Source organism: Lathamus discolor, chromosome 3, assembly GCF_037157495.1.
Source record: "Lathamus discolor isolate bLatDis1 chromosome 3, bLatDis1.hap1, whole genome shotgun sequence".
Taxonomy (NCBI): Eukaryota; Metazoa; Chordata; class Aves; order Psittaciformes; family Psittacidae; genus Lathamus; species Lathamus discolor.
The window spans coordinates 142,937,888-143,009,068 of record NC_088886.1 but is presented as its reverse complement, the minus strand read 5'-3'; the positions used below and the strand labels follow the sequence as shown (position 1 = coordinate 143,009,068).

General features: G+C 41.7%; 2 protein-coding genes across 7 annotated transcripts in view; one reads left to right on the top strand and one right to left on the bottom strand.

Annotated features, from left to right (window-relative positions):
• The window catches only part of TDRD1 (tudor domain containing 1), a 28,045-nt gene extending 5,910 nt beyond the window's left edge, over positions 1 to 22,135 (bottom strand). Inside the window, exons 1-19 of one of the 6 annotated variants that reach the window (XM_065672310.1) lie at positions 22,024 to 22,135; positions 19,515 to 19,576; positions 19,162 to 19,309; positions 18,642 to 18,747; positions 17,443 to 17,503; positions 15,355 to 15,459; positions 14,811 to 14,993; positions 14,027 to 14,173; positions 12,405 to 12,576; positions 11,447 to 11,530; positions 10,510 to 10,686; positions 9,265 to 9,372; positions 7,105 to 7,275; positions 5,399 to 5,647; positions 4,499 to 4,624; positions 3,260 to 3,370; positions 2,607 to 2,777; positions 1,303 to 1,548; positions 679 to 795 (exon numbers count right to left, since the gene is read on the bottom strand). In XM_065672310.1, coding sequence (XP_065528382.1) covers positions 679 to 795; positions 1,303 to 1,548; positions 2,607 to 2,777; positions 3,260 to 3,370; positions 4,499 to 4,624; positions 5,399 to 5,647; positions 7,105 to 7,275; positions 9,265 to 9,372; positions 10,510 to 10,686; positions 11,447 to 11,530; positions 12,405 to 12,576; positions 14,027 to 14,173; positions 14,811 to 14,993; positions 15,355 to 15,459; positions 17,443 to 17,503; positions 18,642 to 18,747; positions 19,162 to 19,309; positions 19,515 to 19,568 — 2,536 coding nt within the window. In that variant the 5' untranslated portion in view covers positions 19,569 to 19,576; positions 22,024 to 22,135. Of the gene's footprint in view, positions 1 to 678; positions 796 to 1,302; positions 1,549 to 2,606; positions 2,778 to 3,259; positions 3,371 to 4,498; positions 4,625 to 5,398; positions 5,648 to 7,104; positions 7,276 to 9,264; positions 9,373 to 10,509; positions 10,687 to 11,446; positions 11,531 to 12,404; positions 12,577 to 14,026; positions 14,174 to 14,810; positions 14,994 to 15,354; positions 15,460 to 17,442; positions 17,504 to 18,641; positions 18,748 to 19,161; positions 19,310 to 19,514; positions 19,577 to 20,757; positions 20,960 to 22,023 lie in introns of those variants that run through there. The other 5 variants (XM_065672309.1, XM_065672306.1, XM_065672308.1 and 2 more) reach the window with 5 other exon arrangements.
• A 5,555-nt stretch (positions 22,136 to 27,690) lies between these two features.
• On the top strand, positions 27,691 to 61,397 carry CCDC186 (coiled-coil domain containing 186). Its single transcript, XM_065672305.1, has 16 exons — positions 27,691 to 27,778; positions 41,939 to 42,632; positions 45,152 to 45,278; positions 47,669 to 47,797; positions 49,025 to 49,237; positions 50,786 to 50,905; positions 51,474 to 51,578; positions 51,889 to 51,987; positions 52,718 to 52,804; positions 53,581 to 53,723; positions 55,272 to 55,527; positions 56,207 to 56,396; positions 57,480 to 57,560; positions 58,785 to 58,995; positions 60,018 to 60,237; positions 60,921 to 61,397. Exons 2-16 carry the CDS (start codon positions 41,956 to 41,958, stop codon positions 61,002 to 61,004), a joined length of 2,742 nt encoding a protein of 913 aa, XP_065528377.1. The 5' UTR covers positions 27,691 to 27,778; positions 41,939 to 41,955; the 3' UTR covers positions 61,005 to 61,397.
• The last annotated feature ends 9,784 nt before the right edge of the window (positions 61,398 to 71,181 follow it).

The window sequence follows — 71,181 nt, the reverse complement described above, 5'->3', positions numbered from 1 at the left end:
CTGTGTTTTGACTTCCAGCCTGGGCAGAGAGCTGATAATACCGATTGTTTTTAGTTGTTGTTAAGTAATGTTTATTCTGGCCAAGGACTTTGTGAGTCTCATGCTCTGCCGGACGAGGGGAGGCCGGGAGGAAGCAGAGACAGGACACCTGACCCAAACTAGCCAAAGAGGTATTCCATACCACAGCACGTCATGCCCGGAGAGGTAACTGGGAGTTACCCGGAAGGGCACGGTCTCTCTTCGGGGGGATCGAACTCGTTCAGCGGTGGTATCGTATTCTCTTGTTATTTTCTCTTATCAATATTATCATTGGCGGTAGCAGTAGTGATTTGTGTTATACCTTAGTTACTGGGCTGTTCTTATCTCAACCCGTGGGAGTTACATTCTCTTGATTCTCCTCCCCATCCCTCTGGGAGCGGGGAGGGTCGGGGCGGGGGGGGCGGTGTGAGTGGACGAGCTGTGTGGATCAGTTTAAGCCACGACACTAACCACATTTGAGTATAATGAAAAGAATACTTACTTTCAAGCTCCTCTGCTTCCATCTTTGGTATTTTCTTTATGTTTCTACTGTCCAAGCTACACTTCCACAAGGTTCAGTTCACTGCAGGCATTCATTTTATGAACTAGCTTGCAACAGGGACTTCTTACTGCTATTAGGAACACTGAACACTTTCTTACCTTTAGTTTTAACTGGTACAGCATAGAACAAGTCTGGGCTTACAACTTCTGTTACACAGACAGACATGGTTTCATCTATAGCCAATTTGATTGACTTCCAGTGCCCAAGCGATGTTTCTAACAGAAACAGTAAGAAAAGGCAGTGTATCACTTCCCTCCAAGCACAGCCATATCATAAGTAACTGTTACACAGTATCTTTTTGAATTTTAGAGACAACTGCATGTCTTCACTTCGAGAAATCTAAACCAGGATAACTCTTGCTTCATTTGCTGTTTGTAAACTAATAATATACAAAAGTAGCTGAAGTAAAAAAACAAACCACCAGAAAAAGAAGATATTGGAAAGTAAACATGGCAAAAGTTTTTCATAGCAGACCTGCACATCTCTACTATTAAATATTCAAATAGCACTCACTTAGGACAAACCCAGTCATTTTTTCCTCGTTCTCTGTCTATAATGCCACCTGCAGGGCAGCTTCTGTTTAACTGTAAAAACTGATAATATAATCAAAACTATGCATGGCTATTATTGATATTAACTACAGCTGAATGGCAAGATCGTGGTTAAAGACCGGAATGCTGAAGTTTCTTGTGCAATCTAAAAGTTAACATTCGTTTTGTTACCTTTCTTGTCAACAGGCTTGTTTGGAAGCTTATTTTTTTCTTGTAGAACTTCCTTTACAGCCAGTTTTTCAGAAGTTAGTAACTCATTGATCACTTTAGGAAAACCTGTGGAATTATCAATAAGCTCTACACCCGCCCCATCCCTGGAAAGGCAAGTTACTCTGGCTTGAAGCTTCATCCCCACAGCGTACGTATGAAATCTTGCTGTAGCTTCTGGAATCCATTTGCTGCTACCAGGCTTTATACCTAGGAAATAGAGGAACTTTTCAAAATGCCTTTAAGTGATTTTCTTGAACATTTTACTTTCTTTTATCCTCCCCCCCACCTTTATTTTTACAGATAATTCAAAATTCCAAGGCTACTTTTACTACACTAGGGATACATATTGTACTTCATCCTGTTAACTGGTCTCTCTCTTCCTCCTTTCTTCTAAAAGGAGCCATTTCCTCAAGACTCTCAAGCTTTGTCTCCTACATTTTATGGTATTTTACCAAGTAAATCCTTATGCCTTAGCACAAGCAACAACTGTTAAGACTCTTTATGAATCATTTTAATATAACCACTTTGTCAAAACAGCAGAAAAAACAAGTGGTTTAAGAGACAACACCCCCCCCGCCCCAAACCAGCAAAACCCACTTTGACAAAGTGTGGTCTTGAGCTTTTTCCTGTTTCCACATTATTTTTTTTTTTTTTAAGTCAAATAGACTACATTAGGAAAACAGAATAACTCTAGAATACTGAGTGATTTGGAACAGAAGAGGCAGAGCACTGGTAAAAGACTGAGAAACAGCAGCATGGCGCTAAACTCCGCAAGAATCAAATAAAACATCTGTGAGAACTGAAAAGCCAATTTGCTTCACAAAAAAAGATGAGCTCCTTTGCCTGCAAGAGTTTTGAGAAATAATTAAGTTCTGTACACAAAAGCACATTTATTCCTAGCAAGGCAACAACCAAAAGTTGGTAAGCATTACAGATGAAGCAGAACCAAATGACAAGTTCCCTTTGACTGGTGAATCAGTAAGTAACCTCCATGCAAATTGCTTCACAGCACTGTCAGGAGCTCAGGGAAGAACCACCATCTTTCTGTTAAATGCCAGTCTGCTGTGATGTAAGGCTAAAACAACCGTTCCCACAATTTCCAGAGGCTGGAAGCAACAGACACACATTAAAAACCAAACAAATAAAACCCACACTCCCCAAAAAAACAGTATTGTGAAGTACAGACAATGTCACCACCTCCTCCCTACAGAGCAGCAAGTCTCTAAATGCAATAGCTCTTAGAAAGAATCCATATGAAAATCCACCTGAGAGCCAACATTTAATTCCTTGAAATGGAAGTTTTAGGTAGGAGGATGAGATCTGCCTTATTTTATCCAGTGGTACTTCCTCCACGTTTCCATAGTCCACAAAGCACACTTTAACAGTCCCACCTGAACAAACGTTTTGCACCAACGCGCGGTACCAGTAACCATCATCTAATTAAGAGAAAAAGTAAATTACTTAGTACATTTAGCAGGTTTACCAGCATTTAGCTTCTAATAAATAAATCCAATTCTTTGCTATACTCTGCCAATTCATAGAATCATTGAATGGCTTAGGTTGGAAAGGACCTTAAGATCATCCAGTTCCAACCCCCCTTCCATGGGCAAGGATGCCTCCCTCTACACCATGTCACCCATGCTCTGTCCAACCTGGCCTTGAACACTGACAGCGATGTAGCATTCACCACTACTTCGGGCAACCCATTCCAGTGCCTCACCACCCTCACAGTAAAGAACTTCCTTATATCTAACCCAAACTTTCCCTGTGTCAGTTTGAACCCATTGCCCCTTGTCCTATCACTACAGCCCCTGATGAAGAGTTCCTCTCCAGCATCCTTGTAAGAAATTAAAACTACATTTTTTTTTTGCTTTATGTTCACCCTGTAAAAAAAAAGATATTTTAGTCTATTACTTACCAGAGAAGAAGGCACAGCAAGGTTCCCCATTCTCAGGCTTAAAAATATTCGGTGGTGTTTTCTGACAGTATTCAGACAGTGATTTGTTAAGTAAGTTTAGAGCATGTAGCTCTGAAAGAAAGAAAATCAAAGATGAGATCAACAAAATGACTTGAACTTGATCAATGGTGTTTGCTGGGCAGCTTTCTTAAAGGACTGATGGGAGATTTCAGTGAACTTTAGAACTTCATGAAGAAAGACCTGTTGACACTGAGTCATTTCACTTACCAGACAGACTTAGTAGCAGGAAGAGGTGAGACAGCCGATTTTTCTCTGACAAGTTACTTCAGTATAATAATTAAATGATCAGCAATTCCCTCTGCTAATCCAGCAATCACCCTCCACTCCAAAATCTAAAGTATATTTTAGAACGACTGGAATTATCTAGTTCAGCCAATGCATATGACAGGTTATACGATCTCATCCTACTTGCTTCTATATTTTTTAGAACAAGTTCTTTAGCCTGCTCTATAGCATCACTTCTAGAGAGGAACTCGGTCGTGTTTGAAAGGTGAGAAGCCATGAATCTGTACTATCCCTAGAGACAGTCAAAGAACAAACCTTCCCCCAACCCCCGCCACCCAAGATCTGCCTTATTTTTGGTTTGAATGCATTTATCTACCACTTCCAGCCACTGAATTTCATCATGCAGGTCTTTTAGTAGGTTAAAATGCCAGTGGCTATTACAAGTCTCTATGCAGGATAGCACAACAAGATTATTTGGGGTTTTTTTAGCTTATCCAAGGGGAAGTCAAGTCTCAAAAGCTGCATTCTCATTTTCATGTTATTTCTTTTGAATCTTTGTAGGTTTTTTTAACTTAGAATACAACAGAGTACTAGAGGAGAGCACTAGTAAAATTGTATGGGCACAGGAAACCTCTTATTTGCCATCTTCTGTTTATCTCTCCGTTGCCTTGGTTATAGAATCATAGAATCATATAGTAGCTCTTCCCGCTTTTCTCTACATTCTTTAAGTTTCATTTAACTGCTTATCTTCAACATCTTCAGATTTCAGTCTCAGAGTCACTAAATACCAACGCCCAACTTCTCCAATATTCCACTTGTATTCTTAGACCAACACTTCAGAGATAAGTTTTCGTGCAACAAGCTCACTTGAAACCAAAATGCATTAGAAATATAAATAAATTACAATCAGGAAGCAAATAAACCAGAAGAAAGAAAAAAGCTGAATACACTTACCACTGTTATTTGAAATATGACAGTAAAATTCTCCAGGACTGTACAGTGTGCACACTATGACATCGACTGTTTGTTTCAGAGTTAATTTATTCCACTTGCAAATGCTTTTGTTTGCTGTGTCCTCTACTGAGGACAGAGATGAAAAGAAAGGAAGAGAAAATAATTTTTACAGGAAAAAATGATACATCCTGAATGCTCATTCATGTCCTTGGATTTCTTGTTATAAATAAATAATCCAACAGATTCATTACCAGGGAGACCCTCTTTGTAGAATAAAGTAAAGTAAGAGAAATGTGCTAGTTGCTCAATGTACTTGATCAACAGCAAGTCATATCTGAGCAAGGAAGAGTCATCACATAAAGAAGTACAGGCTAATGGTAATAACTTGAGCAAGAGGGACTCTGGGAAACAGGGGAGGGGACATAAAAGAGGAGAAAAGCTGTCAGTGAGTACTGGAAATAATCTAAGGACAAGAAGAACAAAATATTACAAAGAACAACAAAAAGAACTAAGACAGGAAGACTGGTTGCAGAAACTTACACTGTATATTATACTTCAGTACCTGAAAAAAGCTTATTTAACACAAGTTGTAGAACAGATCACATGAAAACTAAATGATGGCACATAGGAAAAGCCATAATTTCCTCCATTAAGCATATTATTAAATCTTGTATTTTTCACAGCTGCCAAGTTTGTGACAGTTTGGGGCAAGCCAGCAGCATGCAGAAATAACTGACAGGCTTTTTAAGACTTAAGCCTAGAGTAGCTGGCATCCACTGGAAAGCCAGACTTCATGAGCTAGGCTGAAAAGTTCTTACCAGTTAAGAACTTGCATTCTTTGTACCCACTGTAGCAGGGATGTTAAATAATGCCAGTTCAGCAGGACATGCCTGTACTCACCATTTATTTGCTTAACATCATTCATTCCAGTTGCTGGCAAGGCCATTCTCAGTTCTTCAGCTCTACAGCCTCTCTCTATGAGATGGCTTGATACATTTATTGCTGGAGTAACTGATGCATCTACAAGCTCCACCACAGATCTGTAGCTGTATTTACCCACTATTTTTACTGTAAACACTTTGTCTTTCACCAGTTGTTTCATAAAACAAGTATCTTCTGAGGTCCACCCTCCTAATGGCTGCTTTACACCTAAAAAGTGACATATGGTCTGAGGACAGTCCAAGTCTCAACATGTCAACAACATTTTACAGAATTATTCTCAAGAGCATATTTTACAGAATTATTAAACACTGTTTAAAACAAAAGATTAAGCAGCTGATGTATCAAGTGACTCATCCTCACTCCTCATGTTTGTAAGATTCCAAACCTAGTTATTTAGATTCTGAACTTTAGAGTACTTGGATTTAATAAAAAGACGAAGATCATGTACAACTAGCCTACTACTCAAATAAAAGCATAAATTCAGGTTTAATACTTCCTTAGGATGAGCATTTAAGAAATGTAGTCATGAGACTCAAAGACTTGCGACATACAGTTTTGAAGAACCTTAACCATCTCTCAGCCAATGTATCTGCTCCTCTAAGCTTCTTCCTCCTTAAACGTTTACTCTCCATGCTACTAAATTTACGGCTAAAACGCAAGTTATAACCAGAACTTTACAGTAACAGATTGGCAGAAGTTGCCTTCCATAGTTTATGCAGAAGTAAAATTTGAGTCTTATCAGAAAACATCTTGTCTGATCAGTTGTGTCCATGTTGTGTTTAGGACCTTTTTTCATCTTAGAACACTCATTCTATATAGGCATCATGGTTTGCCCCAGAAAAAAGATTTGTTTAAGTCACATTCCATATGCACTGGTTATATCTCTACATACAAGGAAACCATTGTTTCATGTTTACCTTCTGAAGTCTGAGGAGCATACTCTAGCTTCCTGACTTTATAAAATGAATGAAAAGCAGATTAAATGTCAAGTATCGTAAAGAAAGGATAAGACATTGAGGATTCTAAAGGAAGGGCATAGAAGCAAAGGGGAGGATTATTTTGCAGAGTGATGGGAACAAACAGAAAATAAATAATTTCCAACAGCAGGTTAAATGAGTATGTCAAAAAGAAATTATGATCCCGGCTTAAGACAGAAGGATGAACTAGAAAGTGTTAACATCCTTTCTATAATTTGACATATTTTACAAGCCTACAGAGAGGAATCTGCTGGTAGTTTCACTCGATTTGCCCTAGAACCAGAGGAGGATGGGACAGACAACACACAACAGAGATACAGTTCAAACTGCAAGATAAAAAAATGGAATTGTAGCTTCCCCTGCAGCATCAGAAGCACAAGGATTAAAGAATTCCACAATCCAGTAGGTGACCGAATTTTGCTTAGAACAAAAGCACATGCAAAAGCTAACAGTAATGTTAATATAACACAGTTTTCCAGCCATACAACTGCAGATCATCAGGTACCTTAGGAAAGACTTATCCCATTTTGTAGATATGCCACAATTAAGAATTCAGGAAGTAACACCTTCTGTTATCTCTATCCTTCCCCATATTTCAACAGAAGATACTACAGATGTGATCATTATGAAACCCCACCCCACTTATGTTGCCTTTATCCAGTTTGAAACTGCTAATTTATTTCATACCTGCCAAGGTACACCTTATGGCTTGAGCTGGCAGGTCCATTAATCTTGGAATCACAGGACGAAGTCTAGTTAGTGGAAGAACTTCAGAATTACCATAATCTATGTACTCTGCCACAACAGCCTCTTCAGAGACATACGTTACAACAGCAGCACGATACCAACAATTGTCTTCTGAAAGAAAGATACAAATGTTGATTGTAGTTTAACTTCTGAGCACAGAATGATCTTTTGGGTAGACCAATCTAAAAATACACCATCAATCGCTACATAAACCAACAGCATTACAGTTCATACAGACCTTTGCAAAAGGTGAATGGATGATGCAACATCCACCACCATTACCCCTTGCACAACTTCACTGTTGCAAACTTACCTTTCCATAAAGATATCTCCCCCTTCACAAATACATATTGCAACAAAGAACTGGTTACATTATGTGGATGTAGTGCTGAAGTTAAATACATTTAAAAAGAGCAGTCTCTCAGATGATCACAATGACATGCAATTCAAAAGCAAAACCACAGATTAATAATTTCAGTATTTGAATTCAATTGGAAGATGTGAGGAACAGAAACACAAGCTTAGTCAAGTTTATCATTATATCTGAGGTACTGATCTCATAGCTCTTCCTAGCTAGGCATCTGAAACCCATACCCATTCAAATGCCAAGACAGCTTATTGTTTATCAGCACATAAAAAAAACCAAACACATTTATTTCAGTTTTTCTGTTCAGTTCCACAACTAATTTGTTCAAAGCAGCAAAGCTACAGGAAATAGGAAGAAATAAATGACCAGGAATGTCTATCAATGTCGTGGTTTAAACCCAGCTGCGCAGCTAGTTCTCTCACTCCCCTCCCCCCCTTCTCTTCCTCCCTCTATTCCCAGAGGGACAGAGAGGATAATCGAAAAGAATGCAACTCCCACAGGTTGAGGTAAGAACAGTTTAGTAACTAAGGTATAACACAAATCACCACTGCTACCACCAATAATAATAATGATAAAGGAAATAACAAGAGGAAAGAATACAACACCTCAACACCAGCCGACCAATAACTCGCCCCACTCCCCCCAGCCAAGCACCGACCGATACCTCGTCCAACCCTGCAGTGTCCCAGCCCTTCCGGGTAACTCTCCGTTACATCCTGGGCATGACGTGCTATGGTATGGAATATCTCTTTGGCTAGCTTGGGTCAGGCGTCCTGTCTCTGCTTCCTCCCGGCCTCCCCACCTCCCTGGCAGAGCATGAGGCTCAGAAAGTCCTTGGCCAGACTAAACATTTGAGCAGCAACTGAAAACATCGGCGTTATCAGCACTGTTCCCAGGCCAAAAATCAAAAGCACAGCATTGCACCAGCCACCAAGGAGGGAAAAAAATGACTGCTACTGCTGAACCCAGGACAATCAATGACAAAGTAACAGCAGCAACATTTCTGAGCAACAAAAAAGGCTTAAGAGCAGCTTTTTTTCGTGTTAAAAGCTGATGAACAGGACAATGATCTGTGAGGAAGAGAGATTCATCTTCATTCTACTGCCTTCAGGCAAACAGGACTTCAGACTCCAATCAATAAAAGGTATGTCTTTCATACAGACTTACCAGTTCCTAGCACAAAACACTGCTTTATGCAGAGGATTTGCCTATGTTTAGGCAAGGCTCAATTTTATCATGAGACTTGTAAAAGCTTGACATCAGTGATCACTGTCAGACAGAACCTAATTTATCAACATACAACTCAGGACTATCAGGTCTTCACTACATAACATTGAGAAGTCATCTATCAGAGAACCATCATTAGATATAATGAGCCCATTTCTTCTGTCTCTCCTTTGGGGGCCTGTTTATTTCCAGCCACAGGAAATGGTGCTCACCAACACAGAAACCCCAAAATTTCTTTCATGGTCTCTTAAAAAGCTCCTATATACAAAAATTAATCCAGTGTAAAGAGTTTGCACAATGAAGGCACCACTTTATGGTCTAAAATTTTTAAACTAGTATTTTCTAGATGTCACCACTTGCTATTAATGATTTCTTTACATTATTACTAAACGCTATCCACAGCTAAAACCAAATAAAATAAACTCCATTAAATATTTCTAAACATAATTATAACAATATTTTTCACATAAAGTGAAATGAAAGCCATATTTTCACTCCATTTTTACCTGTGAACTGGGCACAGCACACATTCCCAACAGGAGGACGGAAAGCTGGACTACTGGGTAGTTTGTCACAGTGCTCATTAAGAGATACTTGAAGCTCAGCAAGTTGACCTAATGTTAAAATATAGAGAGGTCTGGAACATACGCTATGTTGTAATTATTATAGAAGTATACAAATCTTAAGATCAAAGAAGATCTTGCAGTATAATGGAGATATTTTCACATAATGTCTAATGTAATACCAAAATAGTGATGAGACCAGGACTCTTCAAATCAGGAAAAAACAGTCAGCCCTCATGTGAGCCTGGGGAATCACAGTGTTAAAGAGAATGAAGAGGGAAAAACAGTCAATACAGGAAAAAGAGTGAAGCCAGTAGGAATTGAAAATGGGAACTGTAAGTATACTAGAAAGAAACCAAAGAGACAGCTCTTCAGACAACACACAGATGATAAGGTCACTTCTTGCCAAAGGACATGCTATGCATTGAATCTACCCAGAATTCAAAGGCTGCACAAGTACACAGAAGAGAAATCCAGTGTAGGAGACACACCAGATCACATCCAGCTGCAGAAGCCCTTTTAGCTGAAAACACACAAACACTGGCTTGGACAGCACTAGGAGGTCACATCCCACAAACTTATTCTGCTCTTATTCTCCCCCAGATATCTGTTTATGGGCACTGTGGGGCATCAGCAGTCCCTGCAGCCTAGCACTCTGGCCCACTATTGTGTTACTCACAGTCTTATGTCTTTCTATATCAGATGACACCAAAGTGGCTTTGGGCACTCTAATCAAACTTTCTCATACTCAGATATTCTCCCCCCACTACCTAACAAAGTTCAGGCCACGCAGCCAGCCTATAAGGAAACATTTCCCTCCAGTGATAAAGCAATAAGGTATTATAGGAATAAACAAAGTAATCAGAAACATATTTCTGACACATGTGAGACAATATATTTAACATTAAGTATTCGTGATACAAATTGACTTTGGATTGCTGAAATCCACATCACACTATCTCTTTATTTTGCACTACTCAGACTGCCCATATATTACCACCTCACAGGCTAAGGCTGCCCAAATCTATCCTACACAACACCATGGCTGTTAACTGACTGAGGCATGGCCTAAAGCTACAGGGAATCATCATCTCAGGTCAAACCACAAGAGCAACACCTCCCCCTTCAGCCACTCTACTGAGAAACCAGAATACCACAGTAGGCATCTTGAATCCCACTGGCACTTACGGTAGTTGCGCACTGGCTGACAGAAAAAGTCTTCTGGACTTTGCATGCCAGAAACAATAGCAGAAAACACATCTCCGACACATACAGAGACATCCTCTGGAGCTGAATGAGCACAGTGAAGATATTCTTCATCTTGAGGCACTTTTGCTTTACTTTTCTTAGAATGGTTTTCTGACACTGTACAGAAAAACCCAAACAAAAAAAGGAAGCTGCTGATCAAAAGCTGGTGACTGAAAATTTAAATATGCTGAAGCAGGTTATTCTTTTTCCTGACTCTTTGGACTTTGAAGGCTCTTGTCATATTAGCCATGAAACTGAATTAGCCATTCAAATGTGAGCAAATAATGCTCACATGTTCAGCCTGAAGTAGAGAAGGCTGTGTAGAAACTTCAGAGCATTCGTCCAATATCTGAAGGAGACCTACAAGGATGATGGAGAGGGACTCTTCATTAGGGACTACAGCGATAGGACAAGGGGTGATGGGTTTAAACTGGAACAGGGGGAGTTCAGTTAGATAAGAAGTTCTTTATTGTGAGGGTGGTGAGGCACTGGAACAGGTTGACCCCAAAGAAGTGGTAAATGCCCCATCCCTGGCAGTGTTCAAAAGCCAGGTTGGACAGAGCCTTGGGCAACATGGTTTAGTGTAAGGCATCCCTGCCCATTGCAAGGATGTTGGAATTAGATGATCTTAAGGTCCTTTCCAACCCAAACCATTCTATGATCATCACTAAACAAGCACTTTATACTATTAAAAAGCATATGTGCTACTGTCACTAGCGAACTGGAGGAAGCTTCGCTAGCCAGTGCTTTTAAGTAAGACATTGGTGAACAGCTAGAATATTCGCTACTTTCAGAGTATCATGCGACATGGAAGGACCTAAAATTCCCCAATTTTTTTGTTCCTTCTCTTACTAAGAAGTTTGATTTGCTTGCTTACCTCTTGGAGAGTCTCCTCCTCCAGCATCAGTTCCTGTAGTTATATCGGACTTTGTTTCTAAAGGTAATTTAGCTAGGTAGTCTCCTAAAATACAGATGTAGGAAACAAAAGTTATTTACCATGCAAGATAGGCATGGCTTAGTTTCATTTCAGAATCATCTTCTGAGCCTGACCTATATGCCTATCACAAAGTGAGCATGCTCTAGTTATTTGTTGAACATTTAATATGCTTAGGATGCAAAATAAAAGTAATTTCAGAGTAACCCAACTACTTGAGTTTTCTGAAGACATTCACAGCTCCAAAACTGACTGCATTAAATGAGCTAGGCAGTAACAATGAGTATGTACTCAAAGTCATGGCAGACTGATACAGCTTTTCAGACACAAGGATTCATAACTTACCTCCATATTTACAACACTCAGCATGCAACAAGTTAACCAAGGTTTACAAAGAAATCCCGAGTTTCTTAGCTATTCCATATTCCATTTCTGATGCATGAAATCGTATTCCAAGCTTTCTATATGGTCATTTCCAACTAAAAAGCCTGCACACAGGTGTTTAAGTTGCTTGTAAAGTCATGGAATAGGCACATGCAACATTGCATGGAAAACCGCATTCATGAATGCAGTGGTGTTTTTTGTGGTCTTCTCTCCAAGAGGTTGAGAGGTTACATTGCTTTGTCATTAGTAAGCGTGTACAAAATAGAACAAAAGCTGGTGAAATCCTTAGTGGAACTCGAAACCGCCACTGTAATTTTTAAAGAGTTAAAAATGCATGTGATAAAAGGAACAACATGGTCCCAATTTCGCATCTATTAAAGCAAAGCAAAATAATAAAGGAGGAAAACAAGAAAAATTCCTCTTTTGAAGGTACTGGGCAGGTGGAAGGAAAGTGAACACAGAATACTATTTGTATTTAGGCTTTCCCCCCCGCCCCACTATACTACTAAGTACTCACCAGAATCCGGAATAACAACTTCTACAGCAAAACTCAACATCATTTCCTCCTGTAATACGTCAACAACAGTTACTGAACAGTGTTTTCCTATGAGCTGAGAAGAAAATCTGGCAGCGCCTTCATTCCACCTTTTTTCTTTTCGATTGTAATTAGCAAAGGAACACCTAATGGCCTGCAAAGAATTGCAATTAGAACAGGAGGGGATGGGGGCTGTTTGCCCTTTAGAAAAAGCAAGTGAATACTTAAGGCTCTTAGAAATACCACCTTGCACATAAAAGTTAAAGCTGCTGTTCGAATCTGAAGCACTACCAATTCAGCTAAGTTCTTTACAGAAGAGTTAAGAATGAGGAAGGTACGTTCAAACTGTAAGCTACATTTCCTCCTATTCTCCCACTATTTATGATGTCTTATGTAAGGCATTTTTATATCACACATCACATATGACCACAAGTGCATGTCCTAACTTGACCTCAACAGACACTGAAGGCTGTAAGCAAAGATTTAAACAGCTCTCAAAATCTTTTATGGACCCAGCAGAAAGTCATCTGAACAAGTTGTTAACAACTACTTCCAGTAGCAGATAGTCACAGTTGTCACTGACTGGAAGAACGCTTCTCTATCCTTCTTTGTGCATAGCTAAACATACCAGTTTAACTCACAAATTAAAGCTAGAACATCTATGTTATAATGGAAGACATTGACATAGTATGGCAATGAACTCAGACCAACAGCTGTCCTTACTCCAAATTAAGTCTTCCCAAGCTAGAAACCATTTTTCCTACTGTACAAGCCCAGATTAAAACATGCAAGCAGAATGTTTCCTCTGCCTTCCTCTAGTACAGAATCATAGAATAGGGTTGGAAAGGACCTTAAGATCTTCTAGTTCCAACACCCCTGCCATGGGCAGGGACGCCTCACTCTAGACCATGTCACCCAAGGCTCTGTCCAAGCTGGCCTTGAACACTGCCAGGGATGGAGCACTCACAACTTCCCTGGGCAACCCATTCCAGGGCCTCACCACCATCACAGTAAAGAGCTTCCTCCTTATATCCAATCTAAACTTCCCCTGTTTAAGTTTAAACCCATTACCCCTTGCCCTATCGCTACAGCCCCTAATGAAAGAGTCCATCCCCAGCATCCTTACAGGCCCCCTCCAGACACTGGAAGGTTGCTATGATGTCTCCATGCAGCCTTCTCTTCTCTAGGCTGAACAGCCCCAACTTTCTCAGCCTATCTTCCTATGGGAGGTGCTCCAGTCACCAAGCACCTTGTTGTTTTTCATGTGCCTTAGCATGCCTTCCAGGAGAATGTGCTCCAAGATGACTGGTCTAAAGCATACAAGGGACAAGTGGACCTAAGTGCCCTGGAGGGTTCTTCTTATCAGCTCAGAACCCAAGAATTCTGTGACTAGTAAGGAAAAACGCTAAACAGCCTTCCTCACCCCTATGGAGTAGACAGGAAACATTTCAGAGGGTGACCTTCATGTAGCATAGCAGTTCTCATGTATCACTTTCGCCATACACAAAATATTACAGTGACAGTTACACTGAGACACGAGTTACACTCACTTTAGAGCTATTCATTTAAAATACCTCAGCCAGCATCAGGTAAAGAGAACTTACACATGGAGGAACCAACAGTTCAATGTCTTTGTCCAAAGCTTTAATCCAGGTGAGTGGAATATCTTCTTCATTTCCATAATCTATATAGAATACTTGTGATTTCTTTTGAAATATATCCACATCCTTTACCAGTGCTCTATTCCAGGTCTGTGTAGGAATAATCCATAATCTTCATAACGACACCACATAGTTTGCTTTACTTCATCAGGTTTGTTTATTAACAAAGACACTGACAAATTCTGAAGTGACTTAAATGAACACAACCCACTGTAGTGTTCACTGCAGCGAAGGTGAAATTCTGCTCCTACAGACATTGGATACTGAATAACAAGTCAAGAATCCGCCAGCAATGGAGAAAAAGGGGCAGAAATACAAAAAAGGGGTAGGAAGGGAAACAGCAACTATATGTGGCTATGGAAATGCAACCAGAAAATCAACATGAGAAATGAAGAATAACTTCATTAATTAAGCAGAGTCGTATTCCAAACTGTTCTAACTACAGTAATCTAGATGTGTTAAAAACACACACATCCTTCAAGCAACAGTAGGACAAATAGCACTTACAGGGTTCAAGTACATAAACACACGAAAGTAAACCTTTTTGCATTAAGTCAATACCCTAAATATGAGTTCCAGATGACAGGAAACTAGTTACTACCACAGTCCAACCACAATAAACTAATTTCTAATTAGCAGCCTTCACTGGTAGAGATATAAAAGCCAAACATGCAAAACATGATGAGCTTACACAGGAATGCTTATTTTACGGACAATCAGATGTTACCTGATCCAAAGAACACTTTGCAACGCAGACTTCCCCTCTGGCAGCAATATACTGGTCATGAATAACTGTGCTAGCATAACAGTCCTGCAATTTCAGAGAAAGTTTACTGATCTGATCTACGAAGTCTGGAGAACTCAACTGTATATAAAATTCGCTTGGGCTCTTGAACTCTGTTACTATACCCTAAAACAGAAAAGCCATAATAGATTATAATCATGCAAGAACAACCTTCAGTATATAATTCAGGACCAGTGTTCATTTCGATCAATGCATTTCAACCTAAACCTGGTTTCATTCTTTTGTTTTGAATCCAGCAGTAATTAATTGCAGGGACAAACCCCGTGATGTTCACCTTCACAGAAACAGTCTTCCTCACTCCCCCCACAGCCCTGCTTGCATTTACTCATCTTCATACAAATAAAGGTATTTTACATGTGAGCAAAACGATACAAAATTGCTGAGGTGACATGCAGCTATATATGATTAACAAAGCTTCCAATGCAACCTAATAAAGCATCGGGAGATTCTTCAGAAACAAGAGTACCTGTACTTCCATAGCTTTTTTGATCTGTAGAGCCTGAAGATCGAAAAGTGTTACTTTCTTAATGTGCTCTTCTGTCTTAAGAGAATCCACAGAAGCTGAGCCACCCTATTTAAAACAGCTACAAGTTATGCTTAAACTGGAATTGTTTACCTTTAGCACCTTGTAGTAACAAAACAGAACTTCTGATAACTTCAAGAAACATGAGAAAGTGCTTCTGTTGACTTTCAATAAGGAATCTTACAGACTTGGTACTCTTGAAAATAACAAACATTATCACAGAGATAAACTGAAAAGACAATGAAAAACAAGTGCTGAAGTCTCACACATTCACCTCTTCCTCTAACACCCGTTTTACAGGACAGCTCAGCTACATTTCCTGCTTATGATGCTCTCACAAGTAAGACAAATCAAATTCCACCTGCTTCCTTGTAGCCTTAACACTACAGAGTAGATTATAGCTACTGCTTTAACTGCTGGCATTTATGTTATAAGAAACAACAAAGAAAATCTAAACAACCTCCTGTGGTGGGTTCATCACACATTGTCTCTGCTGCTCTTTCCTCCTTCAGGGGAGGACTCCTCATACTCTTCCCTTGCTCTCCCATGAGACAGTCCTCCACAAACCTCCCTAACCCAATTCCCACAGGCTGCAGTTTTTCATGGGTCCCTTCCATGGGGTGCAGTCCTCAGGAACTGGCTGCTCCACCGTGGGCCCCCTGTAGAGTTGCAAGTCCTGCAGCAAGTCTGCTCCAGTGTGGACTCCCTCCCTCCATGGAGCCACAAGTCCTACCAGGAACATGCCCCAGTGCAGGCTTCTCATGGGGTCACAGCCTCCTTCAGGCACTCCCCTGCTGAGCGTGGGGCCCTCCATGGGCTGCACATGAGTATCTGTTCCACCATGGACCTCCATAGGCTGCAGGGGCACAGCCTGCTTCACCATGGTCTGCATCACAGGCTGCAGGGGAACCACTGCTCCAGCACCTGGATCACCTCCTCCCCTCCTGCACTGACCTTGGGGTCTGCAGAGCTGTTTCTCTCACACATTCTCACTCCTCTCTTTGGCTGCAATTGCTCCTGTGCAGTAATTTTTCCCCTTCTCAAACATGTCATCCCAGAGGCGCTGCCATCATCACTGATGGGCTCAGCCTTGGACAGTGGCAGGTCCATCTCGAAGCCCACTGGCATTGGCTCCATTGGATATAGGGGAAGATTCCAGTACCTCCTCACAGAAGCCACCCTTGTAGCCCCTCCGCTAACAAAACCTTGCCACACAAACCCAATACACCTAATGCGTCTGTGTCTGTGATACCCTAAAAACATCAGAAAAGTAACTTTATACACATCCTTATGAAAAGCCTTATATTTGGACCAACATACTGCAGACAATGCATGACAACTGAGATTACTGTTGCAGCTGCCAAATTGTCTACTTGCAACAAAGATCCTTCTAGATTTTCCATTAAAACACATCTCGCAGTACAATACCAAAACCACATTAAGTATTGTTCAATATGCAATATAAGCTCTCCTACTTCCACAGAACTTCCTTGAGTTTCAGAAGATGAATGAGGGATAAATAACACCTTCTGTTATTTATGCATATTGTATACCCTCTTGAACATAAAGGTCCTGCACGATCACTGATCAATTTTATCAGAACACAGTCACAAATACACACACACCAGACATTTATCAGGAAATTAAAACAGATGAATGAGCTACTTCGAAGAACCACATGGAGTTTTCTTGTACAGTGCAAACATAAGGCTCATTGCAGGTATGCACATTTACTGACTTTCAGAAATATCAGCCCAAGAAACCAGGAAGACAACAAAATGATTTCCTGCAGAAGAGTTCATAGGAAGACTACAGGAAATGTCTGGTTGAAACTAAGATCAAAAGGCTTCAAAACATAACATGGTTTTGAATGCTTCTCCCAGTCACTTTTTATTTGAAGCACTGATCTTTCTAAAAGGAGTAGATTATAACCTTTGGAACGTGTTCCTTTGCTGTACAGTTTAAGCTAAGCATATTGCAACTACCTCACAGCAGACGCATTCAAGACACAGTAAAAAGCATGTTCTGTACCTTAGGATAAACTCCCTTCTTGCTTTTGCCAGGTGACTTGCCTCCATTTTTATTCCTTACACTATAACCAAAGAAAAAAGGATGTTAACTTTGAAGAACCAAAGACAGACAAATAGCATTTGTAACAACTACTTGCAAATACAAAAAGCTGTGTTTATAGTATGTGCTTATCAATCCTTATTCCTCCTCCAGAAAACTGCAGAATGGCAAATTTGTTAGTTCCCTGTTACCCAACATCTGGTGTGTTTTTTCCCCACTGCCATCAACAGCAACAAAACAAAGTTCTTCCGATTAAAATGGAGAAGAAATTTTACACTACTGTGGAGTTTTGTTACACTGCTGTCCTAGGTTCCCTGTAATCCCAAACCAACCTTAAGAACTGTAAAACTGAAATAAAAAAAGTTGGTATCTCAGCTGCACACATAAGTAAGATCCAGGTAACACACAGGCCAGATTGTCCCCATTTCTCCCCATTCAGTCACTGTACAAAACTTGGGGGGGGGGGAGGGGGCAGGGGGGAGAATAAATCTCTGGTAAACTTTGATTACAGACTTCTGGATGCAGATCTACTGAACTGCAATCACCACTCTGCTAGAGAGTGTCAGCCTGAATAGCCATATCACGCTCCTACACTGCTCTAGAGCCATCCAGTCAATTTGTACTTGTCATAACCTAATGATGCTTATTTTAATTGAATCAGATTAGGAAGTGATCTCTTGAGCATCTAAACTGGCATGTCAACAAGCAATAATGATCAGCTAGAGAATGGCCTGGCTGAGACAATTTCTAATGGCAGCTGTGCTTACCAAAGAATAAAATATCCATGAAATTAAGTGAGGTAACAGTGAGCTTCAAAGTGTGCCTCTTTGGAGTCTGTTAAATGCAATCCATTAAACATGCCACTGCTGAAAAGCAGTCTCATTTCTCCTCCTTTCCCTACATCATCAACACTAAAGACATGTGATAAGCAAGTAAAAACAATGCTTTTGCTTTAAGCAACTCTACAGAACACCTTAAGAACTTCAATGTCTTCCAAATTACATTTCTAAAGCAACAGATTTTTCTAACAAATATGAGATAATGCAGCACTAGCAATGCATTTCACTGTAACAGCGCCTTTAAATGGTCACTTAGGTTGTAATGGGATGGATACTGTCTTTACGTAAAGATTATCTGGCAGAACTTTTTAACAAACTTACTTTGGTTTAACTGGCGCACACACAACACGATGTGCTGGCCAATCTTCTTTCTGGCAATCTGCAGAGCAATAGTATATTTGCTTGCATTGTGAGCATCTACGGGATCCTTAAAAAGAGAAAGAAGAGTCCAAGAGAAACAGCTATATCATAAGAGACAATAGCTGCTAAGATACAGACTCAATGTATTTTTAAATAACTGCTTTACAAGACAGTTCCAAAATAGAAACAGGTGTTTGTATTTACATACAGCTAAGATTACTAATCCAGATGCCCCAAATTCCTTCTATAATTAAGGAAAAGAAAAACCCAACAACAAAAAAATCCCCAAAAGAAAACCAAAGCTTTTTTAATGAGATGCTCACTTCCGTTAATCAGGTCTGTAACTCAAAACACGTTCTGAACAGTCTCTATACTTGCATCTGAGATATAAAAATATCTCTCAATTTTAACACATTTCTGAGCAAACCTTCTGATGGGGTTTCACTGAAATACACCAGACTACAGGAAAAAAGGCACTTACCAAACAGACCACAGTGATGACAAGTCTTTCTTTGAGGGGGTGATACTAATGAACTGAAGAGACTCTCATCACAGCTAATAGAGAAACCATTCTCAAGGGAATATTGAGATTTCTTTGGCTTCTCATGAATCAAATCAGAATATGATACCTGTGGAAGAAAAACATCTTAATTGATTCTTACTAGAGAAAAAAAAACCCAAACCTGCCCATTAGGGTAGAAATAGTCTAACACACCAAAATGTGACCAGAGAGTCAAAATTTCAGTGTTCTAGAAATAGCAATATATGTTGATCACTTCTGCTATCTAGAAATGCTCAGAATATTTGGGGCAATGATGAAGTGCAGTAACTCACATTATCAGATGCAGCTGTCAACAGCAAGTCCCCTCCTTCAGTTGTGCCTTCCATGGATCTTCCTAGAAGCAGAAGTATTTGCAAAAGGATCTGATTGATTACACTAATGCATGCCTGTGTTATGGAGTATGTGCAGGAAGATACAAGGCTCTTATCTACTCCTCCTGTTCTGCTAGCACATTTGAGTAAATGGAGATGCTATGACCATGACACACTCTGGAAGTCACTTATTATAACATTTATCCAAACCTATCAGTTTCACTGCTCTGTGCCTATCACTTGACCTAAGACTTAATGTCCTCCATTCATAAATTTGTTTTCAATTAAAGTTGTTCAGCAGGAATAAAAAAAAAAAAAACAAAACAACAAAACAAAGCCAACAGGTAATCCCCAAAATCCATAAAGCAAAAACCTAGACTAGGCAACGATACAGTAGCTGAAACAGTACAAATCTCTTCCAATACTGGCCCACATTAAGCTTATACTTACAAACAGTTGATCACTTAAGCAAGTATTCAGAAAAAAATGCTTCAAAAGAGATTTTGACTTTCCAGTGAATACCTTATGAGCCTTCAGGTCTTTGTAAGCAAGTTTGTTCTCTATCAAGCGACTACTACAAGACAAATATTCAGCTAATCCTGCATACCAATATACTATGTTTTTATAAGCATCCTAAGTTTTCACAAGTGGGCAACTCATTTACCTACAAAATATTCATTTCAGCTGTAGACTACACATGCTATTAGGAGTTTGTTCCAGTCTGACAGGCTTATTAACTCGTGTTCTCAACTGAGACAACACAAAGCTTGTATGACCTTTTTTTTCCCCACCTGGAAGCAAGTTAATCTTGTAAACTTTGCCTAAACTAAAACTCTTGCCTAACACGCAATCAGATCTCCATGAACTACTCCAAACCCAAGAAGGCTGCATACAAAGCTGTCTCACACCTCTCAGAATTAATTCACCTTCCCTCCATTTGGAGTAAAAGAGAACATGGATCATACAGTACTGAAGCACTCCTGAAGGCAAGAAACACTACGGAAGGAACTCCCAAATCCCACTGCACATATCTGTGCCAAATTCCCTAGTACTCCAATTTCCCAGGGTTTTTTTCACTTATCTAAGACATTGCAGCCCACAGAAGTTTAGATAATTATAAGTTAATTCTAATTATAAGCCATACTGATGATGCTTATCAATAATCAAGCGCATATACAATTAGGGAAGAACAAAGCCAAGATACCTTCGTCAAGCTTTGGACAAAGTCCCTCTTTTATTGCACTTGTGCTGCAGCTAAAACTTCCTGTACTGTTTCTACACTTGGCAGAAAAGCATACCCTGTGCTTTTTGTTTGCAGAATACTGGTTTTTGTTAGGTATTTCAGAAACTCAGCCTTGAACTTGAGAGCTTTTCAAGCGGAAGTTGGCCCCTGCGATTCTGCCACTTTAACTTTCACCTACAACTTTATCTTGTTTGTTCTTCACGTGAAGAGGTTCTGCCATCATGTAAACGTCTGCACCAGTGTACGATGAAAGGCAGCTGTAGGCAAGTTAACTACAAAAGCATGGATTTAAGGATTAAGTCAGGCAGGCACACAAATTAAATATAAAAGCATTTTTAAGTCATGGTCTGAATTTACGGTTAAACATCCATTTTTGAAGGTTAATTCTCTACTTCCCATTCGTTTAACCTGCACAGCAAAAAGCAAAGTACTTTCTAAATTAAAGACCAAAACAAGGGACACTCTAGACTAACATGACAAAGTCCTCTAGAGGAACACCCTAAAAACAGGAGTGGGTGTCACTACCTGCACACCAAGCTTGTTGGATTCACAAGAGACATCTCTCTCGGTAAGAGACCCTGCTCTAGATAACCCACCCCTCCACCGAAGCATGAATTGCACCCATGGCTTTGTTGTGACTGGGAGCACAGCCATAGTGAAGGGCTGAAGCCTTTGACCACCAGCAGGAAGAGGACGAAGAGCCCATCCCTGCGGGAACTACTGCAGCGGGCTCTCCCAAAACGAACGTTTGGCACCTTCTATCTGAATGTTAACACACAATAAAGTTACTTTAAATATAAAAATACCCTCTTGCCACACTACTGGAGAGAAAACAAGTTCAACCGAACACACTTCAACTCACGCTGCAATCAGCCACAACCGCGCAGCGCCAGCACACGCCATTTTAATCAGCTCCCAACAGAAGCACGCACCCCACACCACAGCCGCCGGCCCAGGCCCGCCCCGAGCTCCTTTTCCCGCTCAGCGCAGGGGCCGCTCCCGAACCGCGTTCCCCGGGCTGCGCCACACGCGAGGCAGGCCCGGGCCCTCACTCGAGGCCCGCCGGCGGCTGCAGAGGAGCCACCCCCGCTCCGAGGGCAAAACCCGGCTGCTCAACGGCTCCCCCCGGCCGGGCTCCGCCGTCGCGCTGCTCCCGCCCCGCGGGCGGCTCGTAGCCAGGCGGGTCTCAACCTGCCCAGCCCGCGGGAGCCGGGGCTGCCATCTTACCGGGGCAAGGGCGGCAAGGGCGGCGGCGCCGGCTCTCGCAGAGGACGGGAAACTGCTGCTGGCGTTAAAGGACTCGTGGGGGCGATGAGGCCCCGGCGCCGGCCTGGCCCCCTCATGAGATGGGCGGGCACCGGCCATCAGCGCACGGGGTCGGGTCACCTGAGGGAGGGTGGTGGCGTGCAGGGTGCCCAGAGAAGCTGTGGCTGCCCCGTCCATGGCGGTGCTCAAGGCCAGGTTGGACACAGGGGCTTGGAGCAACCTGCTCCAGTGGAAGGTGTCCCTGCCCGGGGCAGGGGTTTGGAACTGGGTGAGCTTTAAGGACCATTCCAACCCAAACCATTTTGCGATTCCCTGATGATTTTTGTCTTGCAGCCTAAAAAACACATAACTTCATCTCCCATTTCCAATATATTCTCTGCTTTCATTTGTTCTTTCTCTTCCTTTTCTATGAAAGGTGTTTTCCTCTTTTCTTCTTCTAACTTTTGTTTCCCATCCTCATGTCTCTATCTTCACTGGAAAACATACCTTGTCCTCAATGCTGATGCAGTTACACTTGTACTTAGACATGCCCTCAGGTTTTTCCAGTGCTGTGCAATTAAATTTCCACCAAAACTAAATTAATCTATTCTATTTTAGATCTATTCTACGCTGTTGCACTTATTATTAAAGTGCATAAAGTCAGTGATGGATTTTATTCTTACAGGGTTCTGTGGGGCAGGGAATTAATATCTCTGTTCACAGAAAAGAAACCGAAGCACAGCTATACTGTCTTAAAGTCATTCAGAGTCTGGCTGTGATGGCATTTCAGTCCAAATCTCCTGTGTTTTAAGACTAGGATCCTGTCTGCCAAACTATTGTTCCCTGCTAATCATTCTTAAGAGAAAAAGGAACAACACATCAAAGGTTTGCTGAGATTTTTGTAGCTGGTTCAGATACTACCTACCAAAGTCAGAGGAAAGACCCTCCCTGGCTCCAATAAATCTGCGGCCCTCAGCTGCAATCTGAGTAGAAGCTGACTGTGCTGGAGGCTGCCCTGAAAGAAGGAGGGGAAATTAGGTAGGATTAGGTGGGATTTCAGGAAATCCATCTGCCAAATTGCCCAGCTTTGCATGTCAGAGTAGGCAGAGTTGTATATGGGAGGTTGTGGGAAGATGGAGCAGTTATGATCCATTACCTCCCTGCACCTCGTGCCTAGGTCTGTAAGACTAGCCCAAAAATCCTTGTGCCTGAGAAGCAATAATACCACTCAGGCATTACAAAATACTTCTCTGTCATTCAAACTTCTCTCTGGGGAAAAGAAATAGACTTTGTGACTTACAATATTCAAGTACATTTAGCTAGCTACACATTTCCATTCCCCAAGGCCTGCTGAACCAAAACAATGCTGCCAGTCTGAACAGTCTATTGAAATGACACTAATTAGCACTATAGATTGTGCTGGAATTATATTGACAGGATGCAATGAAAAGGAAAACCACGTATCCCACTGGAGACAGAACTTTATCAGCATGTGAATTGGCACAAAGTTTTATTGCAGTTAAAAGTGCCAAAGGATGATTGAGCCAGGGCAAATGTTATTTTCACTGGTTTTGTTCTTAAATGTCAGTCATTGAGGCCTTTCCATGCCTCAGGGTACTGCAACAAGAAAGGGCAGGAAATGACCCCAGGAAAATGAATGCTGAAATTAAAAAAATAGCAGGTCTGGCTGCAGCAGTGGAAAAAGATAAATGTGAAGGAGTGTGAGAGGTAACTGGGGAGAGTGCTGTTAGCGTGGAGGCTGATGAGGAGCAGCATCACAGGAGCTGCAGGAGGTTGATGTGGCTTGCCTGCAATTTTTAGCAAGAGCTTTGGGCTTGCCTATGTGCAAGTTCTGTAATAACTGTACCAGTGTGTCATTAGCTCTAATAATGTAGAGTCTAAGTGCTGGGACACCACTAAGTGCCTAGACTAGCTGGCACACCACTGAGCTACAAGCTGAACAAAGGACAAGTCCAAGCAACATATAATGAAAGTAGGTTTTTCCAGGTATAACTTACTCAGAGCACTTGTATGATGACAATCACAATTAGGATTTACTGTGCACAGATCGGTGACAGTGTGGCAGGGCCTTAGCTAGCGGGACTGCAGCTGCAGCAGAGATTCTGTCCCTACCGAACATTTGGGGGGAAGATGGGGCTCCTGTGTTTTTGTGAATGGTGCTCCCTGAAGACCCATGGTAAATCATGCTTGCTTAGAATAAATAAACAACGAAACCAATTCCTAATGAAGAAAATAGTATCTTTCTATGTAATCTTGCCATGATGTGAAATGCAGGAATCAGATCAGCCCGTGGTGATCGCATTATAGCAGACCTGCCTTGTGACAAACACAGAGCATGGGAGTCAGACAACCTGGACTCTGCTGCCAGCTCCTTGGCAATGCCAGCTATAGCCTTGCAGTGCCAGTAGTCCCAGAGGAGTGTGGGGTGTTCAGCACATCTGCTATTTCAACCCACCTCATTGTTCTCTCTTGAAGCAGCATTGCTAACACTTTAGTTGAAGGAGAAAGCATAGGAACAGTAATAAAACCCAGGAAAGTAAGGCCCTTCAGTGGGCAAAGCTGTAGAAATGCTCTGTATAATTAATAAAAGTCACCTGGAAATTGAGCAATTACATGAACACTTTTCTTCTAGATAACACAGCACGAGCCAAAACCTAGAACTACAACGTTTGGAAAATATGGTCTAAATTCTGCTTCTGCCTCTGCAATGCAGAGCTGCTGTCTGCAGCAGAAGTCTGTTGTGTGTGACTGAGTGTATTTCAGATGGTAAGTTCTCTTACTCAGAAATTGTCTTCCTCAGTACATGCCAAATTACAGTAATTCGGTCATTCTTATTTAATATGAATGCAGGCAGTTTGGGGAAGGGGCTCTCCCTACGTCCTGTCATTATCATGCCCTAAGTATCTGTGGATGCCTCCTGGGGGTAAGATACTCTTTAAATGAAAATCTGGCCTAAGCACGGATATTGTAAGTCAGAACTGTCTGAGCATCAGTGAGCATCACTAGAGCCACAGGGAGTCCAGCCGAGTGCTAGAAAAACACCTTTTCGCTTGCCTTTAAGGGAGAATTTCAATAACCAGGTTCAGTTTTCTGAACCTGATTTCAGTCCTGCTGAAAAAGATGTCCAGAATAAAAGGTGAAAATCAGCTGAAATTCTGCCAAGTCTGATGGGACACAATAAGCCATGTACGATTAACGCCAGTGGGGCTGCAGACAAACTGTACAGCAAAGAAGAAGCATAAATCTTAGAAGGCCAGAGTACACTGGTGTCTCTAGTTGCCTGTAAATAAGTAGAAGACCAAATAAGAAACATTTGGGCACTGAAGTGACTGTGTTACAGAGCATCAGAACTGTGTGAACTTTGCCACTCAGCTGCAGAACAGGCGCAGGAGTGGCAAAGAAGCATTTCTGAAAGCAAAGCTTAGACTTGGGCTGCATGGTAATTAGCAAGTGTGTGTTGCATGGCACTGCTTTCTGAATACGGACAATTTTTTCTTGTCTCTATTCCATACCTGATTTTTATGTTATTTTTAGCAATACTGAATGCACAGCATATTATGAGCAAAGCAAAATATATTTTGCCTCCAAAATATTATTTGGAGGTTAAAGCTGAGGCTATGTGTTTTCTCTACAACCTACTCTTGTTTATGCTTTTACCTAAATAATGTTTTAAAGACATTCATCTGACTCCACTGCTTTAAAGGTGGTGGTTAAGATATCGTTTAATTATCTGAAGCAGTATTAACTTTCCCAAAATAATGAACATGCAAACTTTTCTAGTTATGGTAGTGCTGAATGGTTTGCATATTGATTGTCTCTAAGATCCCATTGTTGTTTTTAACAATCTGTAACAGTTTTGTCCTGGTTTCAGCTGAGACAGAGTTAATTTTCTTCCTGGTAGCTGGCACAGTGCTGTGTTTTGTATTTAGGATGAGAATAATGTTGATAACACAGCAATGTTGTAGTTGTTGCTGACTAGTGCTTAGGCTAAGTCAAGGACTTTTCAGGTTCTCATGCTGTCTCACCAGTGAGCAGGCTAGGGGTGCACAAGTTGTTGGGAGGGGACACAGCCGGGACACCAATCCCAGCTGACCCAGGGGATATCTCACACCATATGGCATCATGCTCAGCATGGTACACTGTGGGGAAGCTGGCTGGGGAGCTGCTGCTCAGGAACATGCTGGGAATTGGTTGGTTGGTGGTGAGCAATTGCATTGTGCATCACTTGCTTTCTATATTGTTTTTTCATCTTTATTATTATCATTATTATTATTTTCTTCCTTTTCTGTCCCATTAAGCTGTCTTTATAAACCCACGAATTTGAATGTTTCAGTTCTCTCCTCCATCCCACTGTTGGGGGAGTGAGCAAGCAGCAGTGTGATGCTTAGTTGCTGGATGGGGTTAAATCACAGCAGCTTTCAAGGGAACGTTTTCTAGGACCCCAAAACTTGCATTTGTGGCTTTGAAATTCCAAATACCTGGAAAGAATGTTCTCCCAATTAACATTTCTAAGTAATGTTATGCAGCACGTTCTATTTTCAAAGTCATCAAAGGTATGCACTGAAGAAATCATCACTGGGGTTACAGGTATGAAGCATATAGGTATGTGCATGGTTTTATAGGTATATAAAAGTAAATTAGCCAAAACAAAAGAGCAATCTGATCTAACATCAAAGTTTGCTCTGCCATGCATAGGAGATTAGACTACATACGCTCCTGATGTCCCTGCCAAACCAAATTATTCAGTGATTTTAACTTGCCTTCCCATTGTTCTGTTTAACAAATTCCTGCAGGAAACAGCCAGTGCTCACTTCAGCCGATCTGCTATAGTAAATGCAACCGTTTTCACTTAACAGCTTGCCTGCCAGGGTATTTTTTTTCCATTTATTTTTAATTAAATAAAATGGCATTTGTGTAGTGCTCTGGATTCCAAAGCACTTTGTGTTCCACTGAAAAATTGCTGCTCCCCACACTGAGGCATTCTCCAGGTTTTTGATGCCCAAATCCTGTCAGAATAAGCAATAAAGAGACTGGATTTCCTCTTACATGGCATGTGGATCCAAGAGGCTTTTGACGGTGAGTGTAGGGGTTGGTTCTGGAAAACGAGATGCTGTTTACTTAGGGAAGAAGCAACTCTGTTAGTCATCACTTGTGCACTGATCTTGCAAGAAGAAGGGTATCTTGTGCCCGTCTCTCTCAAAAACTGTTGGGGTAAAGAGTTTCTCCTGTGTGGCAGCTCCTCCACCTTCACAGGGAAGAACTTCTGCCTAACGTCTAAGCTAAATCTCCCCTCTGGCAGGTTAAAGCCATGCCCCTTGTCCTGTCCCTACAGGCCCTTGCCCAAAGCCCTTCTCCAGCTTTCCTGCAGCCCCTTAAGGCACTGGAGCTGCTCTAAGGTCCCCCCTTAAGGAGCCTGCTCTTCTCCAGGCTGAACCAGCCACGCTGAATTACGCCGTCACCGCAGGGTGCCGGGGCCGTGTCAGCCGGCTCTGGGATGCCCGGGACGAAACTGCCCCAGCCGCTCCGAGCCCCTGGCAGCCCCACAGACCCCCCTGCATGGTCGGCCCGGCCGCCGGCCTTCCCCGGCCCCGCCTCCCGCCCCCTGGCCGAAACCCCGCCCGCCGCCGCCATCTTTGTTGATGTGTCAGCTCGGGGGCCGGTCGCGCCGCCGCCATGGGGTAGCTGCCGCCTTTGCCGCCGGCCGCGTAGAGCTCGGGTAAGTGCTTGCTGCCGGGCTCCTGCGGGCGCTGCCGGGCTCCCTGAGGCGGAGTGCACCGCGGGGTTACCCGCCCGCTCCGGGGGAGGCGAGGCGGGCCTGCTCGGTGCTCCCGGGAGGGCCCGGCTAGAGGGCGGGCGGCGGTGCCGGTGACCCGCTGCGGCCGCCCCCCGCGGCGCGCCGGAGGCAGCGGGCGGTGGGCTCCAGGGGGGAGGTGGCTGTGGCGGCCGCTGTGTGTGAGGACGGGGCACCGGCTGGCAGCGGTCCCGTCAGCTCTGCGGCTGAGGCTCAGGTCCCGCAGGAGGAGAGGGGTAGGGGGCCGTGGGGGCCGGGTGAGGCATGAGGTCCTGCCTTAGTAGCGCTTCAGAGTCAGGACCTCCGGGTGGGCAGCTCTGGCTCCCGTGCGGGCTCGGACTCTCTTTGTTTCTTGACAGCTTGCTTCTCCGCGTTGTTAATGATCTTGTCCTGTTTTCGTTGGTTGTGCGTTGATTTCACTGTGTGGTTAAGTATACTCGGCAACAAAAGGCAGCAGCTGTTACACCGGTATGTAGGTTGTTTTTTGGAGGCGGCTGCCGTGGTTCGGTAGGGTACGTGTCCTTGTTTTGGCAAATCGTAGTTGCAAAAGCTGCCTGTCCTTCTAGGCTTGGAAGCAGGAAGCTTTAGTGTAACTTCAGTAGGATGATGATTGTAGGCTTGCAGATTTTGGGTCTTGTCGTGGAAATACAGTCTGCACAGGTGAGTCCGAGACATGTATACGGTCAGTGAGACTGCAGACCAGGAGAGGGTCTCTTGCAGAATTGAAACCTCCTTGTAACATTAAAAATTTTAGTCGGGCCTTAGTGTTTCTTTGCTTTATCTTCTAAAGCTGCTTTTCAGGAGTTAGAATATTTCGAGCAGGATACTCTAAAAACCCACATGTGACCAGTGTCCCAGTGTGTTTTGTTATAAGGAAATCGTTGAAACAGCATGAGCTACGGCTGCCTTTCTGTATTGACAAGGAAATGTAATCGCTAACTGCTATGAATGCTTATGTTGCCATTGATCTTAGGAGATGGTTACGCTGTAGGAGTAAGAGAAACTGAAAGTCTGAAGGTGTTTTAAGAGACTGCCAATACAAAATGCCATCCATTTTATGGGGCAAAAAAACCCTTAAATTGTTCTCTATTGTTTTTGAGCCCTCCTTTGACTGAAATTCTTCAACTATCCATTCTTGACTTGGCTTTAAAGCAATATTTTCCGCTGTTTGGTAAGACATGATTTGGGTTGTTGAGAGATGTTGCTATTGTGAGGCTTACCATTTCAAAGTGTTGAGAAAAAGGACTGAACCACATATGGAGAGTGTTTTTTTTGGTCCTAATTAGCAGCTATGTTGGTTATCACTACCTAAGGCTAATACTGAATTTCTTGAAGCTGGCTTTTTTAAGAGCTATGGAAAAAAAGCAAGTGCTTTTCTGGATTTAGTACTGTTACTAGGCAGTGAAAGTAGATTAAGTCAGTAGTCTGCAACTTTTCTTAACACATGGGTTCCAGTAGGCAATCCTGTACCTGTTCGGGGTTGGCTTGTTCTGAACTTATCCTGTTGCCAAAAACAATACTGGAAAGCTTCATGGATAATTCTTACCTTCAAGGCATAGACCAAGAGCCTGCTGCCTCAAACTGAGAGGCAAAAGAAAGAAACTGATGTCAAAAGAGAAGAGAAACTCAGGACTCTAATTTAAATAAGTACACAGCATACTGATTTTCCTTAAATGTACTAATATTGCATATAATACTATCTCTTACACTAGCAGAAGTCAGTCTTCTGACTGACTTCTCTACTCTGCTCTAGTGAGACCTCACTTCGAGCATTGTGTACAGTTCTGGTGCCCTCAACATGAAAAGGACATGGAGCTATTGGAACAAGTCCAGAGGAGGGCCACGAGGATGATCGGGGGCTAGAGCACTTACCGTATGAAGACAGACTGAGAAAGTTGGGGCTGTTCAGCCTGGACAAGAGAAGGCTGCGTGGAGACCTCATAGCAGCCTTCCAGTATCTGAAGGGGGCCTATAGGGATGCTGGGGATGGACTCTTCATTAGGGACTGTAGTGACAGGACAAGGGGTAACGGGTTAAAACTTAAACAGGGGAAGTTTAGATTGGATATAAGGAGGAAATTCTTTCCTGTTAGGGTGGGGAGGCACTAGAATGGGTTGCCCAGGGAAGTTGTGAATGCTCCATCCCTGGCAGTGTTCAAGGCCAGGTTGGACAGAGCCTTGGGTGACATGGTTTAGTGTGAGGTGTCCCTGCCCATGGCAGGGGGGTTGGAACTGGATGATCTTAAGGTCCTTTCCACCCCTAACTATTCTATGATTCTATGACTTACTCAGATTCTTAAAGGACTGAAGTCCTTATTTGTTTCAAGGGATACTGGAGAAATTCTGGAGGAGAATCAGATATGAAAACAGAGCCTTCCCATCCTCATGAATGGTGTTTTTCAGTATGCAGTGGTCATGCAGACAGTAATGCCATAGTTGGAATTTTGTAACCCTGTTGCATATTTTTGGAAACATTTGAGAACAGCCATTGATATAAAACTTGCTGGCATCTTGAGTGCCAAGTATGCTAAGATGCATATCTTCCCACTACCATGACGCTACAGTTCTATAAGGTCTGCCAGTGCTCTGTTAGAGTGTGAATGAGAGGTATGACTTGGTTATAGGTGGAGAAGACCTGTCACAGAATGTATAATTTTCCACATTGTGCAGTCAATCATAAATTGATTTCTTCCTGTTCTTTACAACATTCTTCTTTGCACAGGTGATGTTATCAGTGTCAGAATGTGAATGCAAACAAAGTAGTGACTGACTGGTATTAGCCTGCCTGTAAGCAGAGCTGAAGGTGTAAACCCTTAAGTATGCAAGTCTCATGTGAAGTTCATAGTAAAAGAGTGCTGTTGCTACATCTTGGACATGAGCTTCTAACCTTGGGACTAGTATGACATAAAATAACACTATCAAGGTGTACCCCAAGACTTGTGATGGGAACAAATGCATTCCCACTTGTTAAACCTTAACTGATTAATTGAATTTTGGAATTTTACTGTTATTTGACTCTATACGTAGAGTTAATATGTCCATAACATTAGTGACTTGTATGAGATGGGTAGAAAACCTAGTGATGTGTTGAAGGAATTCATACAGTGTTGCTCAACTATCTAACTTGTGACATAAAGAGAGATAAAGTTTGAGTAAACCTTGTCTTCTAAAGTACTTGACTTATGTTAGAAGGATTTACAGAAGTGCTGAGCTTTGCACTTTGGCACTGCCATAGGGCTGTGCAATCTGCCTTTGTATAAATTCAGATTAAAGAAGCAAAAAACAGTGGAGATTAAGTATCAAACTGGTAAAAGGAAATCCTCATAGTATTCACTGTGTATACACACAGTTCCATTCCCCTCCCTTCAGGCATGTGTATCAAAACAAGTCATTGTGTGAGCTGAATCAGGGAGTTGTGTCCAGTTATGTCTGGGCTGGAGGACATGGTGTCCCCGTACATGGCCAGCATTACCACTAGTATTGTGAGTCACAGTTGTCCTATCTGTGTTGCAGTCCTCTCGCTTTTCTGTGTAAATGGACCACCATATATTGCATCTTCCTTCTCAGCAATATTAGGTGATAGCCAACTAATAATCTTCCTAATTTAGAGCAGTGTTTTGGGCAGAAATGAATTAATATTGGGAGAGCTAATGTAAGTGGGACTTGAGGGGGGGGTGTGTGTGTGGTCTGCAAATACAGGAACATCATCAGTGTATGAAGCTTCATGGCCTCACTCTTGTCTGTTTTGTATGGAATACAGGCAGTGATGATCAGATTAATCTCTTAAGATGTTCTTTTCCTGACTTTTTCTTAGGTGCTATGATGCTTTTCAATCCAGTTAATCTCCTTTTATGGTGTTTCATCACTTCTAAGCTTGGGTGGCTTGCTGCTCTGGTTACATTTATATGTGGAGATATAACCAGATTAATTTCAACCAGTCCTTCTGGCTCCATGTCTCAGATCTGGTTTTGAGGACCTTTTCTATCCTAGTCCTTTTCTGTTTAGTTGAAACCTTTTATTATCACCTCCACACAGCTGATGTACAATAGAGCTGCTTTTTGTTTCTTGTCACGTAGAACATGACAAGAACTTCGTTAAGTGAATCTTCATTTCTTTATAAACTTCAGTTGAAAACAGAATCATCTCTAGGATTTGAATTTCCATCTTTTGCAGTTACTAGGTAGTGTAATGCTTAGTCTGGGAAAGCTATTTGTGATGGGGTCTTTACGAAAGATACCTTGCAAAACACAGGTAAATTGGGTCTTAATTGGAAACAGGAAAGTTTTGCTAGTGAATGCAATAGGCGGTAAACAGTAGTTGAGGATATTTTGCTCTAGAAAAAGTAAAAACCTCACCCAACAAGTGGAGAGGTGTGTTCAGTCTGTTCAGATTAGTTTAGGTAAAAGTATTATTAGGATAATGCTTCAGGTAACTGCTGACACAAACAGTAACATTTCTCTTCCATTTAATTTTGGTTGTATTGTCATGTAAAATATGTAGCAAGAGTTCTGGTGCAGTGACAGCATGACACTGATTGGGAAAAGCATTTTTGTTCAAATAATGATTGTCTAGGAAAGGTGTGAAAAGCTCTTTGAAAGATGCATTTGGGTTTTACATTGAACAACACAATTACAAGCAGGAAAAAAAACCCCAAAATCAGTAACTTCTTTATCAGTTTTGTTGAACATCAGTGTAAGCATGCTAGCATGTCAGCTGTCCTGCAGCTTCATCTCTTACCTGAGTGTAGTAGGTTGGAAATTAAACCTGAATTGAGATGAAGTGGCTGTTCCTGTGATACTAACAGTTGTCTAATTGTTAATGGTTACTCTAATGTCTCTGTCTTAGGATAATGTGTTCAAAGATAATAAAAGTGCTTATTATTCTATTGTGATTCATCTAAGGTTATGCTTTTAGTAGAATATTTTGTAGCCTGATATTTAAAGAAGAGGGATAGTCCTTTGTGGAACAAACTGTTCAGACACATAAATTATGGTCTTCCTTGTAAGTGCTGTGGCATTTGTGAAGCATTTTGCCTGCAACTTCTTGAAGTCTTACTATGGTTACTTCATATCTGTTGAACTTATCAGGAAGACTCTAAAAATCATTATCATTTTCTTCAGTATTCTTCAGCCAATAAATCCCAGTTAACTCTGCAAGATAAAGTCCATCTTCAGTGTTGTACTGGATTGTATTGTCTTTTCTTAACACATTTCCACATCTTGGAAATTCACATGACTGCATTTTAATTTACTGTTGAGTGATACAGAAAAAAAAAATAGTATTTTCTTCAGCAGCTATAATTCCATAAGGATAATGCTTTTCATTTAAAGGAAGTCTGACTTCCAGATGCCCCAACTGCAGATCTAGCTGTTAGTTTGGATTTCTTTTAGTAGCCTTTTTGTGTGTGTCTTGATTTTAAAACTATTTTTGTTATTGGAGCAGCTTTGGAAGGTTGCACAACTAAGTTGGTGGTATTTCTATCTTCAGATGTAACACATGCCAGTGAATAGATCTCATGGTGTTTGGATATCTATTAGAAACACAGAATAAAGAAAGTAGAGGGAACAGTTCTGGTTTCTGCTTAAAGCATCTACAGTTTAAGGTTCTTTGGTTCTTGTGTTGCTGGTTGGACAATTGCAGGTGAACAAACAAGGCAGTCAGTGTGAAAGCATTATATTTCTAACTGACTTAACTGGGGTATAGAATTCTCTGTTCATCTAGCACCTGGGTTATACAGAGATAAAATTCACATCTTTCTGTATCTGTAGGCAAGCTGTACGTCTGCTTTCCTAAATCCAGCTTTGCCAAAACTGGGGTGATTCAGAAATGTCTGCACCTGGCACCTCCAGTATGAAAGTGAAGCTGTTTTCTCCTTGCTTGCTCCCTCAACACTGGGATCTGCTAGCAAAAAGAATCTGTGTAAGTCCATAGATCAAACTGGCGTTTTATTTTTTTTTTCTTTTTCCTTTTGTGGAATTGGAGAGGAGGACAAAGAGGAGCAGGAATGTTTGTAAAATAAGTTGGAATCTGGTGAAGAGGACAATAATGCAGCTCCAGGGGACAGGTTTCTTGAGTTAGGTAGTGCTGCCCAAGTCTTCTGGTCTGGTACTAGGGAAAAGAAGTAATGAAAAGAAGGGATGCTGAGGATGGACTATTCACAAGGGACTGTAGTGATAGGACAAGGGGTAATGGGTTAAAACTTAAACAGGGGAAGTTTAGATTGGATATAAGGAAGAAATTCTTTACTGTAAGGGTGGTGAGGCACTGGAATGGGTTGCCCAGGGAAGTTGTGAATGCTCCATCCCTGGCAGTGTTCAAGGCCAGGTTGGACAAAGCCTTGGGTGGCATGGTTTAGTGTGAGGTGTCCCTGCCCATGGCAGGGGGGTTGGAACTGGATGATCTTAAGCTCCTTTCTAACCCTAACTATTCTATGATTCTGTGATATGCTTTCATGATGCAGGCTGAGGATATTCTAGCTATCTTCATAAGCTGTCCAGAGGACAAGCTTTAAATCTCTTAGTAGATGACAGGCCAACTTGAACGCTAAACCTGAATTGCATAGTTCTGATACAGAAAGTTAGTGAGCATTACAGAGCATTTGAAGAGGCTGTTGCTTAAGGGTATTTGCTTAGATTTGTATGATGAATTTCCACTGGAGCATATGTTGAGAATGTGCCATTTCCTAAAGCAAAATAAAAAGTAGCAGCAGCAGTTTTCTGAGTTATCAATCCAGTGCAGTTTGAGAAAGAACCAGGAAATAAGGATCTCTGATAACAATGTGAATAGAATGGCTCTGAAGCAATTTCAGGGGGCTGGTCTTCTAGGAAGGTTTTTCCTGTAAACATGTGGACTTTGTTTAGAGGTGCGCAGTGCTTCCTTAGCAAGTTTACAGCGCAGACTGCAGTGGTAATGCAGCTGTGTGATTGCTGAGATGACATGCTGTTGTGGTTTAACCTCAGCCAGCAACCAGGCCTCATGTGACCACTTACCATCCTGTCCCCCACCCCCTGTGGGATGGGGGAGAGAATGAGTGGCGAAGGTAGTACTCATAGGTTGAGATAAGAAGAGTGTAATAGTGGAAATAAAGTAGTAATAATAGCTGTAATGAAAAGGGAGGCAACAAAAAGAGGGGAATAAAACCCAGGCAAGACAAGGGATGCACCTACTGACTGATTTCCAGCATGACCTGACCAGCAATCGGTTTCTTCTAGGTAACTCCCCCCAGTTTGTATACTGGGAATGATATGCTGTGGTATGGAATGCCCCTTTGACTAGTTTGGGTCAGGTGTTCTATCTCTGCTCCCTCATGGCTCTTTGTGCCCCTCCTCACTGGCAGAGTACAGGAGATGGAAGTCCTTGATCAGAGTAAACATTACTTAGCAACAGCTGAAATAACCGTGTGTTATTAGCATTATTCTCAGACTAAAGCCAAAACACAGCCCTGAACCAGCTATTAGGAAGAAAATCAACTCTATCCCAGCTGTGAAACCAGGACAGATCCATGCAAGAGTGGTAGGGACCTGTGGGAACTCAGGCTGCTTGTGTTGGTGTCACCAGATTTTTCTGTCACTTATCTGGTTGCCTGGCCTGGGCATGGTACTTAGGGCCCTGCTGATGTTGGGACTGTCTGCTCATGAGCCGTGGAGTGCTTCATCGCTCACTTCCTTGTCCCTCATCTACTCACTGAAATGCATCATATATGTATTGCAGCTTTGGGTCATTTTGAGGCTTTAGTCTATTACTTGGGGGAAATTTGAGTAGTGTCTGTTCTGACAGACATGGAATGGAAGGGAAAAGAGGATAGCTTTGCAAATTTACATTGTACTTCTGTTTGAAAATGAGATAGTAAAACCTGACTGGATGTTTTTGCATATCCAGAGGTGAAGAGAACGCATAGTCTTGGCTGATGTGAGAATTGTATTTTCACTGTTTTGTGGATTGCATGTATACTTGTTCAGGGAGTAGATGATTCCCTCTTTTGTCAGTGTCTCTGCTACAAGGTCTCTTCTAGGAGCACAGCTATGAGTGAAAAACATCTACCCAAAGATGATGCAAGACCTTTCTTGTTGAACGGGGCTGACATAATTGACTGCTGTTGGCCATTATATCATGCAGTGCATGGCTGAATGTGCCTCCCAGTGAACTGCAATTACTGCGTTAACTTCTTGTTATTATTCCCCTTTCAGAAGATTTTGTGCTCAGTTACTTATCTCAGTGCTCTTTGCTTTTGCTTTCTTTTAGAATGCACCCTGCTTTGAACAAGTACTTGCATATACACACCTGTGAAGCAATACTTGCTTGTTCCCTTTCTCTACAGTGTGTTTAAGTTTTGCAGCTTAAATAGATTATTTTTCTTATAGCAGTGATTTTTATTTCTTTGGACCTTGACTGTCAATCTGCTTACACAGAGCCCCGTCTACAGGCACACACCTGTCATTCTTCAATGTATTTATTGTAGAAGAACCCCATTGTTTCTAGGTGACAAGGCACATGTTTTTTTGTTTTACCTTGTTGTTATTGAATTCTATGCAGCCAAACCTCAGAAAATGCTTCCTCTAGTTGTCATGTAGTATGTTTCTTTGGATGTCTTCTCACATGTATTTTGAAATTGGCTGAAACAAACTCATTTCTTCCTTCTTGACTATTCGCAACAGAAGTGTTGATAGCTTCGGTCAAGCTATCTCTTTTATGGAATTAAATGCTGTTGTTAATAGTGTATCTGCTTAGGAAAGTCCTTTGTAGCCAGGGATTTAAAAGAATCATGTTTGCACTCTGTAAGAAGATTGAAAAGACAGGCTGTTTGAATATTGAATTAAGATGTACCAGCTTCTCAGTGCATGCCTGTAGTAACAGAATAGCAGGCTGTAGCTGGGAAAGGTTCTGGCCTTAATTAGATCTGTGCAGACAGCAGGAAGCATACAGGTAATTGCTTTCATCATGAATTACCTTCTAGTTTCTGGGCATTAGCAGTACTGGAATGGGGGGAAAATTTTCAGCTGGTGTAGTGGATAACCTGATGGACAGCCAAAGAATGAGGTTGCCAGCTGCTTCCTCTAAAAGGAAAAGTGCATGTACTTTTCAGCAAAGGAGAAGGGAGGCTTGACTGTTAGAAATCCTGCTTTTCTCTGTGCCAGTGAATGACCTCTGAAATGAGAATTTACTGTTAAAGCATGTATGGAAAGGAACAACTGATACTCAGGTTTTCTTTTGCCTCCTCCCTGTCTTACATCTTCATTACAGCGTTTCCTTTTGCTTTATAGTGAGTAATGGACAGAGAGAAGGGGAAGAAGAGAGGGGGAGAGAGGCTTAAATTTTGATGTCAAAGTGATAGGTTTTAGCTGTTTGCTATGCAGAAAAATAGAGTTCTTCCAGTGAACAAGCATGAAGGATGACTGCTACTGGAGGCAGCTAGAAGAAATATTCTTCTCTTTTTTTTTTTACGGCATGTTTCGGGATCATGTATCAAGGGTTTCAGTGTTCTCCCTAGATAATCAATACCTATTGTATCACATACTTCATTGAAGAGCTTAAATGAATGGTTGTCATGTTTGTTATCGTTCCCATTTGGTTAGCAGTTAATAAGAAGATGTTTCTATTGTGTAACAAAGCAAGTGAATAAAAAATCCCACTATTTCCTGAGTCTTTGCTTTCCCTTACATACCTGTGAGACATTTCTGCCATAACAAGATGGTGTGCTGTCCTCTCGCTGTACTGGCAGGATCTCTGCTGCTTGCTTTTGAGTCAGTTGCGCTATCACCAGTTTAGCAGATAAGCACATCTCAGTTACAGTAGTATGAGGAGTAGTTGCAACCTGTGCCAGTATTCACCTTTAATGCTGTATGTCCTGTGGCTGCAGTTTAACTACTCCAGGTACTAATGTAATATTTAAAATGAGCGTCAGATGGGCTGATGCAGGTTTAATTTTTGTAAGTACCATGAGATAATGAGGTAAAGTATGTACGCTCCTTGCTGCTTTGGAGAACAGATTTATGATGAAAAACAGTGCCTCTTCAAAACCAAACCTTTGCCTTTTTTAAAGGGTGCAACTTGTCTGTAATCTGGTGTATATATGCAGAGAGCTGTTCTGTTTACTTGTGCAAATAGCACCTGTGGGCCTGTTGCTGCTCTAAACAAAATTTGGCTGAGCTGTGCTCCTGTTCCTCATTCTCTGCTACTCGCATCACCAGGTTTTAAAGTGATGCGTTTCCACTTGCTTTGTGTTAATGCATTGTGGGGAACACACAAGAGGGCTGTTTCCTTAGCTTTAGAATAGGGCAGGAACATGGGGAAGGTGTATTAGTGTCAAACTAATGGTGAGCTGTAAAACAGGAGGACTGGTCAGACCAGTTGTGTGAGTGCCAAGAGTCCTGTCACAACAGTGGAAAGTGTCACAAGGCAGTGACAGAAAGCTTTCCACATGCTACACTGGCTGTATGGCAGTCTCACAAGATGGATGGTTATTGGAGCTATGCAGGCAGGTTTGAGCTCGGCTAATCTCAAAAGTTCCTGCTCTGGGTTTAAATTGACATGGTAGTGATTCCGTTCTCCTATGGCACGTGTACTGAAAGGGTGAGACACACATCACCTGGAGGGCACTGAGGAGCAAGACACTTTTGCTGTAGTTTGATGATCAACCCCGAGGAAGGAGAAGAGCAAGTGGTTGAGGGTAGAAGAGTCACCAGTGCTCCCCTGGCATTTTGCTGCTACTCATACTGTGTGCTTGGCTGATGAATAGGCATCATCTCATAAAACAGCTCATCTGCTTGAGTTACCATTTGCCTTTTTTATTGTTTTTGACACTTTCTGAAGACATTTTGTTTTCTATTTTGTTTTCTTAATGCGGTATTTTTTAAGAGAATGATACCATAAGTTTAGTACTTCCCTGATTTTTGGAAGAGAGGAATGGTTAGAATAATGAAAGATAGATATTAAACGTGGAAAGACATGGAGCTGCCATCAAATACATATCTGTCGTCCAGATATTATCTGGAACTTGCTGTATTTGTGTGTTTGGTACAAAACTGTCAAGTAGTAGCATGTTTCATTTCAGCCAGATACTGCTAGGCCAGCAGTGTTGATCCTTCTAAGCTATTGCAACACAAAACCTTTTGCTTACAAAAAGCCTTTAATATTCTTACTGTAATTTTGTGTCTCTGGCCTTAAGAAAGGGGTATTTGCTATATTCAGTTATCTGAGGTAGGTGTAACAAACTGAGTATTCCAGAGACGTTTGGATATCAATATGAACTTGCATTGACAGGTGCCTCACATTATTCCTTTGGATTTTTCTGATGTGAAAATAAGTTAGTAATTAGTACATGAAAACTATTCAGTGGCAGTGGGGAATGAGAAGATCTGTGTTGGCCACGAACAGACTCAGACAGATTTGGGCAAATACATCAAAAATCCAGTGTATTAGCATCAGAAAGACTGAGAAATTAATGTGGTAAATTGTATTCTGTGTATGATTGAAAATTAGAGTAGGTCTGCAGGGAACACTGAGTCATCATAATTCCTTTTTCATGCTTTAACTGATTTGTATAGTCACTGTTCAGATTTCCCATGCGTTTGATACAGACCCTATGCTTTATGATTGATATCAAGTGTAGGATAATATGAAGTTGGTGGTATTTTATTGCTCTGTGACTAATTGAATTAAGCGAATAATTGTATTTGTGCTTCCACAGAGATTAATCTTTCTAACACCAATTCACAGTATTATTTACAGAAGGAAGAAGCACGATAAGATGAAAACGTAGTATTCTTCGCAATGTACTATCTTAACAGGGCTGTATTTTTCACCTGTTGCTTTCATATGACATCCCATCCAGTTTGCTGACTGGACTTTTTAGGTGTAACAACCAATATGGAGGTTCATATATCTGATTTTACCACATGGGAGTGAAAAACTGCAGAGGCTGGGCAGCGATGAGTAGCTTTGAGGCAGTCCTGCATCAAACAGCTGCACATTTTGGGGGGTTTATCTTTAAGAGGTACTTTTACTGGCTCATTTAAAGCCTTTTCTAAACCCTCGGATCATTCCAGAGAAAGTGTCAGCAAGAACTTAGGCTAGAGTAACTGCTGTCGAGAAAAATGGTACCTCAGCCTTATACTGATGCAATCTCTTTCTGCAGCTGAGTCTGTGGGTTATAAGCTGCCTGTGACAAGAGGGAACAGATACTAGGTGTGGTTTTCTTCCCTCAGCTACATAATTTGTAAATTCTTATGATTACTGACTCTATTAAATGTACTAGTCTGAAAACATTGGGGTTTTTAACAGCTTTTTAATGAAGTAGGACTTAGTGTGTTCTGCTACTATCAAATTGAATGCTGCTTCTTACAGTTACGTTCGTTCTCTGCTTTCAGATTGAGATCATCATTGGGTTTTTTTTTATTTTGGAGTAAGAGCCAGTACATTGTGAACTTTCATTACTAGCAGAAGTTACCAAAAAGTAGATAGGTACAAAGAAAGCCACTGTTTTGGCTACACAGACCAAGTGGATGAATTCTCTCACATTGACCATCTCTATTCTCAGGAGTTCCCTACCATTTGCTTTCTGGTTCTTCTTGGTTTGTACTGGGTTAGGGCTGTAGTGCTGAGATTTTTTGCTTTAAAACCAAGAAAGAAAAGTGGTTTGCTTGTTACTTAAAAATGTAAAATTGTCATTTGATGTTGTCCTATTGTGGCATGCTCCCTTTCATACTTTTACCTTTATGCTTGCCTCTTGTCAAATAGCTGACAGAGCCCAACTGTTGGTTTCAGATATTAAGTTTTAATTTTATAGTATTTCCTGGTAGAAACAGTTGGGATGAGGCTGCTTATTTTCTGCTTACCTGATTTTTATACCCAATATTGAAAGGCGATAATGGTAGCAATTAGTCACAGTCCTAACAGGTTTCATGTATCCCTCTGTTTTACCAGCGTAAGCCTCAGTACTATGTAGTGGTTAATTAGGCAGGACTCAGGAGGAGAGGAGCCAAGCAGCACAAAAGGTTTGTTTTCAGATTGAGTCTAAGTGCGGGGCCTGGAGCCTGTAGCTGTATGACTCAGGCTGTGGGACTGCGTAAGAGAAAGCAAGTACGAAAACAAGCTTGGTGTTGCAAGATGGCTTTGAGATGGTTGTTGGAATAGCAGAGTTGAATTTATAAATCATAAATTTTCCTTGGTTTCAGACTCATTTATCCAGTATTGGGGGATAGGATTGCATGTAAAAGTTACTACTGCTGTGATGAATTTTTCCTAATGGAAATGATACAAGGGCTTCCTGTGCTTTCTAGAAATGCCAGCCGTCTTTGCAGACACCTGACCATCTGGGACTCCTGAAAACAAAGATAGAGCATTATACCCAGGCTCTTCCATAAGAGTTCTGGCTATTTAGATCTCAGTATGATGTCCTCCTAATAGAACACTTTCTACATAGCTTTTCAAGTCCTCCAGTGTCTGCTCTGCAGATCTGCTGCAGACCATCTGTGCTTTTCCACAAGGGGATTTTTGGTTGCTTGAAAGCAGATGGGAAAAGAGAATCTCACCCCCATCCTCCCCCAGCCCCTTCCTTTAGGTTGCTGGGTACAGATACATTTTTGCTGTATGGGTGGTGAGCGAGGATGTGACAGTAAGGAAGTTGAATGTTCTGGCTGGATGAGGGAGTTGCACTGTGTTGTAAAAATGAATAAGTCGTGACATGTTGTTGCTTTCAAATCATATATAGGAAAATGAAAGGTCTAATACTCTAGAGTCTTGCATATTTTTTGTTATTTTATGTCTGAAGTGTTTTTCAGAAGTGATTTTGTGGAATTTTTGTTGATTTAATTTTAAAAAGCTCTGCTGCTTTCTTGTTGTCTTGACATTTACTATCCCATTACTTCCCATTTGCTATCCTTGATTTCTCACCTTCGCTTAGAAAAACTTGCATTCGAGCAATTACTTTTAAGTCTGGCTGGAAGATCAACAAGCCCTGCGTAACACTTAAGTATCAGAATAGTTCTGCCCTTTCAGTTTTGCTTTCCAATAGCCTTTCTTTCCCCTCAATCTCTTTTCATTGTGATTTTGAGTATAATATGTTGTGTAATGTGAATTTTACTTCTAGATTTCCAAACGAAAAAGATGGAGGGACATCTACCAGAAATGCGAAGTGTGCTGGAGCCAGTCAGTGTCTCAGATAATGCCTCTTCCGGGTCTCCAGGTAATGAGAAGACTGATGAAAGACCTAGAATGAAGGACTGCTCAAGCATCAGTTATACTGGAGCTGATGCTGGTTTATTGGAAGGGGAATCCAGGTTGTTGCCCTTAGACCAGGATTCAGCACCTATTGGCATGAGCAGCAATGGGGCCCTGGCAGAAAGACTGGAGCAGCAGTGTGGAGGTGCAGACTGCTGTGTGAATACGTGCTCTGATAGAAAGGTAGAAGGCTCCGCAGAACCAGAACATTTATCTAGTGAAGAAATTGAACGGCAAGATCCCAAAACTAACCAGACGGAACAGTCGTTGATGGAAATATTACAGGAGCTAAGGGAGGAGTCTGACTTTGTGAAAAACTCAAGCGGTAAAATCTATTCTGAAAGTCCTTATGACACAGACTGCACAAAGAAGCTTATTTCCACAATCCGTCAGACTTCCTCACAGGAGGATTTGCTAAAGGAAATAGAGTCTGAACTCTTATCTTCAGATCTTCCGAAGGAACGAAAATCCCCCAATGGTGTGCGGAAGGGTGAACATGCCTTGGCTGTGTTCGAAAAGTGTGTGCAGGAGAAATACCTGGAGCAAGAACAGACTATAAAAAAGTGAGTATTTGAACATGCTCATCACAATTGGAGTCATGTACTGAACAGTTGCGGTTGCATGTTGTGTGCAGCTGCATACAACATCTTGGTATGAACCAAGTGGTCTCTTGTGAGTTGTTACAAGGACAGTTAATGAGCGTTTTTAATTATGTTCTTTAAGTGTGGAATTATTTTTACTTGTGGCATGTGCTTGTAAATACAAATGTGTGCTTAGATCTCTGAATTACTGTGGAATTTGGCAAGGGACTGAATAGCCAACTGTTGAGCTGAATAGCCTGCCAATGTCTGGAACTACTCAAATAGTAATGTAAAAGTAAGGGTGATATAAAAATAGTCCAGGATTCATTCAGTCCATGTATGTCTTTGGAGAAATTAATCTTCAGAATTGCTAACTCACACAATGTACATTTTATTTCAGTGTGAAATTGCTTGTTTCTTTTTCAAGTAGTATTCAGTCTGCTATGATACAGCAAAGTTGCAAGGCGGTTCAGAGCTAATCTCTGAGTTGGAAATGTCATGCATAGATAAACTACTGTCTTACCACATTTTATATGAGGGCTTTTGAAATGCATGGCTGATAAAATTTGCTATAATAAAGTGGGCTCAATGGTTCTATCAGGCAGTATACTACATAAAAATCTATATATCAAAGACAGTTCACTGACTGATCACTGTTTGATCACTGAAAGGGGGGTGAGGCACTGGAATGGGTTGCCCAGGGAGATTGTGAATGCTTCCTCCCTGGCGATGTTCAAGGCCAGGTTGGACAGAGCCTTGGGTGGCATGGTTTAGTGTGAGGTGTCCCTGCCCATGGTAGGGGGGTTGGAACTAGATGGTCTTAAGGTCCTTTCCAACCCTAACTATTCTATGATTCTATGATTTCTTCATTCCCCACGTGGTGTTTCATAATCTGTTACCCCTTTAGAAACATTTTTTGCTAACAAGATGTAGTCTCTAACTTCAAATTTATTCCTGCTTGCAGAGCTGCAAATGAGTGTCCTGCTCTTCATATAAGGCACTCTGATAGCATGGTTTGGGAGGGAAACCAGGCAGAGAGAGAGATGCCCAGTAGAAAAAGCACCTCAGCAGTTAACCTCTGACAGAAATCATAAATGTGAGAGGAAAGTTGATGACAACAAAGCTTGGGAGTACCTAGTTAAACATTCAGTAATTACAGAGGAGGAGGTGGGTGTGTAGATGGTTGTAATTCCAGGAGATCATAAGTTTAGAAGTTATCTGGGTTTTAATTGTTTGCAGTAAACTCAAAGGCAGGTCAATGTTGTTGGCCATGGACCAATTACTTTCTTAAAGGTGTGTCTATTACGTATACATACAGACAGTTTTACATATAAACATGTCTTTGGTCTCTCTTTTTGCCTGCTGCCCCAGCTGCACCCCTTTGACTCTTGGGGACTCACCTCAAGAGTGTTAAAACTGCTGTGGAACATCTTATGTTCAGTCCAAAGGGCGTTCTGGGTTGGGTTGGTTTTGTCCCTTAGTTCATGATTAGCAGAATTGCTTGTTGCGTTGCTCTGGAAGTAGCCCAGTGGTCCGATCTAGGATATATAGCTGAGCAGCAATTGTGTGAATGAAGAATTTGTTATCCTGGAATATTCATTAATAGCTTAAAAACCAGGTGCTAAGCTTTCCTGCACTGATGGTTTTGAATTCCTTGTAATTCAGTAGACTAATTTCTTCAGTGATTTTTTTCAAAGGAGGTGAGCTGGGAATGGAAATGTATGTGTAAAGGGATATTTAAATGTCTTGTTCAGGTAAATGCATGCTTCCCACAAATTCATGCAGTTAGTGGCCTAAAATATCCATCATCTAGCTGTATCTTCAAACACCTAAATGCATTTGAGACTCTTTGTTCATCAGTCTGACAATGTAACTTCTGAGTTTTGGGTGTAACTATCTTTTACTGCAGTGCTAGGTCAGACTAAGTATGTCAGCTTCAGCTCAGGCTCTAGACAGCTCAGCTGCAAAGGAACAAACTACTGCTGAATAAAATTGAACTTTATAAGGAGCATGAGCGTGGACACTATTGTAGTCGTTACATACTTACTAGCACTGAAAAAAATCAGGGTTGTGTCTCTTACAGGTTGTGAACTTCAGGGGCTGTTCGGAGCAATCTATGAAATGAATGCAATATCTGCGTTTCCAGACATTTGACTTGAAGTCAGAGCTGGAAGCTACTGTCTTATGACTACCTGAAAATTATTAGCATTTGCATTTCTGTAGCTGCATAGAGGTACCAAATGTCTTACATTAGCATGTGCCATGCAGTCTCGAAATGCTGGAAACAAGCAGTTTCCTCACAAAGAAGATGCTGGTTTGGAATTGTCACAGGCACAATGTAGTTCAGATTTGGTTTTGTAAGGCTGTCATGGATTTCACTAGTATTTCTGGCTGTGACTCCCAATAGAATTTACAGATCAAAGAGCAAAATCTCAAAACTAAACCCAACCAAACCCCGCCAGTAATGATGTACCTTGTTTTATTGTTTTTTTCCTTTACAGATTGATTAAAGAAAATAAAAAACATCAAGAACTTATTTTAGAAATCTGCTCAGAAAAGGACAACTTAAAAGATGAATTGAAAAAACGAACAGAAACAGAAAAGCAGCACCTCAACATTATTAAACAGGTACAGATAATAAAGCAGAAGTGCTGTTTAGTGTCAGGTACAGATAATAAAGCAGAAGTGCTCTTTAGTGTCAGACTTGTATAAAGTATTAAACAGTGGCAATAGTGACAAGACATCCTTGGTAGCATAGAGAAGGAGAGAATGCCTGTGCTTATTATGCTAAACTTAAGGGGATGAATCTGCTCTTCCATTCCAAGAAATATTCATTGGCTAAAAGCAGATAGTGTCTTTGGATAAATCGACTTTCTATGTTCACATAACTTAAGTGTTCTGTTTCTGGAAGTCTCTCTTCAAGTCAAGAGAGTTCCCATTTCATGGGTTGCTCTTGTAGGTGAGTCTTGTGTACCTTGGTTTCCTGCTGGAGAAGGTGTATGTTGAAGGCTCTGTCATTTTCCAGAGAATGAATGACGCATTCAGGCTTTCATCCTGATGGGATGATTTATCTCTTGTATGTAGGCTTAAAGGAGGTCTTAATTTGTCATCTTTATCTTCTATTAGCTGCTGTATCTGCTAATAGAAGTGGCTGGAGGTGTAGTTACAGCAGTTAACAATATGTGGAAAGTGTATAAAGAGTAGAGCATATTAACTGTGGTCTTGCATGTTATTTTGATATTTTCAGTTACTGTACACAAGCATTTCCCTAGTGAATTGTTAGAACCATGGCAGGCCAAAGAGGAACATAGAGTGCGCATCGGTGTAGGCTGGTATTAGTATGGGAGGAAAGGTATCATATCAGTTGTCATTGCTTGTCTGGTATAAAGTTACATGCTAATGTTCCTGCAGTTGGTTGCCCAGCTTCGTACACTGATTAGAGCTTAGGAATCTGTCGAGAGAGAACATTTAGAATACTCATTTGTCAAAGTACTGCTGATACTACCCTAGTTGTCACGTTTCTCTGTTAGTGTCTGCATTGCACAGAAATCTGTTCCCAAAGCAGTGTGTTGGGCTAGTAGTGCTGCAGAGGAATGTGTTCATGTATGTAAAAGCTTAGTCTGTCTTTTGTTAATGTCAAAGAATCGTAAAATTCCATGATGTGATTGAAAATGCAATTGAAAAGTATTGTTTTTAAGCTGCAAACTGGAACTGCATATGCCTAAATATAAATCAGTATGAGGAGCTTACTCATTCTCTCTTGTCTGTGTTTCCATGATAGTTTCATGAAATCATACAGTGCTGTATCACGCAGCAATTGCTTTATCCCTTTCTGGGGGGGGAAAACAAATTGTAAGGGAGTTTGCTTTGTTTTCTGGTTGGATAAGTAGGATGGTAGGATTTGTGATATTACATGCTTGCAAGTGATATCAGAAAATAACCGGTTTGGATAATACCTTTATACTGTAGTTGGGTGGCACCTGGAGTTGTAAGAGACATCATGGTGAAACACTTGAGGTTTCTTCATTTGTGATGTGTTTTATTGTTACAGTTTCTGGATTAGTGTGTTCTGCTAGCTTTCAAGTCAGTGAAAGCTTGGCTGCACTCACAGCCATAAGCAAACCATAAAGACACATTTGTACAGGTAAAACTTTTGGTATGGGCAGTGATTCATTTGCAGAGCTGAACAGGGTGTGATCAATTTATTGTGTGGTAACAGAATCATTTGAGATTTTGATTCCTTTTTATTCCTCCAGCAGTTCAGAGTAGCACAAAAATGTAAGATACTGACCCTGTGCCTCTTACACCTCACCTACCCCCAAAACCAAGCCAACTTAACTGTGGTGACTTGGCTTTCCTGTGGAACAAGTTTGCATAGCCTTTGGACAGTATTATAGCTTATGTATTCACAACTTGCTCTTGCGATGCTGTTGCTTGCACTGGACTTGCCTAACTGTGCAGTGAACACGCACTGGATGTGTTCCAGTTGAACACTGGTAATTATTCTTCAGCTGGATCAGGGTTCTGACTTGCTTCACTAGGTGGCTAAAAATGTGCCAGCACAATGACTAAGCACCTCTCTATTTGCCGAGTTATTTTTCAATGATTTAATTCCCAGTTCAGTTTGGATGCATGACTGCTTTGCTGGCATGGTGGAGGATATGGCACAGGGATAGCAACAAAAGGGTGTGGAAGGTGAGGCAGCTTCAGAGAGCAGCCAGCTCTACTCTGGCATCTCAGCATTTTGCTGTCAATTTAACTTTTTGTGTAGTAAATTACTGTGCCTCATGTTTTACTTGACTTGATGCATCTTCAGTTTCCCTGAAGATGAGAATTGACATCTTTCATGCTCATACTGTAATGCAAAGCTAGGTGTCAATATGAGTAGTTGCAGCTTGACAATGTAAAATACACATAAATATCTGTTGAAGCTTCTAATGTTGTGTGAAATGTTCTTGCCTGTATGAAACACAATTAAAGTCTTAATTTCTCTGTAATTATGTGATAATGTCTTTTAGCTGGAAGCGAGAATGGAAGAGCTTAATAAAGAATTGAAAGCTAGTAAAGACAAACTTGTAACTCAAGATGCAGCAGCCAAAAATGCTATTCAGCAGTTGCATAAAGAGATGGCCTTTCGAATGGAACAGGTAATTTGGAAGACCTTCAATTGTTGAAATCATCCTATGAACAAACTTGGTTCTGGTAGGAAATATGTAGCCTCAGTTGTTAGATAACTGGGTAAGGCAGGATGTTCCAAAATGGGAGCTACCAGCATGAAGTTACGTATGCTTTTTTGATAAGTGTCATCAGTGAATTTCTAAATAGCTGTTAACATTTTAGGGTGCCTGATAACTGTTTTTAATGTGTATATTTATCTGTATGGAATTGGGCTCTTGAGGCAATCTCATTTTTCTTGCCTGTAAGCTGATCCTGCTTCAGAAGGAGGTTGAAAAAAGCTGGCAGTGGCTTTTTTCAGTGAAGATATAATGAAATTAATATTTTTCTCAACTCTGGCACAAAGCTTTTATTTTGTCTCATGTATTACTGAAAACAGATTATTTTTTTTTCACTTCTTAATATCATATATGATAGTCTAGTGACAGGGCAAGGGGTAACAGGTTCAAACTTAAACAGGGGAAGTTTAGATTGGGTATAAGGAGGAAATTCTTTCCTGTTAGGGTGGTGAGACACTGGAATTGGTTGCCCAAGGAGGTCGTGAGTGCTCCATCCCTGGCGGTGTTCAAGGCCAGGTTGGATGAAGCCTTGTGTGGGATGGTTTAGTGTGAGGTGTCCCTGCCCATGGCAGGGGGGTTGGAACTAGATGATCTTGAGGCCCTTTCCAACCCTAACTGTTCTATGATTCTATATTATGCCAAGTATTTTCCCTGTTGTGTGAATTCTAAAGCTATATTTTATTCTTTTATTTTTCCTTATTTTTATTTAATTTGAAGCAGGATTTGTTAGGGGTGGGGGGAGGGGAATCTGCAGAAATAAGACATTGATTGTGCAGTTGGCATGTGGGTGAAGGAAGGCAGAGGACTGGCACTGGGTATTTGCAAAACTATTTTGTTACTGAATCTTACCAAATACACTTGTTTCCTTCTGAAACAACAAATTATATTCCAAGTTACTAATGTATTGATATCTCATTTGAGATGTTTGGCTGTGAAGCTGCAGCTGCTTAGATACAGATTTACTGTTAGAAGTATGAGTAATTGCAGTACTTAAGTGGGATATAACGTTAGTCTTTGCAAAGCTGGACCTTTTGACTCCTACTCTGATACTATACTGTGATACTGAAAATATCCAGTAGTGTCCTATAAAAGTTAATGATGAAATACAAGATTGTTTCCTTCTGTTCTCATATTTTTAAGGCAAACAAGAAGTGTGAGGAAGCACGCCATGAGAAAGAAACAATGGTGATGAAATATGTCCGAGGGGAGAAGGAGTCGCTTGATCTCCGAAAGGAAAAGGAGACACTTGAGAGAAGAGTGAGAGATGCAAACAAAGAGATAGAAAAGCATGCTAATAAAATCAAACAGCTTTCTCAGGAGAAAGGAAGGTTGCACCAGCTCTATGAAACGAAGGTACCCTAAGCTGTGTGACTTGAGTGAATGATTAAAAGCACTATCAGAACAAGCTTATCACTTGTTTGCTGTTTGTGGAAGAAACCTCTTTTCTTTCAGTTTGGCTGTACTGCTGTGAAAAACCCCTTTCCTCCAAGGGAAGGAGAGGAAGTTACTGAGTTCTTACTGCCTTTTTGAAGTTCCTTTTCATATTTCCTTGAATATTAGTTTGTGAAGTATGAGGGCTTTTTTCTGTAACTGACAAGACAGCTTGTTGCAGATGCCAGGATTTTGAGGGAAATTTCCAGCTTGTTTGGATTTTATTTTTTTTTTTTTAAGATTGTAATGACATTAAATTCTTGCAGTCTCTTGCTATTTTTGTGTGGTTTTGCTCTGTATTTTCTGTGCTACTAGAAATTAGTATAATAATATATTAGGATTTTTCAGGCCCAATTCAAATAATCTGCCATTCTTTTTTTAGAAGCTGGTAAGAGATTTCCACCAGCCTCTTAAATATTCCAGGTTTTCTTTTGTTCTGCTTCAGAATTCTATTTCATGTGAAAGATCAAAAAGTGGGTAGTAAGGCTCAAACTTTGTTTTGGCCCTCTTCTGAGCCATTGTACTATGCACTGAAGGGTCAGAAAAATATATCTTAATTCTAAAAATTAATGTTTCCAAAACAAAAGTTCACCACAGCATCCTGTCTCACATGAACAGAAGCAAGGGTGTGAGTTCAGGTTTCCTAAACAAAACTTAATGCACTCTCTGTCTTCTCCTGAGGATTACACTAGAGCCTTACAGGACTTGTGCTGCCCTCATATGGTGCTGCTTTAAACTTATTTGGTAAGATGAGCCTATTGCTTCAGAAACACAGAATGGAAGTTTGACTTGATGCACTGGTTTATGGATGTTGGTGGAAAAGGTTACGCTAGCAGTATGCATGTGTTTACATCCTTCTTGGCACAGGTTAGCGATTTGACTTGCATATCATAGAAACATAGAATGGTTTGGGCTGGAAAGGACCTTAAAGCTCATCTAGTTCCAACCCCTGCCACAGGCAGGGATATATTCCACTATACCAGGTACGTTTTGCTCACACTAGGTGCTCACACTAGTCTGCATCTCTATAGTTGGTATTACCATTCCATTAGTGCCACTATTATTTTTCTGTAGTTTTGTATAATATATGATTTTACCACTTCACACCTGTGTTTCCTCATCCTTTCACCAAAACGAACAAAAATAAGGCCATACAGCTTACACAGGAGATATTTAGTTTTTGATTGGAATACTATGCCATGCTTTGACTTTTAAAACAAATATATAACACTGATGTACACAATGTGTAGCACAGCCTTACCTTGCTATTCAAACCAGAACACTAATGGGCTTTTTTCCAGTGGATTATGGGCTAAAGCGTTATTGACTGCTCTCAAGAATGTGCATGCTTTTGTAAAATCCAGACATTTGAAGAAAACAAAACTCTGCATTTGACACTTGAGCAGGAGTCTTATTGTACAAGCACTGGATGATTTAATACCTAAAATAAAATCCATAACATTTTCATAGGATGGTGAAGCCACTCGACTCAACAGAGAAATAGAAAAATTGAAAGAAGAAATCAATTCTCACGTTATCAAAGTCAAATGGGCTCAGAACAAATTGAAAACAGAAATGGATTCACACAAGGTTAGTGAAGTGCTGCTGATACCATGATGTGAAAATGTAGTTGTAGGAATGTAGTTGCTATACTGTTTACTTTGTATGTATTACTAAAATCTGTTTTTCATGTGGGTTTTGTTTAATTTGAATGTCCGTAGCAAAAGCCAGAACAGTGCTTTTAAAGATACTGGTACTGAGATGGAAATGTTGAAAAGAGGTGAGAGGAGGATGTGTGGGGGAATTCTGTTTAATCTGGTGATGAGCTTTTAATTTGCGGGTGTTTTTGGTTGTTTTTGTGTTTCGTTAATTAACTGTCAGTTTATTTTTTATGTGATGTTAAATCTATCATTCGAAAATGTTCATGGCACATAACCAAGAGATCCTTTAGTTGTGCTTTCAGTGTTGGAACAAACAAAATTGCATGAAGTAATAGCTGAATGGAGGCAAGATGTAAAATAATGCCAGATGGGGGTTTTTATTGTTATTTTGCTGATTCTTTCCTGACTGAAATAGGAAGCTTGTATTATGAGAAATGCTTTTCCCAAATAAAGGTAGATAAATAGGTTTAACCTATTATTTTCTACTGTTCTTATAGGAAACCAAAGAACGCCTCAAAGATGCAATGACAAAATTAACTGAAGCAAAAGAAGAAGCGGACCAGATCAGGAAAAACTGTCAAGAAATGATAAAAACCTATCAGGTAGGCATGTGTTCTTAGGAGGTGAAATTAGTGTTTGGGATTTGAGTCTTCTTTTTTCCTCCCTTTCTATCTTAAGCTGTAGCAGGGAAGAATTATCGTGTAAGCTAAAAAGCTGAGATGACTAGTCACTGGTTTCTTTACTTGGAAAGTTGTTAAGTAAAAGGGAGAATGGTTCTCTTGATTGACATGCAATGTGGGGGTCTTGCTTGGCACATTCACATTCTTATATGTGATGTGAAAAGCTGTGTATATGCTCAGAAAGCTAGAAAGGGGAATGTGAAACTCTGAAACTCTACTTATATTCTTTTAGGAGTCAGAAGAAATTAAGTCAAATGAATTGGATGCAAAACTCCGAGTAACTAGAGGAGAACTAGAGAAACAAATTCAGGAGAAGTCTGATCACCTGGAGGTAAGTATGTGGTGTGGGGAGACAAGTTGGCAACTTAGTAGTTAAGAATGCCATAAATTTTTAATGTTGAAAATCTTACTTTAAGACGCTTACAATTTTTGGCCTTACACTACATCCTATATTACTGTACTTACATCCTATGTGTTTGCCTCCAGCCCTGCTTTCTGGAGGATTTTTTCAATTACCTTGGATTCACTTATTAAAAAGGAAGTTATAGGAAACGTATGATATGATGAGGATGGAATAACTGCACTTCGATTTGTAAACTTGAGTGTTGCTGTAATTTAGAGTACAAATTCAGCTGACAGGCAGGCCTTTCTCTGACTGGTATTTGACCATGCTGTGTGGCAAGGAGAGACAGCCTTTGTTCTGTGTAGAAATTTGCTAGCCCAGAAGCTGAATTCTCTAATGATTTAGTACCTGCTCACAGCTCAGATCGGTGTATGCTGTCTTCAGAGTTAACAAAGTGCCATTTTGCCTAGAACTTTCCTCGCAGGCTGTTGTGGCATAGATTTGTACACCTAAAACCAGAGTCTGTAATCTCACTTTTGTTCTCATTTCTTTTGAGAATAAAGCAGCTTTTAGGCTTTGCTTTTTGAATAAGTAAAACAAACAGGGTACCTGTTTTGCCTCAAGTCCTTTCAGCTGTTCTGGCCTGCATTGGCCTGGATATTTTTGAGATGCCACTGTCCGTTTAGATTTCTCAAGGAGCTTCTCACTCTTTATAAAGGTGCATCATGCTAAAATAAAAGAACTGGAAGACTTGAAGAGAACATTTAAAGAAGGCATGGATGAGCTTCGAACACTGAGAACAAAGGTAATGTGTGCTGTGTTGGGTTGCAGTGGGGCTAAAGGCATAGTGTTGGGTTTTGGAACAAGACTGTATTCAATCTATTAGTTGTATTTTACTTCTTTTGGAATAAATGGTGTGATTAGACTGGCTGACTTGAGACTGGTAGTAGTATGTAACTGTTGACTCGGGTAGCCTTTCTCAGGGCAGTTCAGTTGATCCATAGTACAAAGTGTTATTTCATGGTACATACCTTGTTTGACTGAAAAGTGGGGAGGAACATTTTTGTAGTCATCTAGTAAATTTAGTAACTTCGGAGAAAGAAAAAAATACTTGTAAACTGTGAAGTCAGTTCTGTAGAGTACATGCGACCTCTGGTAAGGAGTATGTGCTATCCATAACTTCTGAACAATCGATAGATTAGTGTGCCAGTCCCTCTATCCACAGCAGGGATTTGGCTCAAAAGGATCTTAGAAAAAAGGACGAAGACATAATATGGTGTTGGTCTGGTAACTGGGGGAAAATGATATCTTTGCATCCTTGTCCCTTAGACTGGTAAGTTTGAGGGTTTGGACAAAACTAATGTTAATCACACTTGTCTAATTTGATTATTTTTTGCCTTTTTCTTTTTTTGTCTGTTTTAATCAAAAATACTTCTAAAATGTTCTAAGCTTGGCTTGGAGCCACCAAAAATGACACAGGAGCTTTGTATAACAATTTAGACATTTGATCAGAATGATTCAGTTCTGAAGTTTGGGAGAATAAATATCTTCTGATTTATTGTTATTTTTTCTTCTATTTAGGTAAAGTGTCTGGAGGATGAGCGTTTAAGAACAGAAGACGAGTTATCCAAGTATAAAGAAATCATTAATAGACAGAAAAGTGAAATTCAGAATTTGCTGGATAGAGTGAAAACTGTGGATCGCCTGCAGGATCAGCACCAGAGGTACAGCTGTGCACTTTGAGGAATGGTTTAAAAGATTATCTGGGATATGGAAAATTTTTCCTTACTGAAATTATTGATGCTTTGATTTGATCTTTGATTTGAAGAATCACTGTCCTAATGTAAGTTTGGTTGGTTGGTTTTTTTTTTTCCCTAATCTAAATCAATATTGTTAGTACTGGAGATCATCTTGGCAGCCTCTTCATTAGACAAGAGGATTAAGACTAATAAATCTAATTTAGTGTCTGTCTTATTACATTAAGTGCTTGCTTTCTGACATATTTTACAGGAAGTTAGGTCTTCCAGGTGTTTATCGAGTGCTTGGTTTATTAAAAGACTGGGAAAAAGCAGCTACACTGGAAATATAAATTGCTTCAAAATTGTAGCAGATGAATGAAAGTATTACACAAAAATAATCTTTTGTATTTGCTATTTTGCAGCATAAATGGCTGAAATAAATCAATGTCATAGTTGTTCAAAGTCTTATGAAATGTGGTATTAGCCAAAAACCCACTGAAGGCAGGGGTGCAGTACGTCTGATGTCATCCTTTGGTAGTCCAATGCTAGATGACTTCTGTCATTAACCACACAAACTCCTCGTTTTTGTAGCTGGAAGCATATAACTTACAGCAGTGGAGTTCTAGCAGAATTCAGTTACTTAGTTTTGCTAAATTATAGTTCATTTTCAGAATTATTAATGATTGGGATTGACTGAGCCTCACCTCTACTTGAAGAAACATGTTGATAAGAGATTTAGATTTGAATATACACAGTCCCTGTGAGAGAGGTGAGGGGTTTTTCTGCTGCTGTTGGAAGGTAAGGTTTAAGGTTTTAGAATGATGTAGGAAATCCTATGATTGAACGAGTAATGAAATAATATTGTAAGAGCAAATGACAGGAGGAAATTTTTAGTCTGTAACTTTAACAGCTATCTAATTTTGGAATTAATTTCACTCACTGAAAGATAGGCTGTATCTTCAGTTACAGTTCTTTCTCAAATGGATTGCAAGTGATAAAGTGTCTTCTAATGGGAGTGCTTCAGTAGAAACAAGAACTGTTTTGTAGAGGGATAGTGGAGTGAGACAGTCCTTTGAATAGAGCTGCATTGCTTGGAAAAGGATGCTTGAGAAGTCACTGTACCGCTGTCCTGGAGAAGCACAAAGCTGGAGTATTTCCCCATCTCTTAAAGACAAGTCCTCTTATGGAATGACTACCTTTGGGTTTGCAGACCTTCCTTTTACCTGCGGGATGTTGTTTTGAGGATTTTGCTTATACCCTATACTGAAGCTTATAAAGTGAAATACAGAGAAACTGCCTTCCTTGAGGAGGCAAATGACTACACATTGTTCTGTGGGATACAGATACCTGCCACATGTCATGAAATGGAATCTGCAAACTCCCTTGGCATTTAGAATGATCCAATGACTAACAGATGGCCCAGCATCATTATTTCTCTGTCTTATTTTGTCTTGACCTAAATGCTTTTATTTCAGTGAAGTTTTGTATCCTTAAGCTCAGGTTGTCCCTAATGAGATACAATTGTTTTGACAGAGATGAACAAGAAATCAGTGCTTTAAAGGAGGAAGTAGATGGTTTCAATTCTCTGATTGCTGATCTTCAGAAGGACATTGAAGGTAGTCGGAAAAGAGAATCTGAGCTATTGATATTCACTGAAAAATTAACCAGTAAGAATGCACAGCTTCAGTCTGAAAACAATTCCTTACAGAGCCAGGTGGATAAGCTTTCTTATAGTGAAAGAGAGCTGCAGAATCAGCTGGAAGGTGTTCAACAGACTAAAGATGATCTGGTGAGTACAGCATGCAGCTTGTTTTTTGCCCTAGTAAAATGTCTGATACTGATAAAGAGGTGGCACATGCATTCCACCTTGTGTCTTTACCTGACCACAATTACTCACTGAGTTTGCCAATTGGATAGAATAATAGCAGTGGGATGTAAACACCTCATGTTCCTAAGGGAAAAGAAATCCTGAGGTGCTCTGCACTGGAATGGGGGGGGTGTTACTGTGGTTCTCTTTCTGTCTGTCTTGGAATACAAAGTTGTTCTCTTGTGCAGCTGTCATTGAAACAATCAAAATGTAATTTCAGAAACTTATCACTGTGAACTGTTTCTTAGGTCCTATTTGTACTATGAGATAAATATAATTTTTAGTAAACTCAGTGTGTCATGGAGTGTAATGTGACTGCACTTTACAGCTCTCTACAGCCATGCAGGTCTGTGGAGGGAAGACTCCTTAACTACCTCAGAAACATCTGCATGAAGTACTGTATTATGCAGTACAGGATAGTTCAGGAGTCTTTCTGTGGTGTTGCACTGTGCTGCATATCCATTTGCAGTGGTAATCTTTAGCCTAAATAATAAATGAAAAATGTGAATGATTCTGAGGTGGAAAGTGCAGAGTTAGAGCTTTGTATGGTTAAGCTGGAGGGTTTTTTTGTATATGACTGAAAATAAAACTTCAATTTCAGGCCACCAGGTTACAGAAGGAGCAGGATCAGCGAAAGCTGGAGGTTGAGACGCTACAGGCTCAGCTGGCTTCAGAGCAGAAAGAACTAGCAGCACTGAAGACCCACGTGGATGAACTGAAAGATGAACTGGCTACCCAGAAGCGCAAGCATGCAGCAAACCTGAAAGATCTTGCAAAACAACTTCAGCTAGGTTGGAATTATTCTTGGTTATAATGAGTCAGCTCCATCTGCAGCCCACTTCAGTGTCTGGTAGAGATGAGGGTCCTGTCTGTATAGTTTGAGTGTGGCACGTCAAACTTTCCCTGTTTCTAAAGACATTGAGAGTGAGCGAGCAAGTTAAATCTTGTAGAGTAGAAACTACAGTTCAGGAAACAATCCTTAGTGCCAGTTTTCAGTCTTAAATGCAACTTCTGAAATTGGCTTAGACATAAAATGAAATATTTGTTTTAAGTAGAGCTTGGTCTTTGTTATCACATATATGACTACAGAAATGTCACTGTGGGTATATATGGATCCTGGTCTGTGTAGGAGTACATTCAGAAGTTGCTAGAAGTTTCTTACTTGCTGTGACTGTATCAGGAATTGCTGGTGACAGTTATTTTTTTTTTTTTAGTATATTTAACAGGTTTTTAAAGATAGATACGGAGAGACTGATGACTAATTCTGTCAACAAATAGAAGTCATTAAATATGCAATAATGCATATGCTCTGAATGCAAATAGATTTGAATATCAAAGCCTTGCATAATGCCAAGAGGATCTCTTCTCTTGAATAGTTCCTCAAAAGAGTTCCATATAACTTCTTGTACATAAATGAACAGTTCTGCACTTTCCCTCTTCATCTCTGCTGAACTGAGTGGTGCTTCTGGCACAAGTACTACACTCAATTCCCAGTAGTGATATAGTTGAGAGATCTCAGAACAGAGTTGCCAGTCTGTCATTCATTAGTTATTTACATGGCGGTCCTATTCAAAAGTAAAATCAGATTTAAGTCTTACTGTTCCCAGTTAATCCTATGGATGACAACTTCAACTAACAACTGCTGCAGGGTGTAGGGATCATTGTGGATGTTGCATCCGGGTGCTTCATGCTTGAGGCAGGGAGAGGAGAGGAGCTGCCTGGGGCGGTTTCTGAGTTACTACCTTGACCTTTTAGTTGTCAAGTCCTGTTAAATCAGTGCAGATCAGAGACAACTTGAAGTTTTGTATACTGGGTAACACTGATACTTGGTTTGTAATCTGCTGTTGTTAACCGTCATATTGTTATACTTTTAGCACGGAGGAAATTGGATCAGATGGAAAATGGTAATTATGACAAAGAAGTCAGCAGCATGGGGAGCCGTTCCAGTTCATCAGGTAATATAGCACATAGCAGGGCTGCCAAAGCAATCCTTTCACCTTAATAAGGTTGCCATGGTGTGCTGCCCCAAGCCTTGCTCTTTCTGTACTTGTGCACCCTCCCAGTAAAGCTGACAGAATAGCCTTTAAGCAACAAAATGCACTTGGCCGAATGCGGTTATTATGAGATGAAAGTTTAGTGTTCATAATGTTTGTGTTCTTGTTCTTTTTCAATTCCTACCTTTTTTACTTTGTTGCTTTTATGTTCAGAGGGCTCCAGTTTATAGAGGATCCTCATGTACTGCCAGAGGCAAAGCAAAGATGAGCAGTGGCTTCCAACCTTGTTTAATTGCACTATTGACAGTTGCAACTGTGTAAATGAGAAATCAATTGGCGTGTTTAGAGGAGTCAGTGTATCTGTGTTAAGTTCATTACTTTTTATCCAGTTAGAAGTGGTTATCTTTAGCACTGGAAACAACATCTGTTTTCTTCCTCGATATCTTTGGGTTTTAAGTTGGGTTAGTTCTGTCCAAGTGTCCTGTAATCTCAACTGTATGAGAGAGAGAAGTACTTAGAAGATGAAGAAAATAAGATACTACAAGCTTTAAATGACCAGTTTTGCAGAGTGTTTATACGTAGGGCTTTTGTCAGTCTGTATGGTTTTCATAGTGCTGCAGTTTTAGTGGACCAAAGCATAGAATCATAGAATGAACTAGATTGGACAAGATCTTTAAGATCATCAAGTCCAACCATTACCCCAGCACTTTCAGATCTACCACTAAAGCATGTCACTGAGAGCATCATCTACATGGTTTTTGAACACTTCCAGGGACAGTGATTCCACCACTTCCTTGGGCAGCCTGTTCCAATGCTTTATCACCCTCTCTGTGAAAAAGTTTTTCCTAATATCCAATCTAAACAGGTATGCTTAAAATCAGCTCAGTTTTGTACAAAGCAATATTAATGAATATGAAGGTATTTATACAGGAATTAGTTCCTGAAGCAAGCACACTTACGCTAGAGGAGCTCTGCTAATGCTAGGGGACTGTATTGCTGACTCTGCACGTAGCACTTAAATGTTAAGGACTATATAAAACCTCTCTAACATATAAGGGAACCTGACATCCTGAAGAAAGCATTTTAAGCTTCTGAAATGTAATGAATTCATACACTGCACTGATGGAGACATTTTGCCTGGTATGAAAGCAAAAAGAGCTTTTACAAATACGAATGTATTGGCAGGGTCCCTGAACGCACGAAGCAGCAATGAGGATCGGTCACCTGAGAATACTGGATCTTCAGTAGCTGTGGATAGTTTCCCAGAGGTGGACAAGGCTGTCTTGGTTGAAAGAATACTAAGGCTGCAGAAGGCACACGCTCGAAAGAATGAGAAGATGGAGTTCATGGAGGATCACATTAAACAACTGGTGGAGGAAATCAGGAAAAAAACAAAGTATGTTCTGAGTCCTGTTTAATACAGGTTTCCAGTGTTGAGCTGGTGCATTAGACAAGTATTCTGGATTTTATCTAAGACAAGTAATGGAATGAAAATATTTAAGGCAATAAAAATATTGCAGTGACAGTAGATCTTAAAGGTAAGATTAGTCTTAGGGTATTTTTGATCATCTTTTCCCAGCAGTTACAGTAATTGCATATTTGTCTATTACTAAGTATTTTCATGAGCAATAGACTGGTGCAAGTGGGTTTTTTTGGTAGCAAAGTGGTTGCCGGGTGGCTGATTTGAAGTGGACTGCTGCCACTGGCTAACAGGAGAGTCTATTCTTTTTGTGTGCTTAAACGGGTGCTGATTGTGTCTGTTTGTTTTGGAAGAAGAATCTGTGTAATTCCAGATGGTAGTCTGGCATGCCTGTCAAACAAACAGTGCATCTGAACCAAAGGTGGTCAGGATTTAACATGAAACAAGATTCCACTTACATGGAAGTCTCATCTTACGGAATCTTACCTTCTGGAACTTCTTTTAGGAGGGGAAGAAATTGTGGCATACGCTTTCCTCTGGAAAGTCCAGTTACCCATAAGTATAGCCCTTGCTTAAGAAGCCTGTCCATTTGTGCCCATCTGGTGCCATTTAATAAGCATGATCACAGCTCATGAAGGTTCTTGAGCAGAGACTTGTCTCATCTGTAGAAGGCTCAAGATTCCCTTTTCAGAGTCTTTCAGCAAAGTGAAGGCATTTTTTTCTCCAGTAGCAGTATTACTTCCTCAGAATACTTCAAAATATGTAAACCTTGTGTATTGTAGTGAGTCAGCTTACCAGCACCTCCTATAGCTATTTTGGTATCCCAGGTTTTCCCTGACCTAGAAATTGCAGGAGTTGATTTTTACTGCCTTATTCTACCAGGAATTTTTACTGCCGTATTCTTCTACCAGGAATCCAAAGCTACTTCAGTGTCTGATTTTCATTGCCTTGTAATGCTGGGATTTTCATTTCAAATTTTTTTTTTTTTCCCCCCCCAGAATTATTCAGAGCTACATTTTGCGGGAAGAAGCTGGAACACTGTCATCAGAGGCCTCTGACTTCAACAAAGTGCACTTGAGCAGACGGGGCGGGATTATGGCATCTCTGTATACATCGCATCCTGCAGATAGTGGTCTCACCTTGGAACTCTCCTTAGAGATAAACAGGAAGCTACAAGCTGTGTTAGAAGATACGTTACTGAAAAATATTACCTTGAAAGTGAGTAGCTGCGCCAGTTATCCCACATGTTCTTGGGGTTCTGAGATACTATCTTCAACAAGATACATGCTGTTAAAAAGAGGTGGCTTTTCAGAGCCAGCTCACTGAATTGGTGCTGCTGATAGCACTGGGTTAAGATTAAGGGAACATAATTCATGCTGAACGTCTGTTTTGGGACCCTTGCACTAATGAGTTGCTTCTTGAAACAAATTGTAGGCTGCCTGTGCATGAAGGGGTCTTTCTATGCTTTCCCTTAGTGAAATGGAGCCAGGGGCACAGTCTGCATGCCTGGCCCTGTGCCCTGTTCAGCTACTGGGGCAGTGTGTCTGCTGCAAGGGAAAGATGGCAGGCTGGGAAATGTTGTGCAGGCTGCCAGCTGGACTGCAGTGTTCTGCAGGAGTTGGAAATCTCTTCCTATAATCATCATTTCCCTTGAATACTATACTTTCTAGACAGCTTGTAGAATATTAGTAACTGCAAAAAAAGACTTGCTGAGAGCTTTGCATCCTTTATTGAAATGAGCTTGGTTTCCTCTAGCTTGTCTAATCATTTGTGCTTGTTCTGGATACTTGAAAGTAACAACCTGCTGACATGTAAACAGTAATTTTAACTTCTTGGTGCGTTTTGTGCTGATTCACTTTCCCTGTATAGCTTATCCTATCCTTTTTTTTCCACCCCCAAAGGAAAACCTTCAAACTCTGGGAACAGAAATAGAACGGCTTATTAAACACAAGCATGAACTGGAACAGAGAATAAAGCAGACATAACTAAAACTTCTGTGGAATAACCAACATGAAGATGCAGAAAAGGCAGGTGCTACAGACCACTCTTTTTTACATTTTCCCTGGAACTTGATGGCCTGCCAGCACAAGCATCTGCTATTTTGCATATACAACCTTTAACCCTCCAGGCTAACTCGTGTGAGAGATCTACAGGGTTTGGCATCAGCATGGTTCTGTCTCCCCAGTACCAGCCTGAGGTGTTGCTGACTTTCACTACACACTACATTTATCTAACCCTTTTGTTTGCAATGCCATACAGATGCTTTGCAGTGCATACTGTGTTTTGAGTGAGTTGCAGTAAGATTTTAATTCTTGCACTGTGTAATGAATCAGTCTCTTAATGATGGAGCTTGAAAAAATAAAACCAATTATGTCTTAGTTGCTGTGGAACATATGCAATGTTACTGAGCTTTAAGGGCTTTCAGACATCATTTCCGTTCTTGCATATTTCTGATATTTAGGTTGATGAAGCATTTCTGACATTCGCATGGAAAAATGCTTTGTCACAAAGCTTTTTTTTTAAATGGTGGCCATGATATTGCGTATTCTCCTCTTTAGATTAACATTCAGCTGGACAATTTCTTTAGTCAAGGGAAGTGAAACTATGGGATTAAGCAACTTCCTGAATCCTTTGTTGAGTGTGTATAATTGAAACAAATGTCACTTTGACAAATCCTTTAAATTAGACACATTGATCTAAAGAAGTCTGATAGTAGATAGCTGGTTAATGAAGTTCTCTGGCTTTCTGCATAACTAACAGTATTTAAGAAGTAGGAGCTTTAACTGCCCACTTGTATGTATGTACAGGCAGGCATGATTGCATTTGTTTATAGAGACAAATGGAAGCTAACTAAATATTCTGGTTAGACCAGCCAGTGAAAATAATGGTAAGAAATGGGAAATACATCTAAATGGGATTTTATTCTATTGGTTAGACTGTGAAATCTGGGTGACTTCTTAATTTTACTGTTGTGAAGAATTAGTTGGTCAAAATGGCACAAACTGAGAACTATTATTTAGTCCTTCAGTGGCTGAGAGGGTGATGGAGGAAAGAATATCAAGATGACAAGATTCTGGTTAGTCGCAACATCATGTTCACATTTGAATTCTGGGATAAGTAATTTACAGGATATATTTATTCCAGCAGTAAATGTATAGTTTCTTTATTCATTGCCTTTTGACCAAAATGAATTGACCAGATCACAGTGTAAATAGATATTTTGAGGTTTTTATCAAATACCTGAACTTCCCATTATTATGGAAAAAGATTCAATGTAAATTTATTGTAGCAATGCTTTAGCTGTTTTAATAAGGAGGGATACAGGGCTGGGGCACTGGGAATCCATCTTTCTGCAGGAACCATTTGCATCATACACAAAACAAGGGGCCTGAATCCATCACACAGGAGGATAATTTCTCAAAGCATCTCAATGACTTAGGGGTGTGTACTCCATTTTCAGGTGCCACTGAGTCACTTGAGCTTTGTAATGAACCAAATTGACCAAGAAGGGTCTCATTTGGTTTGAGAGTTTGATTCAAGACAGTGCCACTTCCTTTTTACTTTGAAGATGGGCATCTCTGAAAGTCCTTGTGGGATCAACACCCGGATTGTGGTCTAGAAGAGCTTCAAGAGCTTTGGATAGCAGGTCCCTTTGGTGTCAAAGGGTTAAGTATTTCTTTATAAAGGGGGATTGGAAACAAATTATTTAAATCCTGACTGAGCATTGTAGAAACTGAGTCTTTAATCTGGGTGGGTTTTATACATCTATTTTTCTAATTCCTGAGAGCATTATCTGAAGTGTTAAGGAATTTGGACCAGTGCAGTCATGGGACTACCTCTGCTTTGCTGTTGTTTAAGTGAGGGGAAGAAGAAAATACCTGGCTCTGCTGAAACAGATTTGTCACCAGCTTCCAGGAAGTGAACAGGCAGTTAGTGACTGAACTAGACCTACTGAAAGGAAGTATCTAGAACAGTTTGCATGTCAAAACATAGCTTAGCTCTTGTATGTTTGTTTTCATGTAATGTACCAGGTCTCTGGATATTTTCAAGCGTTCAGCTGAATGACTCCAGTATTTTAGATACCATGTTAATACTGTCATCATTTAATGTATGTTCTCCAGGTGTACAATGTAAATGAAGGAGAGGTGTGGTGCAGATGGAACAAGTGCAATGACATTGTGGAAATTCTTATTTCTTTTTGGCATGGTTGTTTTTCCTTTTTAAGTTATTTGAGCAACCCAGTTAGCTGTCCTCCTGCCCTGCTGGAAATGCTGCTTCCTCTCTCTGTAGCATTAGTAGCTTCTCATGCTTTTTCTTGGTTATGGAGATGCACAAAGCAGCCAAAATACCACATTATTTTCATGGACCAAAGTCACTTTCTATGAGTATTCTTTTAAGCATACCCCTTACAGATGGAAATCTCACTGTAGCTTGCACATCAGCAAATGACTATCCATCAAACCCAGAATGCAGTGAATAAATGCATCACTGGGTCAGCCAACAACTTTGCTTCACAGTGTTGTTCATTTCTGAGAGGCAGTGTTGTATTAGCTGTAGAAATGTTGCTGGCAAGCCAGCTGCCTGTTGATTCCATAGGGTAGATTGTCAGGGGTGTAATGGTGTTGGTGCACATAACAAGAATGCTTCCTCTGAAAGCTGGGTTTTTATGGGGTGGTTCAAATAGGTGAGCAGTAGCTGGTGTGCAGGGCTTGGGTAGCAATCACATTTCACTTACCCATGTGTTGGAAACTTTATATGATGAACCTGAGATTGAAACTGTCCTCAAATAAACTGACTTGTACAGATAAATGATAAACTGATTTTGAAGGCAGTCTGTAGCGGTTAGCTGCCTAGCTGTCACTGAAATTCAGTGTCTAGTAGACACGGAACTGCCACAGGCTGCTTTTGAAAATCCCAAGCTTGTAGCTAGTTGTATCCTACAGGCTTAAGCATCTGTTTTCTAAATACTCAGGGTGCTCTTGGAATTCCAACATCATGCATCCAGATGTTGTTAGAGGCCCTACAGAAAAGCTGCCTATGCTTTTACCCTGCTCTCTAAAAACCATCATGTCAGTGTCTAAAGCCAGACCCTCTGAACTGAAGAATATAATTTTATGCTATAGAAATCAGTGGCTCATTGCCACATAGACTTGTGCAATAGAAGTCCACAGAACAGCAGAGGTCAGTTTGTTCCTCAGATACATTCTCATCGTCCTCATTGGTTGCTGCCAGCACCTGCAATATCCGGCTGATAAAACCGAAGCTACTCTTGGAGATACTTTTCATCACAGTATTTTGGTTCACAACTAAACAGAAATAAAAGGAAATCGGAACTCTGGCTTCCGAGTGTGTATCTGGGAGCCCGCATGCTGCAGAGACCCCAATTTAGGAAGGGGCTCCGGGAACAAGATCTGCCCTGCTATGGAAAACGGCTGTGATGGTAAATAGCAGCAGTAGGTGGCACTAGAAATTGGAGTTCCGTGTCTCCGCAAGGACCTGAAGCCTGGCAGAGGGCAGACCGAGGGAGCTGGGTGGTAGTGAAACCGTTCCCAAGATGGATGGGGGCTTCCTTCCCCCTTTTCTGTTTTAACTGAAGCTGCATCAGATCTTCCAATATATGTATGTATGTTGTTCGAATATACACAGAATGTCTATTGTTTTAATTTTGTAGATACCCATTTCTGTATAAAGTTTTTGAAGACATCACTATACTTTATGTATATATTGTACTTTGAAATAATAAACATACAAATGTATGGAAGTCTGTTTGGGGCTGTGGTTTGTACCATTGTTGTTTACTGCTGCCTGACTCTAGGTTGTGCTGATAGCTCTCAGTGAAGGCCTGTGGTAGTAGAGAGGTGCTCCATGGTGGGTAGTCATCAGTGCGTGGGAGCCTCCCCTTCTCCCTCACAGGGCTTCTCTGGGTAAGCTGTGCCAGTGTCTCACCACTCATAATAAAGAATTTTGTCCTAATACCTAACCTAAAACTCCTCTTTGTCAGTTTAAAGCCATCCCCCTTTGTCCTGTCCTTACATGCCCTTGTAAAAATTCCCTGTCCAGATTTCTTGTCCGCCCGTTTTAGGTAGTGGAAGACTGTTATAAGGTGTCCCCTGATACCTTGAAAGCAGCTGAACTGCCGGTGAACTGTTCTTACCAGGAGTGGGTCTAACTGCACAGAGCTACACGGTATGGTCTGCGGTTGGAGGCGTTGCTACTACCCACAGTTTGGCAGCCCGTGCTCCTCTGTTGCACTCTGTGAACAAGAGGTGGCAGTGCATCTCTGCCGCATAACTGGCACTGCGCGTCAGGTCTAACAGCAGAGCCCCGGAGGACGGGGCTGCACGCCTTCCGTAGCATCACAGACTGCTGTGGGTCAGAAGGAACCTTAAGGTTCCAACCCCCTGCCATAGGCAGGGGCACCTGCCACTGGAGCAGGTTGCTCCAAGCCCCGTCCAGCCTGGCCTTGAACACTGCCAGGGATGGGGCAGCCACAGCTTCTCTGGGCAACCTGTGCCAGCGCCTCAGCACCCTCACAGGAAATAACTTCTTGCTAACGTCTAATCTAAACCTCTTGGGAACCTGTGTGAGACTTTTCCACCCTAAAGAGAGGTGATGGGTGTGCAGCAATTCAGAACTGCTGCGAGCTACTGCCAGTCCCTTGAGTCCTTGCCCTTGGGGTACTGTAAATTTGGCAGTCCCAGTAGCAAGAGGTGATTCCCTTGGCACCACATTCGGGATGCTATTTGCTGCTCTGGTTTATTTATTTCCTTGAAGAAATCTAATGTACTTCGGGTTTTGGCCATGATAGTATTTAACAAAAAAATAAACAAGAAGTGATGCTGTCAGGTTGCTGGCTGTTCACTGTGCCTATGCTTACATTAATCTGAGATTGCCCTTGCAACCTGATTATAGGGAGATAGAAAAAAGGACAAAGGGAGGAGATGAAGGGGATAATTTACAGAGTTGATTTTATTATCTCCCAGAGTACCTTAAATGAGAGAAGGAGGTATCCTCTTTTCTGTTGGAATTTAATGGCAAACTACCACTACCTTCCTAGATGAGGGCTCCCAGTAAGTGCTCTGGTTGCTGTTACCTGTATGAATTGCTATACAGTTCACTCTTCCAGACTTTTCCACTGAGCAGGTACAGCTCTTTGTGACAGATGTTACCAAAACCGAAGGTTGATTTGTGCTCCCCAAGTACTTACCACTGCTGCTTGGAAACAACAGCCTGAAGCTGAACTTCCTCAAGTACTTATTTTGGCTTTGGTGGTGTTTGCAAGTACAACTTCTCACGCTGCTCTTCAGCGAGGGCTGTGTTTCAGGCTGACGCAGCACAGCTCTGTGTGCAGAGGAAGGGTTTTCATGGCATGTTAGTGTTGAGTACTTACCCCTGAAGTAAGCCAGTCTGTTACTGGAGCTATTGGGTAATAAATACGTAACCCAGTGCTACTAGTTCATTGTCCAGCTGACTGAAAAGAGGAAATCAGTGCTGCTATTTTCCCTCCCTCCCTGCTCTATTTCAGTGGGAGTTTTAAAGAGAGCTATGGTTGGGTTTTGTTGCTGTGGTTGTTTTCAGGCTATTTTGCATTAAACCACAGTGGGTCTGTGCCAGATTCTGCAAGATTTCTGCATGCATAGATGTAACCGTTGCAGTAGCAGCATATTGCTGAACAAGTTATTCTCGTCTAATGTGTATAAATGGGCTGTTCAATGTGTTTGTGGCTGTTCTGCTCCAGTGGATGCCCTATAGTCAGGAAATCCTTCAGGTTTTGCAAGGCTCTTCACCACGTGCAGCTGCACACTGGTGTCAGAGGGGCTGCTCTATTGCCTCAAGTGAAGCACCTTGCTCACTAAAAGGATGAATCCATCCTGGTCTGCACACCTATGGGCTTCTTAAGAAGTTCTTATTTAAGTATAATCCGATGTGTGTGGAATAAGGAGAAGCAGCAGAGGAGCATGGAGAAGCTCTAACCAAAACTAATGTTTGACATGAGGTAGGTGGGCACAGCCTAGCAGGCACCTCCGGGGTGGCTTATGGGTCTTTAAATCCTGCCCTGGGCCATCCAACCTCTGATCTTCAGGAGCCAGTGCTGCCTTTGAGGATGGAGATGGCTGGAAACAAGGTGCAAATGCAGGGCAAAGTCTTTTCAAGTTGTGGTTGCAGCCAGAGGGGTGTGGGGCTGCACGGTGAAAAGAGCTCATTAAAAAAGGAGCAGCTCTGCTCTGGAGCCAGGCTGAGAGAGCTGGGCTGGATCAGCCTGGAGAAGAGAAGGCTCCTGAAGGGGAGACCTGAGAGCAGCTCCAGTGCCTAAAGGGGCTGCAGAAAACCTGGAGAGGGGCTTTGGACAAGGGCCTGTAGGGACAGGCCAAGGGGAATGGCTTGAACCTGCCCCAGGGGAGACTGAGCTGAGCTCTTAGGCAGAAGCTCTTCCCTGTGAGGGTGCTCAGGCGCTGGCACAGGGTGCCCAGAGAAGCTGTGGCTGCCCCATCCCTGGCAGTGCTCAAGGCCAGGTTGGACAGGGCTTGGAGCAACCTGCTCCAGTGGCAGGTGTCCCTGCCCGTGGCAGGGGTTGGAACTGGAGGAGCTTTAAGGTCCCTTCCAACACAGACCAGTCTGGGATTCTATGAAAAGTAACTCTGACAATGCTAGATCTGAAGTAATTTTAACTCCCGTCAGTGCCTGGCACGGGGGAGAGAAGAAGGTGAGAATTCCTTGTATCAACATTGAGTAAAAGCAGCATATGGCCAAGTTATGGGTTGAAAACACAAGCCCAGCGCCAGTCAGCCTAAACCTGTTTCATGGCTCTGCACATTCTGTAGGGAGTTTGGCAAGTCAAAGAGGTTGGAAAACAATGAGCCTGGGCTCAGGGCGAGCTGTGACCCAATCATGCTGTACATGACTTGCACTATTTAGCTGGTGTGGCCTCACCTTAGAGCTCAGATTATCAGGGAAATATTGCTTAGATGGACTCTGCATAATGTTTAGGGGCATCACCCTTTTGGAGAGGGGGATCTTCAGCCATAAGGTGAAGTGAGAAATCAGAATGAGCTGCTGTCACCTTGCCATGGGCTATCATCAAAGTGACACAGGCTGCTGGCAACCAGGCTCGCGATGCTCTTTCCCAGGTTCCTTCCCCTTGCCACATGTCTGATCTGTCCCTAGGGCTCAGTAGGGATGGCTGGCATAAGGAACAGGCCTCCACTGCGGTGGAGATGGAGACACGACTGTCCCAGGGGTGATGTTATCACCCCTGCTGTCCACCCGATCCCAAGCTGTGTGGCTCTTTGGCTCTTCAAGCAGCTCACTACTCACTGCAGGTGACTGCTCAGCCTTTAGACAAAGCAAGGACTGTGTGTTTCCCCTTGCAGTGCCACGCTGTGACCTGCAGCCTGATGGAGGTGATTGCACAGCTCCAGGTAAACCCTGCCCCAGCATCCACAGACCCTTGTTTTGCTTGGCTTTAATCAGACATCACTGGGCTCTAGGAAGATCCAGCTGGAGCTAAGCAGGCCTTTTGCATCAGCAGGGACTGGCGGAGGAAAGCCTCTGTTTCAAAACCGCAGCAGGAAGCCAGCAGCCACCAATCGAGGTACCCATGCCATGGATGCTGTCCTTTGAAGCCACGGGGCCATGCAATCCTGATACCAAATGCATTGAGACAGTCTGCTGGCAGGGAATGACTGCCATTTCAACATGTGGGACCTCTACCCCAAGACCTGGGTTGGGCTCCTCAGGCAGGTGAAGCCCCTGGAGCAGAGATGTGGGAGATTTGGCATCAAGCCTGCAGCACGAGGCACATTTGTCACCTGAATTACGTCAAACCATTTCCCTCTCTCAGATTTCCCCTGCAGTCTTCTGAGGGTGCTTGTTGACGGGGCAAGACCAGTCAACTATTGCAGACCGATCTGACCTTGCCTGGGTTGCTGGCATAACCCAGACCTTGCTGGTAGTGGTCACCTTGTAATGCCAAACCCACTGCAGCATGTCTCACTATATACAATGTCTAGGCAAATGCTGAGGCACGGTGGCGGGTGAGCTCTCTCAAGGACAGTATCATTTAGCATTCCTTGGCTTTGGCGGTAGCTGAAACAATAGGAATGTCCCCAGAGGCCGGGACGTGCAAGCCAAAAAGGCATCTCTAGAGAGCAATAAACGGAGGCACTTACGTTGCGTTAATTGTGTATCAGAGCAAACACTGGAAAAACCCCAACCCGACCAACCAAAGCAGCGGGGTTAGCACTGGCTGCAGGGGGAGGCTTCTGCCAAGAAAGCAGCCTTGGAGCAGACAGCAAGGAAGTGGGGCCCTTCCAAAGGGTGACTCAGAGCAGCCTCGCAGGCTCCTGTGCTGGCGCCCCATCCCCACCGTGCTGATGGGGGCACAGAGGAGCAGCTCCCGGCTAGGCACCATCCTGTGTGCAGTGACCTTGTGACAAGCCCAGACACAACAGCCAGGGAGGTCAGTGCGGGTCCTGACCCCTCATATCCTAATCATAGAATGGTGTGGGTTGGAAGGGACCTTAAAGCTCATCCAGTTCCAACCCCTGCCCTGGGCAGGGACACCTTCCACTAGAGCAGGGTGCTCCAAGCCCCTGTGTCCAACCTGGCCTTGAACACTGCCAGGGATGGGGTAGCCATAGCTTCTCTGGGCACCCTGTGCCAGCGCCTCAGCACCCTCACAGTAATGTACAAACAAGAGGGAAAAGGAGCCAGTCTGGCCTCAGACCTGGCTTTGTTAGCCGGGGCTGTGAAGACAACCAGAAAACCCAGCTCGCTCTATCAAGAAGGTGCAGCAGACCTTCACCTGCAATGCGCTTTTCACTTGTGGGACTTCCCTACCTGCGATTCACTGTGAATTGAGGAGCTGGGCTGGTCCGTGACACATTGAGGCTTGGCCTGAAGAAAGGCTTGCATGAAAACATCATGCTTAGAGAAAAAAATGCCCTGTTTCAGTCTGGGTTTGTGCCTTGGATGGGCTTTAGAGGAAGGAAAGCTTGGGCTGGGCACTATTAATCACAGTTTCAGGCTAGTGTGGTGTGCAGAAACACTGAGAACAAGTGGTGTGAGCAGCCCCCATGTGTGCTTTCCCTTGCCCTCATCTCAGCCCTCACTGCTCCTTCAGGCTCTAGGGAGCTGCCTGTCTGCAGGACACAGAAAAGGCTTAAAACCAACATATAGGGGAGGGGAAGGGGCTGGGAACTGGTTACCTGGGGAAAGGCTAAGGGATGGGGCAGGAAATATATAACAGTTTTTAAACAGGCCATCCTGGCACAGGAGCAAACCCCACAGGAGCAAACCCCACTTGCTTTTGGAATGTCACAGCCCCTCCTCTGTAGAATGAACTCAGCTCAATGCAAGCCCAGGTCTGGAGCACAGCTGACAGCATGGCCTTAACTTCTCCTTGTTCCACCCCACGGCATCCAAAACACGCACTTTTGAGTGGATATATGTCAAAAGGAAACAGAAAAGTCTGTCCCTCTTTGGAAACGTGGCACAAAAATGGTTTGCACAAATGTGTTTACTTTGGAGATTTCTTTTGGGAAGTATCCGCCTGCGTTGGGCTCCATGGCGGCTCCCAATCCCATCAATTTTCCCTTCTCCTCTTTCTTCTCCATGCTTCTGGAAGCTTGCTGCCTGCAAAGGAGCCAGGGACCCCAGCCCCTGCCAGACCTCACTCAGCTTTGGGATTACTCACATTGTGCTTCCACACAAATAATCCCATCGGCACCATCCCTGATTTAAACCTCGGGCTTCCCGTACCCCTTTCTCGCAGAATAATCACCGGGACAGGTTTTGTTCTTGTTTCTTCCTATATCTTACGACAAGAAGCCATGAGGGCAGACTCAGCTTGTGTTTCCAGTTTGCTGCTAGGTTCCTGGAGGCCAAGAGTCTGGCAAATTTACTCTGTGTGGTACAAAATGTGGAACGTATCAGTTTGCCCTGGGTGTATGGGGCGATGCTGTGGCACCTAAGAGCTGGGAATGCCGGGACAGAGAGCACAGAAATAGCAATGCATGGGCAGGGGGAGAGAAAGGAAAGATGTAGATTCTAACTCAAGGCTTTTCTAGGATTTCTGATGGGTTTAGAGAAGAAAAAGATAGTTACTGGGGGGGCGGTGGGGGTGGTGGGGTGGTGGTTGCTTTGGTTTTGTTTTACAGAAAG

Coding starts and splice junctions, on each gene's coding strand:
- CCDC186 (XM_065672305.1), top strand. CDS start 41,956: ATGGAGGGACATCTACCAGAAATGCGAAGTGTGCTGGAGCCAGTCAGT. Junction 55,528..56,206: donor AACAGACTAAAGATGATCTG/GTGAGTACAGCA, acceptor CTTCAATTTCAG/GCCACCAGGTTACAGAAGGA. Junction 58,996..60,017: donor GAAATCAGGAAAAAAACAAA/GTATGTTCTGAG, acceptor TTCCCCCCCCAG/AATTATTCAGAGCTACATTT.